Below are 69,348 nucleotides of genomic sequence, written 5' to 3'. Positions count from 1 at the left end.
AAGTGAGATCCATGGGGCTTCCCTGGTGGTGCAGTCGTTGCGAGTCTGCCTGCCAACGCAGGGGACACGGGTTCGAGCCCTGGTCTGGGAAGATCCCACATGCCGCGGAGCGACTAGGCCGGTGAGCCACAACTACTGAGCCTGCGCGTCTGGAGCCTGTGCTCCGCAACAAGAGAGGCCGCGACAGTGAGAGGCCCGCGCAGCGCGATGAAGAGTGGCCCCCGCTCGCCGCAACTGGAGAAAGCCCTCGCACAGAAACGGAGACCCAACACAGCCAAAAATAAAAAATTAATTAATTAATTAATTAAATTAAAAAAAAAAAAAAGAAAGTGAGATCCAGGCCGACTCTCCCGGAGAGCCCAGGGTACCTGGTATTTGTTGGTGGAGTTGAAGGGGATCTCGGCCACTTTCTTATTGCGTTCGCGCATCAGCTTCACGGAGCCGGAGGACAACTCGATGCACTTGAGCAGGGCAGACTCGGAGGCATCGCCGGCCACATCCCTCTGTGGGGAGAGGGGGCTGTCAGAGCAGAGCAGCGCGGGGTGGGCAAGGGCCAAGCTGAGGCGAGCGGGAGGCCAGACCCACCTTGAGCACAGGGATGTTGTCCTGACCTCCCTTGAAGACGGCACGGTTGCAGAGTCCAGCAATGTGAGACAGGGCCACCCAGGTGTGCGAGCTCTTGTCAAATGAAGTCCCTGAGAAAGGTACGAGTGAGGGCTGGGGGGTGTCCGGGAGCCAGGCCCCCTCGGTCCTGCCTGGGCCCCACCCTCACCTGACTGGTCCTCAGTGGTGTCGGCCTCGTGGATCTGGTTGTCGAACCACATGTGGGCGACCGTCATGCGGTTCTGGGTGAGGGTCCCTGTCTTGTCCGAGCAGATGGTGGATGTGGAGCCCAGGGTCTCTACAGCCTCTAGGTTTTTCACAAGGCAGTTCTTCCGAGCCATGCGCTTGGCGGTCAGGGTCAGACACACCTGGGGTGTGTGCAAGGGCAGGGGAGTTACAGGTAGAGTCAGGCGGTGGAGTTGGGCCAGCAACACAACTGCCAACAACCCAACTGCCCAGCCCAGAGAGAATCCTGGGCAAAGAATGGGGTGTCGCCCAGCCACTCCACCCAAGGTATAGACCCACAAAAATGGGCTCAGATGCACCCCAAAGAAATATACTAGAATGTTCATATCAGCAACATAATAGTCCCGAACTGCAAACAACCCAAATGTCCACTAACAGCAGTAGGGACAAATAAATTGGGGAATAAAAGATGGAAATACTATACAGCGGTGAAAAAGAACAAGCAACCGCTGCCTACAACTGCATGCGTGAAATTCAAAAACATAGTGTTCAGCGAAAAATGAGCCAGAAACAAGAGCTCCTGCTGAATGATTCCACTGATGTGAAGTACAAAAGCTACACTGTTTGAAGCCAGTCTATCCTAGGGGTAACCCTGGGGTTGGAGGGGAGGGGCTGAACAGGTCTTGAGGGGGCTTCTGGGGAACTAGATCTGGGTGCAGCTGACCTGGGGTGTGTTCAGTTGCCTCCAGCTCATCAGGCAGTACCTTCATATGTGCAACTCTTGTTTGTATAGTGTAGGTCAATAAAAGGCCTTTGACTTAGAGTAGCTTTGAATATGCTAATATGGAAAACTTTGCAGGATCTATTAAGTAAAAGCATCAAGGAGAAGAATAGTATTCCTAGGATGGTCCCTTCTGTGTACCCTGCAAACAATTACTACACACGTGGCAATATGCCCACCGTTGCCGGGAACAGCGCAGAGAGCCTGCTTCTGGAGGGGGGTTGACGGCTGGGCAGTGGGTCGGGACTGTTATTTTAATTTTTAACTATTTTAATGTATTCTTTAGACTTTTTACCATGAGGTTGTGCTTCTTAATTTTGTAAGTTAACTTCAAAAATGATAGGGTTGTTAGCCCTTTCTGACTGGCAGTGTTTCTCAAGATTCTTTGTCGAATTTTTTTTTTTTTTTTTTTTTGGGGGTCATGCCTCTCAGCCTGTGGGATATTAGTTCTCCACCAGGTATTGAACCCCGGGGGCCCTCAGCAGTGAAAGCGCGGAGTCCTAACCACTGGACCGCCAGGGGATTCCCTGTTGGTTGGTTTTGTCAGTGAGGCCCTCTGAGCCCCAGGACCCTCCTCATTCAACATCTGGCAGGCTTGGCCCTTGATGTCCAAGTTGCAATCAAGACTGTTGCCATCGGGCCCCAGCCCCCTCCTCCCTCAGACCCGAGGGTCCGGGCCTTACAGTGACAGTGGCCAGCAGGCCCTCTGGGACGTTGGCCACGATGATGCCGATGAGGAAGATGACAGCCTCGAGCCAGGTGTATCCGAGAATGAGGGAGAGGATGAAGAAGGAGACGCCCAGGAAGACAGCCACGCCAGTGATGAGTTGGATAAAGTGCTCAATCTCAATGGCGATGGGCGTCTTGCCCACCTCCAGCCCGGAAGCCAGAGTGGCGATGCGGCCCATGACGGTGCGGTCACCCGTGGCCACCACCACGCCCCGAGCTGTGCCTGTGGGGTCAGAGGGGACTGGGCTGAGACTTGGCGAGCTTCAGAGGGACCCCGAGCCCCTGAGGCACGACAATCTATCTGGACGAGCCCGGCCCCACCTGGGTGCCCGAACCACCCCTCCCCCCTGCCTCACCTTCCACGCAGTTGGTGGAAAAGAAGGTGATGTTCCGAGTCTCCAAGGGGTTGTCGTGAGTGCAGTCGGGGGAGCGGGTCTGGGGCTCTGATTCGCCGGTCAGGGAAGAGTTGTCCACCTGGGGACACAGGAGACAGGTGTCAGCCCCGGGCCTGGGGTCAAGGGGCATTTGTCCAGAGGAGAGGTCAAGATTTTTGTTTGTTCGTTTGTTTTGTTAATGAGGCTGAAGGCTGTGTCCCTGGAAGTCACAGCTAGAAGTCTGGGTGCCTGTGTCTGGGAGGACAGAGGTTGGGCTCTTGAAGCTGGGGACGGTACACGGCTTCTTGCCAGGGCCTAAGGTACCTGTAGGTCTGAGGGAGGAGGGGGGCCTGGACTGCAGGGTCCTGGGGGAGGAGGGGGCCGGGGGCCTGGACTCCTGGGTCCTGGGGGAGGAAGGGATGGGGGCCTGGACTCCTGGGCCACTCCAGGAAGGGCAGAGCTGGGCCCCAGCCCACCTTGCAGCCGTGGGCTGAGATGATGCGCAGGTCGGCTGGGACTCGGTCTCCGCCCTTGATCTCCACCAGGTCCCCGACCACCACCTCCTCAGCATTTACCTGCATCTTCTCACCTTCCCGGATCACCAGGGCTTGCTGGGGGTGGAATGGAGAAGAGTCACCTTCCTGACTCCCTCTACCTGGGGTCACTCGGCAGAGCCTTGCCCCCTCCCCCGTTCACCCCCGTCTGGCCCCTGCCTGGGTACCCCTCACCTGGGGAACCATGTTCTTGAAGGATTCCATGATCTTGGAGCTCTTGGCTTCTTGGTAGTAGGAGAAGCAGCCGGTGATGATGACCACGGCTGCCAGCACGATGCCCAGGTACAGCTGTGGGGAGATGCAGGGTCACAGCCCGCCCTGGAGCAACTCCCCACCACCCCCATCCCGAGGTTTGTGGAACCTGGGAAGAGAGCTTTGAGTCACTGGGGGTCTGTATTCGTATGTCTGACCTCACATTGTATCCATTTGAGGGTCTGTGTCTCTGTCTGCCTGTCCATGTTTGAGTCCCTCTTTCTTGCTTTTTTTTAAATGTTTGTTGTTTATGTATTTATTTACTTATCTCTCTATCTATCTATTTGTTTATTTATTGGCCGTTCCCTGACCAGGGATCGAACCCGGGCCCTCGGCAGTGAAAGCACGGAGTCCTAACCACTGGACCGCCAGGGAATTCCCCTGAGTCCCTCTTTCTGAACATAGGTGTGTTTGAGCCTCTGAGTCTGTCCATCTCTCTATTTTGTGGGTTTGTCTGTCTTCCTGCCTGTGTCAGAGAATCTGAGTGTACACTATTCTCTGTCCATGTGTCTGTCTGTGTTAAAGGCAATGTGTCTGTCTGCCTGCATGCCTGGCTTTAAATGTACGGGACTGTTTGTGTTTGAGTCTCTGTATGTGGATCTCTGTCTCTCTCTGTTGGTCTGGGTAGGTCTGAGACTCTGAGTCTGTCTGTTTGCCTGTTTAGGTTTTAATTTCTGAGAATACTGTCTATACTTAATTCTCACATCTCTCTGTCTGTCACCAGGTTATGCCTGAAACTCTGTGTGTGTTTGATTTCCTATGTCTGTCTGTCAGTAAATGTCTATGTCTGTCTGTGCCTATGTGTCTGAACTAGGTGGCCGTGTTTGAATGTGTACAAGTGTGACTGTCTGCACTGACTCTCTGCACTGTTGTATATGTGTGCACGTGTGCACGTGTGTGTGAGGATCTCCATGTAGTCAGAATGTGGGTCTGTGTTTATGGGCATCGTGTCTGTTGAGACTGTGTGGTCCCGTGTGTTGCGAGGATGGGTCCTGACAAATCAGCAGGTGCTTGTGCCTGGGTCTCTATGTGAGCTCTCTCACTGTTTGAGCATCTTTCAGGCCATGACCCCCTGCTGGTGTCTATCCTCAAGGCCGCTGAGGTCACACAGCTTTGGGATGGACCCCCAACTCACACTTCTTACTGTGTGAACTTGGGCAAGTTACTTGGCCTTTTTTTTTTTTTTTTTTGGTCAAGCCATGAAGCTTGTGGAATCTTAGTTCCCTGGCCAGGGATCGAACCCGTGCCCACTGCAGTGGAAGCATGGAGTCCTAACCACTGGACCACCAGGGAAGTCCCATACTTCGCCTTTCTGAGTCCCAGTTTTCCTCATAGCTTCTCTGGTTCTCTCACTGGGTGATTGTGAAAGTTAGATGAGAAAAAGTTGGAGGCTGGGCTTTGAAAAGTCTAAAGGGAGAAGTGGGGTGTGCCTATGTGACCCTACGTGTATGAGCCCTTGGGCACGGCAGGGTGGAGGGCGCTCACGTTGTCGCCAGAAGGATCGTCCTCGGTGCCTGCCTGGATGCCGTAGGCCAGGAAGCAGAGGATGGCCCCGATCCACAGCAGGATTGAGAAGCCCCCAAAGAGCTGGCGGCAGAACTTGACCCACTCTGGGGTGGTGGGCGGCGGCGTGAGCGCGTTAGGCCCATCGCGGGCCAGGATCTCCTGGGCTTTGCTGTGGGTCAGACCCTAGGGGACACAGGACTCACACAGAACCCTCCCGAGCAACCCTGGCACCCCCAACACTTCCCGAGTGCCCCCAGGCACCCAAGGGTCAGGGCTTCCCATCCCCTCCCCCCTCGGACCCTTCTCCCTCCGGCCCGGCCCCACCTGCACACAGTCGGTATTGTATTTCCGGCAGACCTCTTCCACTGACATCTTGTGCTCTGTCTGAGGAACAGGAGTTTGGGGGGATCGGGTGAGCGAGGAGGCCTGGCAGGGGCGGGTGGGGCCTGCCCTGGGTGGGTGCAGAGGGTGGGACTTACCATAGCCACCTCCTTTTTGAGGTCATCCAGGTCCCGGCGGTCTTTGGTGCCCTTGCTCTTCTTGGGCGAGCCCTTGTCATCTTTCTTGTCCTGCGAGGTGGCGACACGATAGCTGTCAGAGCCACCAGACTGCGGGCGAGAAGGGGTTACAAGGGGACACCAGCCCTGCGTCTGTGCAGCTGCGTCTCTGGGCAGGGGCTGGCTCTGGGGGCTCAGTCTGTCTCTGCCCTGCGGCTCTGGGTATCTCTGAGAACCCCTGGGTCTCATCTCTTCCTACTGGCCTCTCTGTCTCTGGCTCCATGTATCTCTGGGTCTCTGTCCCTGAGAGTCTCCATCTGGGTCTGTCTGTGCCTCTCTGTCTCTCTCTGTAGGTCTCTCCCTTTCAGTCTCCATGTGTCTTTTTATCTCTTTGTGTCTTTTTCTCCCTCTCCCTGGGCACTTAGTCTGTCTCTTGCTAGGTCTGTCTCTCGCTACCTCTGTCTCTCTCTCTCGATCTGTCTCTCCAGGTCTCTGTGCCTCTCTGTCTTATTCTGTTTTATCTCTGTCTCCTTGTACCTCTTTATCTCTCCTTCTCTTCATGTGTGTGTATCTCTGTCTCTCTGTGGCTGTTTCTCTGATCTCTCTTTCCCTCATCACTTCATATTGTCCGTCTCTCTCTCTCTCTCTCTCTCTCTCTCTGTCTCTGCGTCTGTGTGTGTCTCTCTTTGATTTTGGTCTCTCTCTGATCTCTGGCTCTTTATGTTTTCCATCTCATACAATATCTGTTTCTATCTCTTGAAGTCTCTCTCCCTGAGTCTGGCTGAGACTGTCTCTCTGGGTTCTCTCTGGGTTCCTATCTCTTTCCAAGTTGGTGTGCGGGGATCTCAGACTGTCTCCGAGTGTCCGTATTTTCTGTCTGTATCTTTCTCCATCCTTATCTCTGCTTCTCTCTGATTTCATCTCTCGAGGTACCTCCTTTTCTGTAATGCTTGGTGTGTCTCTCCCTAACCGTCTCTACTGTTTCAACCATCTTGTTTGTCTAGCTCTCACGATCTCGCTCTGCCATCTTCCTCTCTATCCCTGCATCTCTCGCTCTCCGAGTCCATCTCGGCATCTCTGTCCTTCCAGCTGAAGGTCTCCCCATATATCACTCTCCCTGTCTTTTCTGCCTGGCTCTTTTTCTGGGCCTCTCTCCCCAACCCCATGGATGTCTCTGTCTCTCAAAGGACCCAGCAAATCTTGGGAGACCCCACAGGCCTGGCAGGAAGGGGGAGGAAAGTCACAGCTGGGACCAACGCCTGGGAGGCAGCCTCCTGTGCACGGGGATGGTGGCCTGGCTGGACATGCAGCCAGTCCTGAGGCCCTTGACTGACAAGCTGTGGGCCTAGACACTCTCCTGGGGGCTGGTGGAAGCCATGGATAGGTTTGGACAAGGGGTTGGCATGGTTAGGCCTCTGGAGGACAGACTAGGAGCTGGCTGGGATTTGGGGTGCAGAACAGCAAGAGGCAAAAGCCCCCGGGCTTGGCTTGAACTGGATGTAGCGTGAGGGGGAGTGACTGAGGTTCCAGTTTGGGGACCTGGGCCGGTGGAGAAGGCAGTGTCCTTGGAGGCTGGCAGGAGGGGTGGGGTGAGACCGGGTGCTGGTAGAGGAGTGCTGACAGATCCTACGGGTCCAGGGCCAAGCTGGGATCCCAGGCTCAGTGCAGCTCAGCGCTAATCCCCTCGTGACCTTGTAGAGGGTTGAGCTGCCTGCTGTCTGCCCCCAGACTGGAAGGCTGAGCCTGGGAGGCTACTGCAGCCTGGAGGCCTGGGAGCCTGGGTTTCAGGGGGTGGGAGGGAGGCTTGGCCCTGGGCCAGCCCTGCAGCAGCACTGCGTCTGACATGGAACATGGAGGCTTGGGGGACAGGGAGGACACTCTTCCACCCACAGCTTCAGGAGGGGTCTCAGCCTCCACGGAGGGGCAGACCCAAGGATGGAGAGAGTGGAGATATAAGGTCATGGGCACAAGTTAGAGAAATAAGAGGAAGGCAGGAGAGGAAAGAGATGGAGGCCTGGAAGGCAGGAGAGGAGAAGTTGGGAAGAAAACCAGCTATCCACCCCTGAAACCTCAGGGAAGGCTGGGGAGCTGATGCTTGGGTCCCTATGAGGCCTAGGGGTGGGTTCCTGGACTCCTGGGTCTGAGGGAGGAGGGTCTGGGGGCCCTGGACTCCTGGGTCTGAGGGAGAAGGGGCCGGGGGCCTGGATCCTGGGTCTGAGGGAGGAGGGGCTGGGGGCCCTGGACTCCTGGGTCTGAGGGAGGAGGGTCTGGGGGCCTGGACTCCTGGGTCTGAGGGAGGAGGGGCTGGGATACCCCAGTCCCTGGCAGACAAGCCTTGGCTCCTCCTTGCCCTTGCCATGACCAGACTCCCTTGGGGGCGGGCTTCCATCTGTTCGAGGGGGAGCCGAGGCTTTCCCAGTCAAGGCAGGAGGCCCAGATGGGCGCGCTGCAGGGCGGGAGCACCTCTGAGGGTGGGGGACACGCCTGCCTCGCTGCAGCCTGCCTCTGCGGCTCCTCGCCATTTTCCATGCCGTCCGCCTCCCCTGACACCTGCCCGGCTCACACAGCCTCTGCCCCTCAGCCTGCCTCTCCCTCCCCCTTTCAAGGTGTCTGAGGCCTCATCTCAGCGTCTCTCCCTCAACCTCCCCTTTTGCCCTCTGTCCCCTCCTCCTATCATTCAGGCTGCCTCTGCTTGTCTCTGGATAGGAAATGTCTGTCCTTGGGTCTCCTCATCTCAGCCTCAGTTTCTCTCTTTGTCTCTCCTTGTCTATGTCCCACTCATGTCTCTCTTCATCTTTCCATGTCTCTCTGCCTGTGACTGTCTCTTTGTCTCCGTCTCTTTTTCTCTGTCTCTTTCGGAGCACCTCTCTCAGTCTCTGCCCATTTCTCTCTGCTTTCCATGTCTCTGCCTCCCATGTCGAAAGAGTGTCACTTCTCCTGTTCTCACGTCTTTTCCTAAGACCCTCCCGCTCCTTTCTTCTCTAAGGCACTTAGCCCCAGTCCTCTCCTCCAATCTGCCCTCGGCTTCCCCTCCATTTCTACTTACCTGGAAGCCATCACTGACTCCCACATCCCCCTTCTGTCTCCCAGTCCCCTCCCCACCCAGTTCTTCTCTCCTTCTCCCCTCGCCCACCCCAAGCCACAGATCTGCAGCCCCATTCCCCAGCTCCATCCCTGGGCCCATCAGCCTTCATCCGCCATCTTTCTCCTCATCCTTCATACTCCCTCTCCATTAGCCTCTCCCATCCCGACCCTCTCTCTCTCTTCATCCCATCCACCCCAGCCCACCCGCCTCCCAACCCCCCACGGCCCCGCCCGACACGCAGGGAGGAATCCAGGGCTGCAGCAGGGGTCAGGTGGTCAGCCAGGGGAGGAGGCAGCATCTGCTGGAGAGACTCACAGACAGACAAGGACACACGGACACGGAGGAAAGGGCATAGCCAGGCATGAACAACCTCTCCCCCCATACACACACGTACTCATTTGCATACATACGCCCTCAGCCAGGCTCTCAGCCTCCCCGCCATGGCTCTCCTGCTCCCCCCAGCCCCTGTGTCTGCTCCCCCAGATTAGGAGCTAGACACACACTGCAGCCCCAGGCCACTCCGCATTGCGGAGCACCCCCATCCAGGCCTGGAAGGAGAAAGAGAGGTCATCTGGTGTTCATCCCATAGTCTGGACCTGTCCCCGCCTGGCCAGGGAAGCAGACGGGCTTCAACACCCCCAGACACAAACACCAGTTTTCAGACACAGCCAGACACGGTTGCAGACATTCAGACACAAACCCGGGCCACACAATCGCAGGCGGACGGTGCTGCAGGGCCTGACAGAGCCAGGAGCACACACACGCACACATGCACACGCACACATACGGCTGAGCAGGCAACCGCACCAGGTCAGGCAGAGATGCTGAGGGCGGGTCCGTGCCCCGCGGGCCCCGCACACAAAGGACACACCAACATGCGCCACAGACCCCCGCCAAGCCAGGTGGCCCCACGCACACACTCAACCAGAGACAGAACCACACGGACGGGCTGGGTCCGCCGGCTCACAGGTTCCTGAACCCGGGTCCCGGAGAGCAGGGGTCCCAGAGTCCCCGGCCCCCGCAGACACCCAGTCTCACAGGACCCACAATGTCACACACACACACACACACACACACACACACACACACAGGCATCGCCCGGCCGGCCCGAGCACCTACCCCCATCTTGGCGGCTCCGGGGGACAGGGGCAGGCGGGCGGGGCAGGGGCCGGGGCAGCGGCCTCAGGGTGGGCTCAGGCGCGGGCTCGCGCTGGGGGCCTCTGCAGCGCCCGCGCCTCGGTCCGCGCGTCCGTTCGGCGGTCAGCCCCACTGCACACAGTCTGCGGCGGTCGCCGCCTCCGCCTCCTCATATGCCCGCGCCCGCCGGGGGGCCGGCGCTGGCCAATCAGGGGCGCCGCCGCTCTGATGGACGGCCCGTGGCCCCGCCCCCGGTACTGCAGCTGTCCTCCCCGCCCCCCACCCTCCGCAAAGCGGCGGCGAGGCGGCGAAGGGGGAGCGCTGCGGGAGGCGGAGAACCCGGAGACCCCCGAAATGAGGGACCTGGAAACCCCCGCAGTGTGGGGTGTCGGCTCCGAGGAAGGGGCACCGAGGGGGGGGATAGCCCCGTAATCCCCCTCATTGTGTGCCACCAGAGGGAGGAGTGCGCTGTGGAAGGTGGACACCACCGGGTGGGGGGAAAGCCCCGTAAATCACCGCAATAAGGCAGGAGGGCCAGAGCACCTTCTTCTGCAGTGAGGCAGGGGGGAACCCTGGAGACTGTGGGGTGCTGTTCAAGAGGGGGAGATGGAGGGGGCACAAGGGGCAAGGAAGACCCCACAGTGAGCAGGGAAGCTGCAGAGGGGGTAGAAGCCCTGAGGCTCCCCTCACTGTGTGACCTCCCCCCAACACACACACTATGGTATGGCAGTTATCCAACGAGCCACAACTGCACAGGTACACAAGAGACACATCACAGCCAGAGGCTCTCCAAGCATCATACTCGCACATGACCATCACCCAGACAGCACAGACGCTGTGGACACACACGGACACCACCCCACCACTCACCACCAGTTTCACAACCACATTCCATCACACACCAGCTAATACCCTCCCACACACCCTACACTACCCCATCAAACCACCCCAGGGACTCACAAACATGTAGAAATGAAACACACATAGCACACACACCCTGCACACCCCATCACACCATAGAATCAGAGTCATAAAATGCCGTGTAGATTAACACACACCCTCAAAACACAACCTCACAGATACGCACATCACACACTCCATCAGAGCTGGCCTTAAACCACCTCACGAGCCATAACCATAAAATCCATGGACCCACAAACCAGTACACATCTACACTCAGCACCATAGCACACCCACAGGCCTCACACTGCCCCAGACGCCACTTGAGGCTTTGTGAACACTGTTTCACAGTCATGCAACATCACTCACACTCGTCCGCAATATATCCAGGCATAAGCAAAGGCCCACAGTGCAGAATTGCCAAAGCGTTGCTAATTGTGAATGACAGACAAAAGGTGCACACGGACTCACACACAGCACAATAATTCACCGACACAGATCACACAACACCGTCCCACACACCTCACACACTACACACATCATGTATTGCAGTGCTATCTCATACCCCTCTGTTGTAGCTCCAAACACACCCCCAATGCCCACACCCACGCACCATGCACATCCCATCTCGGTATGTATATACACACACAGATGCACAGCCAGCAGCCACACCCCAGGACTGTCACATACACACAGCACCCCGTCAGCCACCCACTGGAGCCTGAGGAGTTACAGCCTCCTACCCCCACCCCTCTGCTCTATGAGGAACACTCCCGGGCTCTCCCTGGGAATGGCAGAAGGGGCAGAGAGCAGGCAAGAGCCTGTCCCTGTAGCTTTCTCAGAATGTGGCTATCCTCCCCACCTATGGGAGTGGAGATGTGGGGGACAGGCAAGGGGCAAGAGTATGCCTGATGTATAGCAGGTGAGAGGGGAAGATTAAGGACCTGGTCACCGAAATGTGTGAAAGGGTGAAGGCCAGAGTGAGACACACAAACTGAGAAAGACAAGAGTCAGAGATTCAAAGCCACAGAAAGATGGGCATGGATAGGGAAACTGGGCCAGAGTAAAAGGGGGCAGGGAGGTGGGTTCCTTGGCTTCCCCCAGCACCCAGAGCCTCAGCCCAATCCTGTACTCTGACCCATCCCCATCCCTCCCCGCTGTCCCTTGTTGCCGTGGTAACAGGGAGGCCGCATATGCAGCAAAGGAGGCTGGGCTTGCAGACCTGGCCTGTCTCCATGGAGACTGGGGAAGGGGGGGAGGCACATCTTCTAGCCCTGGTAGTTGCCCCCCTACAACTCTGCCCCCTTCCAGGGGGAGGGAGGGAAGGAGGGAGAACCTGTCAACATATTATCTTTTTCCATTCCACCTTGTCCTACAGGAATGGGCTTGGACCATGGGAGGGAGATTGGGGTGACAGAGAAGCCTGGGGATGTCAGGATCCCAGGAGATTCTCGGCTTTCTCTCCTCCTGCTTTCCAGCTGGACTGGGAGAGACCCCGGTCCCCCACACCACATCCCAGACACAGGCTCATGTCCCCCCCTCATGCACTCCTCAGCCTGGTGAGACTGATGACTGTGCACCGTGTTCCCAGCGCAAGGCTTTGCGGACGTTGGGTGGGTGGGGGGGAGGGAAGATTTACGAAGGTCACAGGGATGGATGGGGACAAGAGAACTCGGCAAGAGAGATGGAGGGAGAGACTAAGAGAAGAAATGGACACACAGAGTTCAGAACCAGAGAGAGGCAAATAGGAACAGAAAAACAGAAAGACCAACAAAGACAGAGAGATGGGCAAAGACAGAAATGAGAAAACAGACGTAAGAGGCAGATCAACAGAATTACTTAGTGAAGATGACAGAGAGACACAGGGACATAGAAAGCCAGGCAGACACGTTTGGCACACTGGGGAGACTTAGAGATAAAGACTGGGGAGACAGAGCAGAAATGGGGGTGGGGGAGATTCAGAAATGAGGAAAGACCCCAGAGGAGATCTGCTTGGTATTGGAACAGAGAGGGAGACAGACCAGAAATGTCTGCAATCATATTCTAGTCACCTTGACAGACTTGACAGTCCCGCCCAAGGGCAGAGACATCAATTAGTCTGTGAGAGATGTGGAAACGAGAGACCCTGAGACACAAGCTCGTCCCCACACCTGTCTCTGAGGGGCACACACACGGCAAGGGTCTGAGACACAGAAGAGGCCAGATGGAGACTGGGGGCGCTGTGTGCCAGGCGGGGTCCCCCGGGATGTGACCTGCCCAAACACTGAGAAGGCAGGCAGGTCCTGCAAGGGAGACAGGGCAGTGCTGTGCGCCAGGCCCGCCAGGCCCAGCAGACCGGTGCTGAACGGACAGCTCCCGAGCTCTGGGCCCCCTGCCCGAGGGGCGGGGCCCAGCCTCGCTCCTTTCCCTCGCTTGGTGGTCCCTCTCTCTGTCTAGCGTTCCTCACTGCTCGGGCCCCCTACCGTCTTCATATAGTTTTCTACAGCTTCTTGTCTCACCTGTCTCTGTTCCACCTCAGTCTCTGCTTCTCTCAGCCCAAACTCCCCGGGTCTCTTATTAATTTCCCTGTTTTCTCTGTCTCCACCTCGTCCCCTTCTCCATTCTGTCTCACCCTTCTCCCACCTCATCATGGTATGTCTCTCTGTGTCTCCCCCTTTGCCCTATTTCCCCATCTCTCTCTGCCCCCCCATAGTCTCTCCCCATCTCTACCCCATCTCTGTCTCTTCCTTTTCTGTCTCTCCGCCATCCTCGCCCCATCTCTTTCTTTCTCTCCACCTCCCCATCTCTCCCCCTTCCACTCGGCCTCGGTTTGGCTCTGGCTGTGTGACCTTCACTTGTCCTTTCTCAGCTGCAGTTTCCACAGAAACCTCCAGCGGGGCGGGGGAGGGCGTGGACAGAAAGCAGACCCACTCTTCTCCCTGCTCAACCAGCCCTCAGCCTACCCCGCCCCACCTCCTCCCTCCCCCCGACTGGGATTTCTCACTTCCTCTCTTGGGGGCTGGGGAGGTACGTTTTCTGCAGAAACACAGGGTCACAGTCACACAGCTGAAGATGGGTTGACGGATGTACACACATACACACATGCACATGACTACAAAGTCATGACAAATTACCCTGGCCCAGGCACACACTTGCCACCATACGGGCCACCCAGGCACCACCACACTGAACTGTTCACTCACCCTCCCCTCCCCCAGCCCCATCTGGTTTCTGTCTTTCTATGTCTCCTTTTCCTGGTGTCTCCGCCTCTCCAGATCCCTGTATCTCTCTCCATCTGTCTCAGGGTCTCTGTCGCAGCCTCCTTCTGTCCTGAGAGAAGGTCAGTGGAGAAGGGCCAGCTGCCCGGACCTGGGCTGACCTGCTGTCTGTGGGCAGGGCGGAGAATCGAGAGAGTGCAGGAGTGACCATCCAGTCTGCGGTTCTCAGCAGACTCCCTGGAGCGGGGAGCCCAAGCCTTCAGTGCCCTCGCACCCTTAGGAAATGAGACCCGGGTATCCCCAGTGTTGGGGTTTTGTTCTTTTTTTATTCCAACGGGGACTGGGGTGTGGCAGGGGGAGGGATGGGGGCCCAACTGACCCCCTCCCTGTGGGGGTCTCATAGAAATTCCGAGGTTTCTCCCCAAAAAAAAGAGAGAAAGAGAAGAGTCGAGGGGCACCAGGGGACACCCATCTGCCCAGAGGCCTCCCACTTCTCCAGAAGTGGGGAGGGCTGCGTTAAGTCTTGGGGAGCCCGAGCAGTCCCAGGATGGGGTTCTCCCCGCGAACTGCGTTCCGCTTCTGGGAACAGCCCCTGCAGTCCTCGGCCCCTGGAGTCCTCGGTTCCTGCGCTCCTCTTGTTCGCAGTGGGGGACGGAGTGTGGGCGTCCGCGGCACCCTCTGGCGAGTCCACTAGGGGGCGCAGGCAGGTTCCGGAGCCGAGCCTCAGACTTCACCGGGAACCGAAGGCAAAATCGCGGCGTCCGGCGCGCGGGGGCACAAGTCCCGTCCCTCGCCCACTAGGAAAGCGAGGGCGGCCGGGGCCTGGGGCGAGCCCAGTCCCTGGGGTCAGTCCGGGCGCCCGCCCGGCCCCGCCCGTGATCACTCGTGCTCGGCCAGCTCGCGGGGGCCGGCGGGGCCGGGCCGGGCCCGGGGCGGGCTGGTGGCTTCAGCGGGGCCGCCCAGGCCACGCGGGGGCGCGCCGGCTCCGGAGGCCCGCAGCGCCTGGATGCGTCGGCACTCCTGACAGACACGCACGTGGGTACAAGGGGTGGGGGCGGGGGGCCGGGCCCCGCCGGGCGGCCCCGGATCGTCCAGGAGGCGCTGGGGGCCCCCGTGCGCGCTGCCCGCATCCCCGCCCGCGCCGGCGGAGTAGAGCTTGCCGTTGCTGAGGCGCATCTCGCGGACGGCGCGTAGCGACAGCAGGGCCCGGCTCGGGCCTCCCGGGCGCCGGCGCCGGCGAGAACGCGACGTCTTGCGGCAGGACACCGCGTGCCGCAGCTCCTGTAGCATCTCCTGGCACACCGACACCTGGGGGCGGCGCGGGGCGCAGTGGTCACCATCTGCGACCTCCTTGCCGCCGCCCCTCCCCCCTCCTTTCCCCTCTGGTCCTCTCGGCAACCGTCTCCACACCCTCCTGCTCTCCCTGCCCCACCTCTGTGTTCACCTCTCTTTCTCTTTCCTGCATGCCCTTTCACCTCCTCTCTTCCTTCCACCCTTTCCTCATTTCCCGTTCTCTTCCCTCACAGTTCCCTGATTTCCCCGTGCTCTTCCTGTCTCGTCTCTCCACCTCTCAAGTCCTGTCTCTCCTCCACTTCTCGCTCCCGTCTCCCTTCTTCTTTGGATTTGTTCTGAAATCTGCCCTTCACCTCCGATCCACGCTCCTCTCTTCCTACTCTTTCCTCTTGCCTTTTCACTCGAAAGTTTCTAACTGCTTCTAGTCCTTCCCTCGTACTCGTTCTCCATCCTCGGCCACTGATTCATGCACGCACTATTGCCAGACGTAATTGCTGACCGCCTACTGTGTTCCAGGCACTGTTTCGGGCACTGGGGATACAGCAGAGAACAAAACAGACAGAAGTCCCTGCCCTCATGGAGGTTATATTCCAGTGTGCAGAGACAAAACATAAATATGTAAATATAAGTAGTATGTTAGATGGTGATGAGTGCTTTGGAGAAAAATTAAATTGGGAAAATAGGTGGGGGTGTGGGTGGGGAGTGATGCTGAATTTTGAGATGGGTCCTTAGGGGAGACTTATTGAGAAGAGGACCTGCAAGTAGACAAAGGCAGTGCGGGATGAGCTGCGTGGGGCCTGGCAGGAGGGAAGGCAGACAATTCAGCTGGATACAGGTGTGAGGTGCTGGAGGAATGTGGAGCAGGTCAGGGTGGCCAAGGTGCGGTGGGCAAAGGGGAGAGGGAGGAGATGAGGTCAGAGGAGCAATGGGGGCCGGCTTGTGTAAGGCCCAGAGGCCACTGTAAGGGTTTGGCTTTTACTCTGAGCCAGATGGGAGCCACTGGAGAGTTTTAAGCATAGGACTGCTGTGCTTTCACAGGATCACTCTGGAGCTGTGTTGAGAACAGACTGTAGGGAGGTCAAGGGCAAGAGCAGGGGGCCCACCAGGAAGCTGCTACGATCACCAGACAGGATATGGCGGTGGCTGGACCACAGTGGTGGTGGCCAAGGAGGTGAGAAGGGGTTGATTTCTGGGTATATTTCAAAGGTGGAGCCAACAGTTTTTGCTAAGAGATCAGATAGAGGGTGTGAGAAAGAGGGAGGAGTGAAGGGTGACTCCACATATTTTGGACTGAGCAACTGGAATGATGGCATTGCCTGATGGGTGGGCAGGAGCTCTGTGTTGGCCACATGACGTCACGCACTACCTGGTGGACATCCACGTGGAGATGTCAAGTATGGAGCTGAATTTACAAACCGTGGGTTCAGGGAGAGGTCCCTGTAAGGGATACACTTTGAGGGTTACGGTAGGCAGCCTCCAAGATCCTGCCCCTGGGGTGTTCACACCCTTGTGTACTCCCCTTTGCCTTTGTACGAGGTTCACTGTGTGACCAACAGAATAAGGCTAGGTCAGCTGACATTTTGGCTTCCTCCTGGCTCTCTCTTGCATCACTCACTCTGGGGAAACTCAGCTGCCACGGCATGAGGACACTCAAGCGGCCCTATGGAGAAGTCCCTGTGTGAGGAACTGAGGCCTCCTGCCAACTGCTATGTGAATGAGTGTATTTTTATTCTCTCTATCTTAGGATGTTTTGACATCTGAAACATCTTGCTAGCCAGGGAGAGACTGCCCTCCCAGAGCTAGCCAATTGTTAGGGATAGCAAAGGGCTGGGAACCTGCCTTTCACATGAAAACCAACCAATCCTGAGTCTATACACCCCCTTTTTCTGACTCTCACACACCAAGCCAATATTTCCCCTGCCCTAAATCAACCCAGGGCCGAGTACCAGACAATTAGAGACCACCCCTCTAGTCAAGAGCCTGCTGACAGTATTCACACTGCCCAGTCCTAAGCCATTTCCTTAGCTGCCTTGCCTTTCTCATGGAAACCCCAATACAGGCCCTGCCCTAGGTTTCTCTCTCCCTTCTTCTGCCTCCTGACCAAATCTGGTGCTTTCCTTGTGGCCCTATGTGGCGTGGTAGGCCCCCTCCTGTCAGGTAATGTAAGTAATAAACTCTTCTTTCACTGGCATTGGCCTCTTCTGCTCAGTCACTTCCATAAATTCAAACCCCACAGGTACATTTTGAGACAGTGAGCCATCCTGGAAGTGGATCCTCCAGCCCCAGTCGAGCCTCCAGACAACAGCAGCCCCAGCCAACATCATGACCATGACCTTACCAGAGACACTGAGCAGCCAGAACCACCCAGCTAAGCTGCTCCCAGATTCCTGACCTATGGACACTGTGAACTGATAGAAGTTTGCTGTTTTAAGTTGCTAAACTGGGGGATAATTTGTTACATGGCAAAGATAAATAATACAGGAGTCATCAGCATACAGATGGTCTTACAAACCATTTGGCTGGATGGGGTCACCAAGGGAATGGAGAAAGAGAAGAGAAGAAGTCCAAGGATCAAGCCCTAGGGCGCCCCAACAAAACAGTGCCAGAGGGGTAGGAGGAAAATGAGGCAGGAGCAGGGAAGAGAGGGTCGTGAGGAGAGAGTGATCGGCTGTGCTGAAGCCCACGGCTGCCTCATGATGATGAGGCCGGAGACTCAGGCGCTGGATTTCAGATGCGGAGGTCACTGGTGGCAAGACTGGCTTCAGAAGAGAGGTGGGGACAGAAGCTGGATGGGAGTGTGTCCAAGAATGAATGGGAAGACAGAAACTGGAAACAGCAGAGGGACACACCCTGTCAAGACTACAACAGAAGGGGAGAAATGGGGCGGTGACTAGGAGGGGAAAGGGGGTCCAGAGAGGGTTCCTTGAAGATGGGAGAAATGACAGCACGTCTGTATGCTGCCGGGCTTGATCCAGTAGAGGGAGAAAAGCAGATGATGCGGGAGGGAAGGAGAGAACAGCTGAGGAATGTCCTTGGGAAGGCAAGAGAGGAGGAGACGGGGCGCGTGTGGAGAAGCCTTAGCGAGGAGCGTGTATGTTCATCTGGAGTCACTAACGTGGCGAGTGGAGAAAGCATGAGGGTAGCTGGATGTAGAGGTGGGGCTCGGCATGCTTTCCGACTCCTCTGCTTTTCTCAGGCCAGTAGAAGCAAGGTCATGGGCTCAAAGCAAGGAGGGGAAGGAGGGGCTGGAGGCTGGCAGAGAGAGGGAAAGGTTGGAATCGTGGAGGAGCACGGGGGCCCGAGGGGTTAGCACTGGAGCAATATGGCTGGGTACCACCATGCCCGCGTATGGGCTGAGACCAGCCAGCAAGTCTGTCTTCCTGCTGTCGCATTCAGCTGCATTCTCCTTGCCCCTGTCTCTCCTCCTATTTCTTCTTGCTTTACCACCTCATTCTTTCCCCATATCCTTCTCTCTCTGCCCCTCCACACTCCTTCCCCTGCATCCTCATCTCTGCCTGCGCCCTCTTCCCCCTCTGTCCTTCCTCATGTCCATGGACCCTCTTTCCCATCTTCCGTCTGCTCTCACCTTTTTTTTCTGGCCGCACCGTGGCTTGTGGGATCTTAGTTCCCCCCACCAGCGATCGAACCTGGGCCCTCTGCAGTGACAGCACAGAGTCCTAACCTCTGGACCATCAGGGAGTTCCCTGCTCTCACCTCTTCATGGACCTCCTGGACCCCTGGAGTCGCTCCGATCCTCTCACGTCCCCAGCTCCCAGCCCCCCAACCCTCGCATTCCTCCAGTAACGGCTCCCAATGCCATAGTCTTCACACCCCCTGCCCCTGGGGTCCCACTTCTCCCCGCACACCCTTCGCCAGCCCCCTCACCTCTTCTGACTCTGCCGACCTCCGCGTGGACCATACGAATTCCATGACTGCCACGAAGACAGCAATGATGAGGCCACAGATGAGCACGACAAAAATGCCGCCGATGTTCTCCATGCCCAAGCCTGGGGGTGGAGGGGGAGAGCCAGGGGTCGGGCTGTGTGGGCCAGGGGAGGCAAGGGGCCTTTGGGAAGGGCACGGCGTGCAGGGATGGCTGACCTTTAGCTCGATGGTCCTCCTCCTTGGGGCACCGGCTCCCCTCCCACCACTTGCGCTTTAGGATCTCCAGCCGGTTGTTCTCCTGAAGCTGCAGAATGGCCAGTGTGATCTCATCCCGGAACGGGGAGCCTGGACCGGGCACACGGTGGGGTGGGCGGTCATCGGGACCCTGGAGCCCTGCCTGCCCAGACCCCAGAGGTTCCCTCCCCTCCGCAGCTCCTCTCCTCCCAGCTCTGCCGCATCCCCAGCATCTTCTGCTCGCCACCTCCCCTGTAACCACCCCCGGGCCGAGCCCCCACTTGCCACATTTGTCACCGTTCCCCTCTCCCTGTGGCCCCCCCCCTCACTCTCCCCCCGCCAGGCTCTTCTCAACACAGCAGCCAGAGGGACAATTTCAGAAACATAGCCATAGATCATGCCTCTCTGGTGCTTAAAACTCTCCAATGGCTCTGTTTGCAGCTAGAAAAAACAATGTTCAAATGTTCAACAAGATTCTGCATTCACTGGTCCCACCACCTGGGGCTCCCTTAGGACCTTTGCCTCTGCCTGGAATGTTCCTTCCCTCACTTCACTCAGGGCTCTGCTCACAGGGTGCCTCGGGGGCTCTTCTCTATTTAAAATGACAGCAAGGACCTCCCTCCCTGTCCATCTCTTCCCCTTATTTACTTCAGAGCAGCTGACACTACTTGACATCACATTATAAAGCTATGTGTTTATTGTCTGTCTGCACCCCTAGTAGACGGCTGGAGGTGGGGGCTGGGCAGCTAGCTCCCCGCTGTGGCATCCCAGCACCCAGAGCAGTCCTGACACACAGTAGGGCATCAGATCTGCCAAGTGAACGAATCCCCAGCCACACCTCTCCTCTGCGTGGCCCCAACCCTGGACCACCTCTCTCCTCTCTACCCTCAGATCCTCCCCTTAAACCATCCTTGGGCCCCAAACACCCCACCCATATCCTACCCTCTACTCATTTCTTCATTCACTACTATAATTCTTGAGCACCTACCAGGTGCCAGGAACTAGGGATACAGGCAAGTGGGGTGATTGGTATTTATCAGGCACTTACTATGTGCCAGACCCTTTGTCTACAGAAGTGTATTTAAGTCTCATGATAATCCTGTGAGGCACGTGTTACCTACCACCCTCATTATCTGCATGAAGCAGGTGACACTCTTGCCTGAGTCAGGGAGGAAGCTGGGATTTGCATCCAGGTTGTTGTGACTCCAGAGCCTGTCCCTCAAAGCACCAGGCTACACTGCTTCCCTGATACAGCACTGACCCTACCACAAAGCTGCTAAGATTTGGGGTAATTTGTTATGTAGTCATAGCTAAGAAATGCAGTGGTCATCAGAATATAGGTGGGTTTAAAAGCCAAAATGCCAAAATTTGGTGGCAAAATCGTTGGTGAGTTTCCAGCACCAAGCCCTGAAAAAGCATGTCCAAGTCCCCCTAGCAGATCCATCCATCATTCTTCCTCCCTCCCTCCTTCCCTCTCTCCCTCCCTTCCACCCATCCAGCAACATCCATTATGTTGCTGGAGCACCTGCTCTGAGCCAGGCTGTGGGTTTGGTGCAGAGGATATGAAGTAAATAAAACCAGGTCCTCACCCTCGAGGGGCCCTCGGACAAATGGGGGAAGGCAGCAAGCCTCACGGCTCACACGCACTGACTTGGGCACAGTCTCACCGGGTTCTCGCAACAGCCCTCCAGGGCTGGAGCTGATTGCTCCTAGGCTTGTTTATATGCAGGTGGAAGGTGCAGAGGCTCAGGGAGGTGGCATCACCTTCCCAAGGCCACACAGCTAGGAGGCCACACACAGCACGCCCAGCCTGCTCGGGAAGGGCCTGGCCTACTCCCTGGCCTGCTCACACAGCCTGGTTTCAGCTGCCTGGGGACCCACGGCCTCCCTCCCCGCCCCACTGCCGCCATACCCAGCGGCATGCCGATGCCGTAGCCCTTGGTGTCCAGGAGGCCCCCGATCTGGGTGAGGTTGCAGTTGAGGCGCCGGTGGTACTCATTCATGGTGGACTCGAGCAGGAAGGCATAGCGGGAGTTGAGGACGCGGGCGATGCCCTCCTCTGTGCTCTTGACAAACACGCTGGGCTGCTTCGACTGCATGTAGTTCCACATACGCTGGTACGTCTGGTACCGTGAATTCTGGGCAGAGGGCGCATGAGGGGAAGACAGGTGAGGGTCTCTCCACTCCTGCCTTTCCCCTGAGCCCTGTCCCCTGCCCTCTAGAAAGTCTCCCTCAACCCGAGAGAGCGGGGAGACCAGAGGAAGACAGGAAGAGCCAAAGACAGAGGAGAGACACAAGACAGACAGACTGCTCAAGGCCAGATCCAAGCCAACCCCACACCCACCAGCCCAGCGAGGATCCTGAGGACCGAAGGCTTGGGAAGAAGGGGCCACAGCCTGTTTTTCAACCCTTTTTCTCTCTTCCACCCCTGGGCCTCGGCTCGGCTTGACACCCAGCCCTGTCTTCCCAGTGTTCCCAGGCCTTATTCAGAGAAGCTGGGAGCAGATGCTCAACCATATCTACCCAGGGCCCAGCCTGCTGCAGGGAGACCTGCGTCCAAGCCAAACAGGACAGCTTACTTCCTACGGGCCCCTCGGGAACCTTCTGAGGAATGCACTGCCCCACCCTGAGCCGCTGTGCACGGCGGGGACCCCGAAACCAAGCCTGGGTGGCTCTGGGGACCCCACCTGAAAGAAGGTCATGGTGGAGCCAGCGTGGATGGTGCCGTACTCAATGTTGGTCTGGTCCGCCAGGTCGTCGGCCGACTCCACAGGCACCTCCATGCGCTGCACGGTGAGGAAGGCAGCCAGGTTGGCCGTGTAGGAGGAGATGATGATCAAGGTGAAGGCCCACCTGAGGGGTGGGAGGGGTGAGCTACAGGTTGGAGCCACCCCTGCCACCCTGCGCCTGTGGCCATGCGCCCCGTTGGTGGTGCCCCCCTCAGTGACCCCAGCATCTAGAAGGCTGACTGCTGACTAGTGGAGGGGCTGGGAGCATGGAATCTGGAGCCAGACTCCCTGGGTTTAAAAATTGCTTCCAGAGGGCTTCCCTGGTGGCGCAGTGGTTAAGAATCCGCCTGCCAATGCAGGGGACACGGGTTCGAGCCCTGGTCGGGGAAGATCGCACATGCCGCGGAGCAACTATGCCCGTGCGCCACAACTACTGAGCCTGCACTCTACAGCCCACAAGCCACAACTACTGAGCCTGCGCTCTAGAGCTCGTGAGCCACAACTACTGAAGCCCGCGTGCCTAGAGCCCGTGCACCGCAACAAAGAGTAGCCCCCGCTCGCCGCAACTAGGGAAAGCCCACGCGCAGCAACGAAGACCCAATGCAGCCAAAAATAAATAAATTAATAAATTAATTAATTAAAAGAAAAAAAAAAAAAACGTTGATTTCCAAGTCAGAGCTGTCCTGAACCATGACGAGACCTTGGGTGTGGCGGCAGGAAGCTATGGCCCGTGTGGACATGAGATGAGGGGCCCAGGAGGGGAGTTCTGGCCAAGCTGCTGCTATTCAGGTGGCGGCCAAGTCCCTAGGGCACTGGCACCCACCCCCACCGCCCTACCACCGGCCCTGGCTTGCTGAATCACCAGGCCGAGGTCACATCTAGAGATGAAGAAACATCTGTTGAATGACTGAATGTGGGGGAAGACTCGGGGTGGAGACAAGAGTGAGCCTGGAGTCAAAGGCACCAGTGAGAGAGGGGACATGACTGGGGGCTTCCTGGGTGACAGCGATGGGAAGGGGCAGAGAACACCCAGCTGGGGAAGAGGGTCCCTGACTGAGCAGCAGAAGGGATGGGCTGTAGAGAGTTGGTCACTGGTCCCCCACCTGACTGGGGGACTCGGCCAGATTTGTCACAGCGGGTCCCTTCATGCCCTCTCAGCCACCTCCTCACACATGCCTCCCTCTCGTGCCTGGCTGGAATGCGCCTCCCTCTCTTTGGCAGGCATGCCTCTGTTTGCATCTTCAGATGAAACAGCCTAGATGTCACCTCCTCAGAGGGGCCCTTCCTGAGCACCCTCATTCTCTACTGTTCTCTTTCACTGCACCCTGTTTGGTTCTTCAATAGCACAGTTTTACATACATCTGATACATCATTATATTAAAAATGTTGGGCTTCCCTGGTGGCGCAGTGGTTGAGAGTCCGCCTGCCAATGCAGCGGACACAGGTTCAATCACTGGTCTGGGAAGATCCCACATACCGCGGAGCAACTCAGCCCGTGCGCCACAACTACTGAAGCCCGCGTGCCTAGAGCCTGTGCTCTGCAACAAGAGAAGCCACCACAATGAGAAGCCCGCGCACCACAACGAAGAGTAGCCCCCGCTCTCTGCGGCTAGAGAAAGCCCTTGCACAGCAATGAAGACCCAACACAGCCAAAAATAAAAACAAATAAATAAATAAATTTATTTTTATTTTATTTTTTTTTTTTTTAAGGATTTTCTTATTTATTTATTTATTTATTTATTTATTTTTGGCTGTGTTGGGTCTTCGGTTCGTGCGAGGGCTTTCTCCAGTTGCGGCAAGCGGGGGCCACTCTTCATCGCGGTGCGCGGGCCTTTCTCTATCGCGGCCCCTCCCGTCGCGGGGCACAGGCTCCAGACGCGCAGGCTCAGCAATTGTGGCTCACGGGCCCAGCTGCTCCGTGGCATGTGGGATCTTCCCAGACCAGGGCTCGAACCCGTGTCCCCTGCATTAGCAGGCAGATTCTCAACCACTGCGCCACCAGGGAAGCCCAATAAATTTATTTTTTAAAAAATGTTAATAAAGTTCAGTCGGGGTGTGCGGTAGGCAGAAGAAAGGGTTGCCCCCCAAAGGTGTCTACCTGCTCACCCCTGGAACTTGTGAGTATGTTCCCTCACAGGGTAAAAGGGTCTTTGCAGATATGATTAAGTTAAGAGTTAAGAGTCTTGAGATGTGGAGATTAGCCTGGATTATCCTGTTGGGCCCATGGAATCACAAGGGTCCTTATGCGGAAGAAGGAGGTCAGAGTCAGAGAGAGAGATTTGAAGACCTTATGCTGTTGGCTTTGAAGATGGAGGAAGGGACCACAAGCCCAGGAACGCAGGCAGCTTCTAAAAGCTGGAAAAGGCAAGGAAATGGATTCTCCCCCAAAGCCTCCAGAAGAACTGGCCCTGCCAACACCTTGATTTTAGCACAGTCATATCTATTTTGCACTTCTGACCTCCAGAACTATAAGAGAATAAATTTATGTTGTTTTTAAGCCACAAAGTTTGTGGTAATTTGTTGCAGCAGCAACAGGAAATGCATACAGGATATAACTCCTGACATGATGCCAATTCCAAAATGTTTAAAAAGAAAAAAAATCATCAAGATTCAAAAGTTTAAGGACTTCCCTGGTGGTCCAGTGGTTAGGACTCCGAGCTTCCACTGCAGGGGGCACAGTTTCAATCCCTGGTCGGGTAACTAAGATCCCACATGCCATGCGGCGCATCCAGAAAATTTTAAAAATTAAAGAAAAAAAAAGTTTCAAAGCCCTGCTGCAACTAAGGAGCTCTGGAGCTGCAACTAAGGAGCCCTGGAGCCGCAACTAAGGAGCCCGCCTGGTACAACTAAGACCTGGTGCAACCAAAACAAAACAAAAAAAGTTTCAAAGCCAATGGACCAAGCAAATTGCAAACAACTGCCAGATGGTAGTTAGCCTCGCTTAGCTGGGAAAGAGAAAAACCTGCCACCATTATGGTTAGTCTTGAACAAACAAGTTTTGAATCAAACAATATCTTCGGGACATATTCTTGGCATAAAATATGATGTCCTTGTGTTGATTTATCTGTTTATTCTCAGTTCCTTTGCCTCTTGAGGACAGATTTTCCACCTGAGTGCCTGGCACATGGAAGGGCCTGAGAAGCATCTCTTGCTGAATGACTACTGAGCATGGATTCTGACTGATGGGGAGGAGGCCCAATGCCTCGGTTTGCCCTGGAGAGGTACCCAGGGCCTATGGGATGGGTGGCACTGGGGCGGAAGGCTGGCTCGGCCCAGCCCTGCCTCCAGCCAAATGCATGCTCTTTAGCAAACCACTTCCTCTCTCTGGGTCTCGGTCTTCTAATCCATAAAACCAGAGAATATTCCTTGTCCTAAGCATGCTCCTCGGCTTTCCGTGGTTCTAATGAGGAAAAGGAGCTGAGAAGAGTTATATGAACTGCAGCCAAGCCCAGCTGCTATTTCAAAGATAGGGTGGCAAATGTGAGTGCTTATGGAAGCCAGGCCAGAAAGTGACCGAAGGGGGACTTCCCTGGCGGCGCAGTGGTTAAGAATCCGCCTGCCAATGCAGGGGACACGGGTTCGAGCCCTGGTCAGGGAAGATCCCACAGGCCGTGGAGCAACTAAGCCCGTGTGTCACAACTACTGAGCCCGCGCTCTAGAGCCCTCGAGCCACAACTACTGAGCCCGTGCACCACAACTACTGAAGCCTGCGCGCCTAGAGCCCGTGCTCCACAACAAGAGAAGCCACCATGATGAGAAGCCCGCGCACCGCAGTGAAGAGTAGCCCCCGCTCACCTCAACTAGAGAAAAGCTCGTGCACAGCAACAAAGAGCTAATGCAGACAAAAAATAAAAATTTTTTTTAAAAAAAGTGACTGAAGGAGGGAGAGAGGACTGAGGCCAGTGGAACAGGCATCGACGCCAGGTGGGAACGCCAGCCAAGCACTACCAGATCTCCCAAATCTTTGAGAAAAGTGAGAAATCTGAATTTGGGGAGTTCCCTGGTGGCCTAGTGGTTAGGATTCCGGGCTTTCACTGCTGTGCCCCGGAACAAAGATCCCACAAGCCACGCAGCGTGGCCAAAACAAAACAAAAAGAGACATCTGAATTTGTAAGTGAATTTACCCAATTTTTAAATGCCAACTAATTCAAAAAATTTTAAACTATGGGCCAGACATCACCAGTTGTCAGTGTCTGCTCTCTGACACATAGGTTCTTGGAGCTTGTCTTGGAGGCAAAATAAGTTCCGTTCAAAATAAGTTACTGGGTCTGGGTAATTCCCTGGGGGTCCAGTGGTTGGGACTTGGTGCTTTCACTGCTGAGGGTCCGAGTTCAATCCCTGGTCAAGGAACTAAGATCCCACAAGCCACGTGAGGTGTGGCCAAAAAAAAAAAAAAGAAAAAATGTTACGGGATCTGCATGGGACTTTGAGGGAGCAGGTGTCCCTGTCTGGGCCTCAGCCTCAGCCTCTGGACAGTGAAGGCTGTCCTGGCTCAAGGATTCTAGTGTCTCTGTGACTGCCCGGGCAATGTCCGAGACAGCAGTAACAATGCCAATACTGTCCTGATTATAACCCCTCAGGTCAGCAGAAGCACTTTCCCATCCCTTAGCCACACTGAATCCTGACAACCTGAGACATGGGCATTTTTATCCCCATTTTTCAGATGAGGAGACCCAAGGTCACACAGCCAGTGAGTGGCAGAGCTGGGGCTCAGCTGCCCCCACCCCATTCCCTGTCACACAGCTGGCGTGGGGAACGGGAATGGGCCCAGGCGTCAGAAGCCCCCCCGCCCCCAACCCCCGCCAACCCCAGTTGGGGCAGACAGGCAGCCTCTCACCAGACTCCGCTGACGCAGCGTGTGGACAGCGCCCGGGGCATGATCTCCGAGCCCTGCTGCATGAAGCCCCCCACGGGGAACCAGAGGCTGTTGCCCAGCGTGTACTGATTCTCCAGGATGTGGGGACGTGCCCGCAGGCACGGGTGCGGGTTATACCACTCGTAGGGGCTCAGCCTGTGGAGAGACACGGGGAATGGGGAGAAAAAGGAGAGGAACAGAGGAAAGAGAGAGCCACCGTGATCAGAAGAGATGGGGGGACAAAAACGGAGGGGAAGAGAGACAGAGATGGACAGAGAGAGACACACACACACACAGAGAAACAGAGACAGTGCGGGCAAAAGGGGAGGGGGGACAGAAAGAATGGGAAGGGGAGAGGCCCAGAGAGAACCACAGAGCAAAAGTCAGAACCACCAGAAGGAAATACAGAGACAGGGCCAGAAAGGGAGAAGGGAGGGTGCAGGGAATCCAAGGCCCCAAGTGGAGGCCGAGGATGGTCCAGACAGATGACAGAAAGGTCAGGCATGGAGACCCCAGCTCGTGCTTCCTCCCCGCCCTCTCCTTCCCAGGCAGCAGGTAGTGGACTCACCTGGCGGCCAGGAACAGGACGCAGCTGACAGCCAGGTAGGCAAGAAGCATGAATAGCCACACAGCAGGGGAGAAGGGGTCCAGGAAGGAGAAGTAGCCAGGCTTGCGGCCCTGGTGGGAGAGGGAGTGAGAGCCAGAGCCACACAGACCTGAGCCCCTCCCCCAGCCCCGGGGCCCGTGAGCCCCACCGGCCCATCCGAGGTCCAGCCCACAGCCTCTGCCTCCCTTGGGTGTCCGGCCCCAGCGCCAGCCCCCACCCCCGCCTCCATGTCTCCAGGGGGACCGTACCATGTGCACGCGGTAGAGGATGCTGATTCCCAGGGTCATGAAGGGTTTGGAAAAGTCGATGACCTTCTCCCGCTCAGCTGTGATGGTGAACGCAGCCACAGCCAGGTCTGCCTTCTGCTGGAGGGGAAGCGGGCCAGGGGCAGATGGGCGGGCCAGGGAGACAGATGGGCAGTTAGAGAGAACGCACTGAGGGAGCGACTTAGAATATCAGAAGCTGAGAGAGAGGCAAAGAGAGAGGGCAGCAGAAGGAGCCAGGGGATCGGCTCCAAGAGTGCACCTCGGGCCTCCAGTCGGACCCTTGTCATCTCACGTCTGCTGTAAGCGGCTCCTGTGGCCTCCTTCCTGCCCGGCTGCCCTGCCTCATCCAATCTCTCCCACTCCCCAGTCAAGTTCATCATTAAGACCCTGCTTTATAAAACCTACCACTGACCCCCACCACTCCCACCATGCCGGGGTCCTGAAGAGAGAGCCTGAGATTGGGGTTGAGATGCCTGGACGCTGACCCACTCAGGACCCTCTTGGAGCCTTGGTTTTCTCTTCTGTATGAACAATTAACAGGTAACATTTATCAAGCGCTTACTATGTGCCAGGCTCCAAGCTAGATGCCACTTTATATAGATTATCTTGTATAATCCTCTTAACAGCTCCCTGAGGGCCAGTACTAGACCCATTTTATAGAAGGGGAAACTGAGGCTCAGAGAGGCAAAGGCACTAGGGAGTAAAGGCAGGGGCTGGGGACCATAAAGCAGAGACATGACCTCCACTCTCCTGCCCCTGGCAGACACCAGGGACCTAGATGTGTGCATGAAGCCACCCCTGACACACAGGACCACGCCTGGCTCAGTTGAGATAATGACCTCAGGAGAAGCTGCATGTGGTCTTGAGTCGGGGAGGGGTGGCTGGGGTCCAGGTCTGAAGTGGTGAAGGGTGGGTAGTGGGTGGGGTATGGCGGACAAAAGGGAGTGTGTTGGGGTCTGGCTGACACGCTGGAATGCCTGATGCAAAGGGGCCATCTCGCTCTTGCCCACGTGGATATCAGGCAGTCATTAGCTGTGGGCAGGACACAGGCTGGGAAAAAACCTGGCACTTCACACACACATACACACACACACACTGCACACGTGAGCACTACACGGTCAGGTCTACACCACCAACATGTGCACACCATGCCATATCCACACATGCGTGCCCAGACACAGGCTGACCCAGTGACATACTGTCCACGTGGACTCAGGCAGACAAACACGTGCCCTGTACACAAGCGTAGGGAGGAGCGATGACATCGTGGGGGGCATTCCCTAGAGGCACAGCGCACACGCGAACACGTGGCCTCACGTGTGCACATACATGACAGAGTGGGCAGGGCGCTGGGAAGGGCCAGGGGTGGGAGTAGGGAGCCCTGGCTCTGCCCCAAGCTCACTGGGTGACCAGGGGCAGGGGCTTCCATGTCTCTAGACCTCAGTTTGGTCCTCTGTAAAATTGGGGGGGGTGGGTGGTGAGCGAGATGTCTCCTGGGTTTGGGACCCGGCTCCGAGGATGCTCTTTCCAGGCATACTGATTCCATCGCCCAGGGCTCAACTGGGCCCCAGCACCGACTCCAAATTCAAGTAGAGTCCTCCCCCGCTGGGGCTGAAACAAGAGTCAAGGTCCCGGATCACTGGCCTGGGAGGAGGGACACACGCACCCCCCGCAAGGGGCTGAGACTGAGAGGTAATACAGACTGGGACAGAACTGGGGTGGGAAGAGAGGGCACAGGCCCCAAAGATACTGCAAAGAGAGGTGGCACAGGCTGAAAACAAAACCAAGGTCAGGGAGAGATCACGTGGACCCAAAATGAAATCCAGGCTCTAGGAGAGAAGAGATCTGAAAGACAATTCGATGTCAGGGAAAGAGGACAGACCCAGAAGATTAACCAAGAGTAGAGAGAGACGGCACAGGTGAAACAACTACGGCAGGGTGAGAGAGAGACGGCACGTCCCCAAGGCAGAATCCAGAGGCGGCCATGTGTGGCAAGGGCCCAGAACACACCGGATTCAGAGCATACCCCTGGGAATTCCTGGGTGTTGAGAGTAAGGAGTGGGTTCCCCCCCCTTTTTTTTGGCCACACCCCATGGCTTGTGGGATCTTAGTTCCCCAACCAGGGATCGAACCCGCGCCCTCAGCAGTGAAAGAGCAGCGTCCCAACCACTGGACCACCAAGGAATTCCCGGTTTTCTCCTTTCTTGTGCACTTGCCGCTCTCATGACTAATATGTGAATCGTTGGGAACAATGTTAGCTAATACAGGGATCTTTATTTTTATGCACCCACAGGAGGTCTGTCCTGGCAAAGACCCCCCACGATAACCCATCAGCCTCCTCACTGGCCCCCTGCCTCTGCTCATAACAACCCCCCATCCAAAATGATAGTCACCTGTTTAAAAACTCTTGGGTGGATTTCCCACTGCACCTAAGACAGTGTCCAGGGTGGCTGGAGCAGAAAGGGTTGGGGGGGGTGGGAAATGCAGCAGAGTGGGAACCAGAGCCCTGCAGGGCCTTGCAGGCCAGGGGAAGGGGGCCAGATTCTACCCCAAGGGCAACAGAGGACATCACATCAGAGGGTGTGAGCAGCGGGGGATAACGTGATCTGGCCGCCCTGAGAACAGACCACAGGGGCAAGAGTGGAAGCCGACTAAAGATGTCCACAGAGATGCTGGGGGCGGGGCTAAGTGGAGGTGGAGAGGAGGTTGTCCGATTTGAGATGAATTCCGAATGGAGGACAGACAGATCCTTAAATGCTGCAAGTTCTTCTAGATTCCTCTCAGAGTCTTTGGAACCCCTGCCCCCTTTCCACCTCCTCCTCCTCCCCCTTCATTTCCCAAAAGGGACACCTGTTCCTTAGAGAAGACTTCCCTCCCCAAGGGAACCCTGACAGTTTAATCTTTGGGATGAAATCAGGAAGAATCCAAATGATAAGCCACCTGTAGAAATGACAGGGGGATTGTCTAAATGCCTAAAAACCAACCAAAGCACTGGTGACTGTCCCTCTGCCCCAGCCCGCCCTGTACACCAGCTCTGTGCAAACCATCTGTGCTGTGCTATCAGCTCCCTGACAGGCTCTGCCGATAGGGGGCACTAGAGGAAGGCTGCAAGACTGGAGGAAGGAGAGTTACCTGCTCCTTCTGGTCTACTCTCGGGTCCCCAGCCTTTCTGCACCAAAGGCAGCAGCATTTCTTCCACAGGACAGCGGACAAATTCAGTCTGCAGCTTCCCAACGCTTGCAGAACCAGCCTCGCCGAGCCTTTCCTGGGGCACCAGCACCAGCTGGCGAGTGCCCCCTCCTCGGGGTCTGAGTTTCCGCCCCACAGAGCCCTTCCTCTAAGTTTCCGAGTTTCAGCTCTTCTCTGCTCCTTCAGAGCTTGAGACAGAGCCACTTCCTGCCTTGCTACCTCCTTGATGCCTGAGAGAGAGCAAGGGTGTGTAAACTATGGCCCTCAGGCCAAGTCTAGACCATCTGCCCGATTTTGTAAATAAAGTTTTATTGGAACACAGCCAGACGCACTTGTTTAGGTATTGTCTACAACTGCTTTCCATACAATGGAAGAGTTGAGTAGTGACAAGATGACCTGGAAGACGGAAATATTTACATCTGGCCCCTTGCAGAAAAACTGCTGATTCCTGCCTTGGACTTCAACTTTTACCCTCTCAGTTAACTAGTTAGCAACTTTATTCCTAGTAAATAATTCTCTTCATTCAAATATCTGGGGACTTCCCCGGTGGTCCAGTGGTTAAGAATCTGCCTTCCAATGCAGGGGATGCGGGTTTGATCCCTGGTCAGGGAACTAAGATCCCACGTGCCACGGGGCAACTAAGCCCACGTGCCACAACTACTGAGGCTGTGTGCCACAACTAGAGAGAAGCCCACGGGCCGCAACGAGGAGCCTATACGCTGCAGCGGAGAATCCTGCATGCCGCAACAAAGATCCCGCATGCTGCAACTAAGACCCGACGCAGCCAAAATTAAATAAATTAATAAATATTTTTTAAAACCCCACAAATATCTGGAGTGATTAGTTTCCTGGTAGACCCCTGACTGATGCAAAAATGACAATACCCAGGTCACATGAGCGCTCAGGTCACAGGGTCACTCAATGTCCATGGGCGGGTGTTCAGCGTCTAGCAGGGCCCGGTAATGAGCGGTTTCTCAAAAGGAGAATAGTATCTGCAGAAAACAGCATGATTTGCTTCAAAACCCTAGAGGTCTGCATGCGAGTCACCTCTTGGTGCCTGCTTCCCTATTTGCCACCAGCACGCTACACTTCCCGGGATCTGCGGGGTCATCAGGCCCAGGTGGCAGATCAGCTTGCATGAAGCCAGGACCTGCTGCAGAGCTTTTGCATGCTCTGGGCCTCCCTCAAAATGAAAAGCCTTACAGGTTGTTTGGTAAAGGGATTAAAGCAGCACACACAAGTTATACCCAGGTATAAGTTGTTGCTCAAAGCCAAAAAACCCACCAAATGTCCGCAATACCAGACAAACAGCAAAGGTCTGAGTTTCAGCTCTATTGGGACCCTCATCTGAGTTTCTAAGGTTTAATCTTTCCAACTTCTTCCCCTTTCCCCTGAGCCCTCGGGGTAGTGGCTGCTTCCTCCAGCTGCTACCTTCAGGATCCATTAGCTTTATTTTTACTCTTTCAGTTAGTGGGTTAACAGCTTTACATCTAGTTAACAATTCTTTTTTTTTTTTTTTGGTTGCGCTGCGTGGCTTGCGGAATCTTAGTTCCCTGATCAGGGGCTGAACCCGGGACCTCAGCAGTGAAAGCATGGAGTCCTAACCACTGGACCGCCAGGGAATCCCTAGTTAACAATTCTTTGTATTAAATTCTCTCTGTTCAAATAGCTGATAAGAGGAGAAATCCTGGGGCTTCCCTGGTGGCGCAGTGGTTGAGAATCCGCCTGCCAATGCAGGGGACATGGGTTCGAGCCCTGGTCTGAGAAGATTCCACATGCTGCGGAGCAACAGAGCCCGTGAGCCACAACTACTGAGCCTGCGCGTCTGGAGCCTGGGCTCCGCAACAAGAGAAGCCGCGATAGTGAGAGGCCCGCGCACGGGGATGAAGAGTGGCCCCTGCTCGCCGCAACTAGAGAAAGCCCTCGCACAGAAACGAAGACCCAACACAGCCAAAAATAAATAAATTAATTAATTAATTATTTTTTAAAAAGAGTAGCGATTAAAAATACAGATTTTCTATTAAAAAAAAAAAAAAAAAAGAGGGGAAATCCCTGGCGGTCCAGTGGTTAAGACTCTGAACTTCCACTGCAGGGGGCACGGTTCGATCCCTGGTCAGGGAACTAAGATCCCACATGCCTCGAGGTGCAGCCAAAAAAACCAAAAAAACAAAACAAAACAAACAAACAAACAAAAATAGCTGATATGATTCTGTTCAAGTAACTGGTGCTGTTTTGTCTCCAGATTGGACACTGACTGACTGATATCAGCCGTGGGTTTATTGCCAACCTCCTCACTAAATGTTATTTCAGGCTCATAAGATCTAATCAGCAAAATGTTGCCAGTGTGATGGACCAGCGTCAAGAGACCAAATTCTCGGTGTTCTATATCGGGGTCCCCAACCCCCAGGCCGTGGACCGGTACCGGTCCACAGCCTGTTAGGAACCGGGCCGTACAGCAGGAGGTGAGCGGCGGGCGAGCGAGTGAAGCTTCATCTGCCGCTGCCCATGGCTCCCCATCGCTCGCATTATCTCCTGAACCATCCCCCTGACCCGCCCCCTGCCAGTCTGTGGAAAATTTGTCTTCCACGAAACCAGTCCCTGGTGCCAAAAAGGTTGGGGACCGCTGGTCTACATGATGGCAGAAAGCAAGAGAGTTGATGTCAGCCTGAGGCAAGACTGAAGGTTTATACTCCTGGCTTCTGGTGGTCCTTAGAAAGTGGTATGGAGAAAAAAGCATTTGCTAGGTCAGTAGCTCACACCAGCTGCCAACGGCTGTGTTGACTTGCTCCAGGAAAGATACTTCATTTGGGCCAGCATCTGCGATTGGAGTCACCACCTGATTGCATTTACAAGAATCCACAGTCATTCTCCAAGATCCATCTGCCTTCTGCACAGGCCAAACAGGCCAGTTGAACAGGGATGAGATCACTACCCCTGCTTCTTTCAAGCCATTAATGGTGGCACTAATCTCTGCAATTCCTCCAAAGGATGTAGAATTGCTTTTGGATTACTATCCTGGGAAACAGGGGGAGTTCTAGGGGCTTCCACTGGCTCTCTCTACCGTAATGGCCCTGACTCCACGGGTCAGAAAGCTTATTCCAATTATACAACCAGGACCTGGAAAAACACAGAGTGAGTCCAAGGGCCTATCAGGCCCACTCTGAGTGGAACTTGGGCTCAGACTCCATTTATCACTTGGCCACATAAGCCCTACTGTGGTCCATCAGACAAAGCAGGAAAAATCAAAATGACTTGCCATCTATGAAAATGACAGGAGGTTGTCTGAATATCTAAAAATCCATCAAAAGCCTCAGTGCCAAGAAGGAGCCTGTATAGAAACTGGTGTTAAAAAAGAAAAAAAAAAAAAAAGAAACTGATGTAGTCTTTCTGGAAAGCAGTTCAACAGTATATAACAAAAGCCATACGAAGGGTTTTCCTCTTTCACCTGGTAATTCTATTGAGATTCAATCCTAATCAGCTACAATGCAAGCCAAGCTTTCGTGCATAAAGATGTTTGCTTATGGTTGTTTATAGCAGCACAAACAAACATCTAAAAATACCTGGAAACAACTAAATATAAAAAATGCTTCAATAAATTACAGTACATCCACATGGGAGTTAATATGCAGCCATGTGACATTCTGTTTAGGTTAAAACAATGAGATATTTTTAGCTTTTCAGATTGGCAAAGGTTTTTTTAAAAGATTGATAATACCTATTGTTGGCAAGAGTGTGGAAAATTTGACATTCTCATGCACTTTTGGTGGGAATATAAATTGGTGGAACCTTTTTGAAGGGCCATTTGGCAGTATATACTTAAAAAACATTCATACCCTTTGAACCTCCACCACTTGGAACTTATCCCTCAGGAATACCCCCACCAATCCAATTGATGGTAGCACTGTCTATGCCTGCAAAAACTGGAAACCACCCAAATATCCATCAATAGTGGACAAGTTAAATAAATAATTCATGCTCAGTCACACAAGGAAACCCTTTTGTCTCCCCCTTGAATTTCAAATAGGCATCTCAAACGACCCACGCCCAGAGATAACTCTTTTTTTTTTTTTTTTTTTTAATTAATTTATTTATTTATTTATTTTTGGCTGTGTTGGGTCTTCGTTTCTGTGCAAGGGCTTTCTCTAGTTGTGGAGAGCGGGGGCCACTCTTCATCGCGGTGCGCGGGCCTCTCACTATCGCGGCCTCTCTTGTTGCGGAGCACAGGCTCCAGACACGCAGGCTCAGTAATTGTGGCTCACGGGCCCAGTCGCTCCGCGGCATGTGGGATCCTCCCAGACCAGGGCTCGAACCCGCGTCCTCTGCATTGGCAGGCAGATTCTCAACCACTGCGCCACCAGGGAAGCCCCAGAGATAACTCTTATCCCCCCGACCCCCGACCCCACCAAGCTGCTCCTCCTATGCCCTCCCCATGGTGGAACCTGGCCTTGCCATTTGTCCAGCTGCTTAGCCAAACCCTGAGTCACTCTTGATTCCTCTCACCCTCTGGCACACATCCCACCTGGTGGTACACCTGACACAGCTACCACTCGAGCACAAGCCAGCATCTTCTCTCTTCCACACTTTCCAATGGCCTCTGAGATTGACCACTTTGTCTCTACTCTTGGTCCACTACAGTTATTTCTCAGCAGCCAGAGTAATCATTTTTAAATGATTTTGAAATTAAATCAAGGTCATATATCCATACAATGGAATAGTAGTCAGCCCTAAAAAGGCAGTACTCATCATTTTACAATGTGGATGAACCTCAAGCACATCATGCTGTGTGAGAAGCCAGACACAACAGGCCACATATTGGCTGATTCCATTTATATGAAATGTCTAGAATAAGTAAATCCACGGAGACAGAGAGCGGAGTGTTGGTTGCCAGGAGCTGGGGAAGGTGGGAATTGGGAGTGACTGCTTAATGGGTTCAGGTTTTCTTTGGGGGTCATGAAAATGTCTTGGAACTAGATAGAGGTGATGGTTGCACAATACTGTGAATATACTAAATGCCATTGAATTTGGTTAATTTTATGTTATATGAATTTCACCTCAATAAAAAAAAAGAATAAACAAATTACATCATGGCACGTTCCCTGCTTAAAACCTTCCAGTGACTTCATAACACAATAAAAATAACATCCAAGAAGGAGAAAGGGGACTTCCCTGGTGGCACAGTGGTTAAGAATCTGCCTGCCAGTGCAGGGGACACAGGTTCAAGCCCTGGTCCGGGAAGATCCCACATGCTGTGGAGCAACTAAGCCCGTGCACCACAACTACTGAGCCTGCGCTCTAGAGCCCGAGAGCCACAACTACTGAGACGGCATGCCACAACTACTGAAGCCCGCGCGCCTAGAGCCCGTGCTCTGCAACAAGAGAAGCCACCACAGTAAGAAGCACCGCAACGAAGAGTAGCCCCCTCTCTCTGCAACTAGAGAAAGCTCACACGCAGCAACGAGGACTTAACGCAGCCAAAAATAAATAAATAGATAAATAAATAAATAAAAACAAAAAAGGAGGAAAAAAAAGAGGGTGTGGATTCCCTGGCCGTCCAGTGGTTGGGACTCGGTGCTTTCAATTCTGGGGCCCGGCTTCCATCCCAGGTCGGGTAACTAGGATCCTGCAAGTCACTTGGCTCGGTCAAAAAGAAAACAACAACAAGAACATCCAAACTCCTTACCTGCAAGACCCGGGTGACTCAGACTCTGTTCTGGGACCTCCAGCTTCCCCCTCACCCACTCCCCACAAAACTCTGTGAGGGAGGGAACATCGTTCCCACTTCAAGAGGGGAAGCTAGTTCAGAGAGATGAAGTGGCTTGCCAGGGACCACACGGGAAAGCAGGCAACCTGAAGCTGGCTCTGTCTGGCGTCTAACCAGCTCACAGCTGTAGTGGACACCGTGGTGGCCGCCCAGACCCTCCTTCCGGATCAGCACTCACGGCCCCAGGTGTTGGTGGCTGATTGCTCTGTAGGTGGAAGAACCCATTTGCCCCAGGTCCTGCCCCTCCCCGAGGACAGCCCTCATCCAATGACGTGTCGGTGGGGGGCATAAAAGCCTTCCCCCTTACCTCAGGGGGATGTCTTTGATGGCCGTCCCAGCTCCAGAGCTGCCCGTGGGACGGCTGAGGCCCAGCCATGACTGCAGCACAGCTCAACTCCTCCCTCTGCCCAAGCCTGCTCCTCCACTCCCTGCTTTCCGAGGGCACCCCACACACCTCCTGCCTGCTAATCTCCACCTCGGAATCTGCTTCCCGGAAACCCGACCTAAGATATCTGCCCTGTCCTTAAGGGCCAGACCGGAGGGCCCCCGGGGGTGACAGCTCTAAAGCCTGTGAGCGATAGGTCGGACTTGCCTCGTACAAAGATCCTACTGGAGGACAAACTGGAGTGGAGAGAGATGGGAGGCCAGGAGGCCCATGAGGAGGCTGGTGAGAGGGGCGGGGCCTGAAATCACAGCACGGCAGTGATGGCAGGGAGAAAGGTAATTCCAGCAGTGGCCACTGGGTGGAATAAACGGACCATAATTCCAGACTGGCCTACAAGCCCTGAGCCTGGCCCGGGGGTCGGGGGGTGGGGTGGAGGTGGCTGGGGGGATGCTGGTGCCCTGGGCTGTCTTCCATCTGGAAGTCACTTGTCAGCTCTGGGCCAGCCTGCTGGGGTGCCAGCCCTGGCTCTGCCTGTCACTAGCCGTGTGGCCTGGACAGTATCTTGGTGCCTTACTCTGTCCATTAGAGAAAACTGGGCAAACCCCAGGCCTTCCTCAGGGGGTGCCCGTGGGGAGTCAAGGAGTTAACACAAGTTCATACAGTTCGGACAGAGCCTGGCACGGCGTGGGCATCACCTTGACCACTCTAGGCTTCCCAAGTACCTGCTGGGTGTCTGGAAAGGACACAGGCCTTGGGTCCGTCACACCTGGCTGCAGCCCTGCGTGTTGGGGGCAAGTCCCTTCACTACTGAGCCCCTGATCTCACATCGGTAGGAGGGCAGTGGTCCTCTGGGCCAGGAAGGATTGTTAGAAGAATTAAGGAACACTTGAAAAGTTCCTGGCACGTGGCGTGAAGTCCACAAACGTCAGCTGCTGCTGCCGTGAGGACGGTGCTGAGTATCTGTGCGAAGCTCAGTGTACTTGGCCATCCCACAGCAGGCAGCTGAGCCTTGGAGAGGCCAAACTCCGCCCATCCTTTGCACTCTCAAGTCTGCTCCTCCTCCAGTGTTCTCTCCCTAAATGTCATCACCATCGCCCAGCTGCCCAAGCCAGAAACAGAAGGAACGCTCACGTCCTCTCTCCTCCGCCCCCGCCACAGGCGGTCACCAAGTCCTGGCCCTCTCCAGCCTCCCCTGACCTTCCCGCAGGCCATCCAGCAGCCCCCGATGATTCTGTTTCCTCATTTGAGCCAGCTCAGCCCTTTGTGTGCAGGGGGTGCATCCCATGGACCTCTGGCTGCGGGTCAAAGTCTTTAACCCTAAGAGCAAGGCCAGGCCAGGCCACTGAATCCCCAGGGTGTATCACAGGGCCTGGTATACAGTAGGCACTCAATAAATACTAGCTGGCTGGAGGACGGACGAACTCATGAATGTATGTACGTGCTGGCAGGAATAACACTAAAAATGATCGAAAGAGAGCACAGGCACACAGCACCCACTACCTGCCCGGCCCTGTTCCACGCCCCTACGTGGATTAACTCATTTCATGCTCACAACAGCCCTATGCACTAGCATTTGTTATTTCCCCAGTTTTACAGGGTGGTTACGTAATTCACCCAAGGTCACACAGCAAATGCTCAGCAGAGATTCAAACGGGACTCAGGACCACAAGAGCAGTAACCAATGAGAAAAGCTCCTAGCCCTGCTATGCTCACCCCAGGCACCTTCACACCAAGTCCTAAGGGAAGGCTCGAGGCACAGGGAGTTAAGACTCTTGCCCAAGGTCATACAGCTGTAAATAGGACTTCTTTGTTGATGAATAAACAGATGTCCAGTTGAATAAACAGATGTCCAGTTGACGGTGACTTTGGTTGGGGAGGGCTGCTCTCCTGGAGTCTTATTTCTGGGGGCCCTGATGAACAGAAGTTCTGAGCTTACGAGACTGGGGACCAAGCTATGGCAATGAGGTCACAGGGAAGCCTGCCAGCGAGGTGGGCGTCCGGCCACCAGCTCCTGCCTCCTATCTCCTCAGGCCCTGGCTTCAGACTCTTGAACCCACCCAGGGCAGAAGCTTTCAACCAGCTTGCTGCCTGTAGGGCAGTGCCTCGGGCCTGCCAGCTGGGTGGGGTGAGGGAGACCGAGCCACCAGAACCCGGGGGACATTCCGACCTCTGTCTCCCCCAGAGCAGCTCTGCTTTGTCCAGGGCCCTGAGGGCACTTTCAAATGGAAAAAAGGCTCTGCAGTCAAAACAACTTTTGAAAATCAGTGCCTTACAGGGTAAACATCCTTGTCAGGCAAAGTGGCCTTTTTGAGTCTCTCCTGGTGACATTCAGGGGCTCAGGAGGGTGAGAGTCTCTGACGCTGTCAGCCAAGTCCAATGTCAAGGCCACCTTGACCGTTTGTGGCCACAGGTCCCTGCTCCACACACCTGCCCTGGACGTGCCCCTAAGCTGGGGGCCTGTTTGTCTTTTTTGGGCATTCGCCCACAGGGCTTCTCATGACTAGAATAAAAAGAAGAAGCACCTATGACAAGCAACGTGTGCAGCGTGTCTGTAACCTTACTACAGACCTGTCAGGTATCATTATCCCCATCCTAGGGAGGGGAAACTGAGCTTCCAAGGAAAGAAATGACTCACCCCAGCACTCAAAACCCAGGTTGGTCTGACTCCAAAATATTTTTTCCGCTGCACCCCTGCCTACCACCCCCCACACCACTGCCTCTTGCCCTCCTCACCTACATTCAAATCCTGCCCACACTCAGGGCCCGGCTGCTCTTCTAAAATGCCCCACACCCAACTCGTTCTTACTCATGTTCCCACCCCAGCCCCCGCTGTTTGTAAATGCCATCAAACACGTTGCCCTTCTCCCATACCCCCCTTCACCCTGCTGACTCCTTCACACTCTTTGGGAATCTGCTTGGGCGTCGCCTCTTCTGGGAAGCCCTCCCTGGATGCCTGGCTGGGTCAGGAGCCTCTGGGTCCCTCCGCTGAGTTTTCCCCATCAGCCAATGGCTCTGTCTTGTGGTCATTTGCTTTTCTGCATCTCAATGGGACCCTAAGTTGCTGGGAGCAGGGTCCAGGTCCCCTGTGCTCACCACTATATCCCGCGCCAGCATGGTGCAAGGCACACACTAGGTGCTCAATAAACACCTACTGAATGCGTGGCCTTGTGAGCGCAATAGGCAGCCTCCACGTCCACCTCCTGGCAGGTGCTGGGCACAGCGCACGTGAGGCGCCGTCCCGGCCGCCTAGCCCTATCCCTGCCTCTCACAGGAAGCCTTCTCCACCTCCTCCACGTCTGTCCAATTCCCAGTCCACGTCTCTTTCACTCACTCAACACATCTTCGAGCACCGACTAAGCCAAGGTGGCGTGAGGGAAGCATTTGAAAGCGGAACACGGGAAGGGATGCATCGCCCTTCTTCCCCACTGTGCCCGCCCCGTGGTGCTCACCAGCCACAGGGACACAGCACACCATCGGCTCCTGCCCCTTGTATGCACCAGGCTGGTTCTGAGGCACCACTGGCTGCCCGCCTGCCCGCCCACCCGCCCGCCCTTGCTCACCCGACCCACGGCCCCTTCCTCAGCCCCAGCCCCGCCGTACCCGGTTGATGAGCTCGCCGACCATGCCCGTCCAGGAGCCGTTGGGCTCGGGCGCCCCGTACAGCCCGTCCTCCACCAACCGCAGGCGGTAGCGGAAGCGCAGCAGCTCGGCCAGCTCCCGCAGCATGTCCACGCAGAAGCCCTCAAAGCGTTCGTTCCCGGACAGGGCCTGGAAGTTGGGCCGGCGCATGACGTACGGGTTCTCCTGGGGAAGCAGGAGAGAAGGGGGGGTGGTGGTCAGAGACTGGGGCATCTGGGGTCTGGGTCGTGGGTCCCAGGGCCCAGGCTGCAGCCAGATCAGGAACCTGCTCGCAGAGTGGAGATGACGGAGTCCTTGCCTTCATCCCCTGCTTACAAATGCTCAGAGTCGGCGGTGGGGGTGGGCGGGGGGGCGGGGGCATGTAAATTAGGAGGCTGGGATTAACATATACACACTGCTGTATATAAAATAGATAACCAACAAGGGCCTACTGTATGGCGCAGGGAACTCTACTCATATTTTGTAATAACCTATAAGGGAAAAGAATCTGAAAAAGAATATACGTATATATACATACATATATATGTATAACCTGAAACTAACAACACTGTAAATCAACTATACTTCAATTTAAAAACTAAAACTAAAGATAACTACCAAAACAAAAACAAATACTCAGAGCCAGGGAAAAAGCACAGGGACCTTGCCAGGCCCCAGCAGATCGCAGGAAACTGGTTTGATCTCCAACAGACAACCTCATCTCAAGCTCAAATGGCTACAAGGGAGGCAGGTAACTTGAGTGAATCAGACTGGATGGAGATCGTGCCAAACTTTCAGACTTTTGGCTAAAACCCGCAGTAAGATATATATTTTACTTGTAATCCAAGTCATACACATATGTCTATGTGCTCACAGTTGCACACATGTAACCAGACTTAGTTCCACAAAGCAGTCCTTTCCCTTACGACTATGGCAGAATACCCTGCTATTTTCCATCCTGCTCTACTTCATTTTTCCACACAACCAATAACGACCCATTAAACTGACTTCATGAGCCACCAAGGGATCAAAGAGAATCTGCCCCACCAGGATTTAGCTCCAGCCCAATGCTGCCACAAGGGAAGCAGGCCTGAGATGCCAGATGGTCCAATGTCAAGAGAATTTGGAAACCAGGTTGTTTTGTAAAATCTCCTGATTTTAAAGGTTAGCAACAGTTCAAATTCTAATACCAATTTTTTTTTTTAATGCTTTGCGGGCTAAACAAACACCGGACAGTTTGCAATCTCTGGCCTACAGCTGTTTTGCTATGTTGATGCTTATTTCTGAGGGGTTTGAGCAAACCTTACCGACCCTTTTTGTGCCAAATAAGGACAAAAGCAGAGAGAATATTCCAAGTGCTAGTAAGACGAGGCACATGAAGATGATGGTAACAAAAGGGATACTTATCTTACATAGTTATTGTCTAAATGGTTGTTTGTACAGTGTCACTTTGGACTTAGGAATAAAAGCAGCTAGGACTTAGGAATCAGCCAGAAGAGCTTCGGCGAGAACATCCATATGGTTACCATGTGGACTGAACACCTGCGAAGTACCAGCCCTTGTGCTGTGTGTGTTCTCTGGATTTTATCAATTTAATTCCTCACAGTGGGAATTCCCTGGCGGTCCAGGGGTTAGGACTCCATGCTTTCACTGCCGAGGGCGCAGGTTCAATCCCTGGTGGGGGAACTAAGATCCCGCAAGCTGTGTGGCGCAGCCATTAAAAAAAAAAAAAATTCCTCACAGTGACCTTACACGGGAGGTATCCTTAGACTCACTTTACACATGTGGAAACTGAGGCTCACAGAGGTCAAGTGACCTCTGCCACCTCTCATTCATTCAGCACATAATTACTGAGCTCCGAGGTAGATGCCCAGTATTTTGCAGCTCCTCCCGTCAAGAGATAGAGCGGATTTCTCCACTCCTTGGGTCTGAGCGGTCCTCGAGACTTGCTTTGGACAACAGAATGCGTTGGAAGTAGTGCTGTGTGACTTTCAGAGCCTGGGCCCTCAGAGAGATCTCTTGGGACCCCAGTGTAAGGAAGCCCGGGCCAGGGACTTCCCCGGTAGTCCAGTGGTTAAGAATCCGCCTTCCAATGCAGGGGACGTGGGTTTGATCCCTGGTCAGGGAACTAAGATCCCACATGCTGCGGGGCAACTACGCCCACGCACTGCAACTACTGAGCCTGCGCACTCTGGAGCCCACGTGCCACAACGAAAGATCCCGCGTGCTGCAACTAAGACCCGACGCAGCCAAATAAATAAATAATTTTAAAAAAAAAAGGAAGCCCAGGCCAGCCTGCTGAAGGATGAGGGAGAATGAGTGAACCGAGACGTGCCGGCCAACAGCCCAGCCTAGACACCAGCTGAACGCAAACACAGTGAGCTCAGCAGAACTGCTTAGTTGGCCCACAGAATTGTGAGAAATAATAATCGTTATTGTTGGAAGCCTCCAGGTTTTGGGGCGGTTTGTTATACAGCGATAGGTACTATAAGGTACCTATAGACTAGATTCCAGGACCCCAGCAGAGTCCCAGAGCTGAGGGGAGATGGGATGGAGGGAAGTCAGTGCTTTTCTCTCTCTCCCAACCACATTTTCAAATCCAAAACTGTGGAACCGGGAGTAGGAATGAGATAATACTAATAATAGCAGCAGCAGCTAGCATTTCTTGTGGGCTTGCTGTGTGACAGCTATTCTGTCAGCGTAGGAGGTCAGTATTATTACCTCTATTTGAGAGATGAGGACACAGGTCCCGAGAAGTGAAGTAGTGAGTGGCTGAGATGGACAAGTCAGGCTGAGTCCAAAGCTCTGCTCTTAAGCCCTATGCCAGACTAAACAAGAGCGGACCTGGGAGAAGCTAGACACAGAGACGGGGGTGTCTGGCCGGGTATCAAAGCTAGAGAATCAGAAATCAGGAATTCTCTAGACAAACACCCAGTGTTAGAGCTGGAAGGCACTCATACAGTCCTCTTGATGTACACAGGAGGAAACTGAAGTCCAGAGAGGTCAGGTGTCTTGCCCAAGGTCACACAGCTGAAGCAGGGCAGTAGGAAGGGGAGACTGGGCAGAGCTGGGATTCAAAACCCAGTTGCTGTGCTCTCCAAAGCCCTTGTTCCTTCCACCAGGCCAAGCTGATCTTCAAAGTCAAGACTGAGGCACCTGGGTTGTGGATTTGGGTTCGAGGCCTCAGGATCAGGTGGGAGCTGATAGAGCCAAAAACAGGGACTGAGGCCTGTGAACAGAACTCAAGATCAGAAAACAATGATCTAGCACTCAACCTGCAGTCCCAGACCATCAGATCCAAGGGTTTTAAGAAGCCTCTAATCCAAGGTTTTCAGATTTCTTCAAAAAGAATCTTCTGCAGAAGCCCAGCATTACAGACGGACAGTGGGATGTTGCTAAGTCTGATTCTAAGAACTCATCCTACGAATGGCTATGCACCTGTACACAAAAATATAGGTCCAGGAGAGTCATGGCAGCATTTCTTGTATCAGGAACAAAGACTGAAACAGCCTAATTTGGAACAGGTTAAAAAGATTATTGATGTCATCAAAGAATCCCAGGCAACTACTAAAATAACAAGTTCTATAAGATATATTCAGAGGATAAAAACAACCTACAGAACAACGTGTACAATATGCTATCCTTTGTGAAGGAAAAAGTGGGTATGGGCTTGTACATGCTCAGACATATCTGGGAGGATGGGGAAAAAAATGGGGGACGGGAGAGGGAAGGGGACGGATTTTTTCGCTCCTCCCCTCCCCACACGCTTTGAATTCTATTTAATGTAGAATTAAACTGAATGCTACTTACTTCTATTTAATTAACTTCTGTCCCGCCTCCAGTTTAAAATTTTAATATTAAAATATTTTTAAAATTTTAGAGATGATATTTAAATGCATATGGAAATGTAGAAGATCAAAAGAACCAAAGCAATCCTAAAGAAGAACATGAAAACTGGAGGATTTACCCTACTGGGTATTAAGACAATTTAAAACTGTGGTGGTGGGCTTCCCTGGTGGCGCAGTGGTTGAGAATCTGCCTGCCAATGCAGGGGACACGGGTTCGAACCCTGGTCTGGGAAGATCCCACATGACGCGGAGCAACTAGGCCCGTGGGCCACAATTACTGAGCCTGCGCATCTGGAGCCTGTGCTCCGCAACAAGAGAGGCCGCAATAATGAGAGGCCCCGTGCACCGCGATGAAGAGTGGCCCCCACTTGCCACAACTAGAGAAAGCCCTCGCACAGAAACGAAGACCCAACACAGCCATAAATAAATAAAATAAATAAAATAGTGTTTAAAAAAAAAAAAAAAGACCTTAAAAAAATAAATAAATAAATAAATAAATAAAATAAAACTGTGGTGGTTAAGACAATGTGGTATTAGAGCAAAGACAGACAAACAGACAATAGAATGGAGAGTTTGGAAACCCACACATAAATGGATACTTGATTTATGACAAGGGTAAGACTGTGCTGAAGGGGGAAAGAATGAACATTTTAATAAATGGTGCCATTCAATAAAACATCCATATGGAAAAAATGTATTCTGATCACCCCCACCTCACATAGTACATAAAAATCAATTCTAGGTGGATTGTAGATCTAAACGTAAAAGGCAAAGTTATTATGTTTTCAAGAAACATATAGGAGACTAGCTTTATGAACTTGGGGTAGGCAGAGAATTCTTTTTTTTTTTGGCCGTGCTGCATGGCATGTTGGATCTTAGTTCCCCGACCAGGGATCGAACCCATGCCCTCTGCCGTGGAAACGCGGGGTCTTAACCACAGGACCGCCAGGGAAATCCCAAGAATTCTTAAATTCTAAAAGCATTAACTGGACTTCTCTGGTGGTGCAGTGGTTAAGAATCCACCTGCCAGTGCAGGGGACACGGGTTCGAGCCCTGGTCTGGGAAGATCCCACATGCCGCGGAGCAACTTAGCCCGTGAGCCACAACTACTGAGCCCACGCGCTGCAACTACTGAAGCCCACGTGCCTAGAGCCTGTGCTCCGCAACAAGAGAAGCCACCACAATGAGAAGCCTGCACACCGAGAAGAAGAGTAGCCCCCGCTCACCGCAATTAGAGAAAGCCCGTGTGCAGCAACGAAGACCCAACGCAGCCAAAAATAAATAAATAAGTAAATAAATAAATAAATAAAAGCATTAACCGTAAAGCAGGGAGAAAAGGATAAAATGGACTTCAGGAAAATTAAAAATCTTTTCATCAAAAGATACCACTCGTGGGACTTCCCTGGTGGTCCAGTGACTAAGACTCTGCGCTCCCAATGCAGGGGTCCCGGGTTCAATCCCTGGTCAGGGAACTAGATCCCGCATGCTGCAAATAAAGAGTTCACAAGCTGCAACTAAAGATCCCGCACGCCGCAACGAAGATCCTGCACTCAGCAACGAAGATCCTGCACTCAGCAACGAAGATCCCGCATGCCGCAACTAAGACCTGGCGCGGCCAAATAAATAAATAAGCCAAATAAATAAATAAATATTAAAAAAAAAAAAAAGATACCATTGGGGGTAATTCTCTGGCCGTCCAGTGGTTAAGACTCCTCACTTTCACTGCTGAGGGCCCAGGTTCAATCCCTGGTCGGGGAACTAAGATCCCACAAGCTGCACGGCACAGCCAAAAAAAATACCACCAAGAGTGAAAAGGCAAGCCACAAAGTGGGAGAAGTTCTCTGCAATGCATATTCCAACAAAGAACTTATATCCAGAACATATGAATGGATTACAAATCAATAAAAAGGTCAGATATTCCAATTTCCTAAAAATAGAGAAAGATTTGAGCAGGGACTTCCCAAAAGAAGGTTCCAAATAGGCACTAAATGAAAAAGTGGTCACCTTCCATGGTCGTTAAGGAAATGTAAGTTAAAACTACAATAGAGGTGGCACCTTCCTATACTCAGCACCAGCAAAACTGAGGAGCAACTGGAATTCTCCTTCACACACTGCCGGTGGGAATGGGGAGTGGTACCGCCACTTTGGAAAATGCTTTGGCAGTATCTACCGAGGCTGGAAAACTCCAGCAATTCCACTCCTGCAAATACACTCGACAGAAATGCCTATACATGTTCACCGAAAGGCGTGTGGTAGGGTGTTCACAGCAGGACTATTCACAATAGCAAAAGAACTAGAAACAACTCCAATGCGCATCAGTTTGGTGGGTAAGTTAATCGCGGTTCCTTCATATAACAGGACATATAACGAGACTAAACTATTTGTAGCAACGTGGGTGAATCTCACAAACACGTGTTGTGCCCAAGAAGGCAGACGAGAGAGAGAACATAGAATACAATGCCATTTATGTGAAGTTCAAAGCAGGCAAAGCTAACCTGGGGGGCGGTTAGAGACCAGAAAGGGCATATGGAGAGCTGGGGGTGGGAGAGCCGGTCCCACAGGTGTGTTCAGTTATTGAAAATTCAGTGAGTGGTACACTTAATGATTTGTGCAAGTTTCTGTATGCATGTTGCACTTCTATAAAAATCCCTTGAAACTAAGAAATGTTCAAGTAGGGTGGGTTCTAGAACATTCCTCACAAGCTGCTTGCCTGGACCCTTTTATGAAGCCAGGACCCAATTCCATATCCAATACTTCCTGGAGGGTAGTTTAAAGGACCCCGATCTAGTTTACCCCCTTCAGTTTATTATGAATATTTTAGTTCCCTCGTTTTACAGGAGGAAGCTGAGGACAGACAGAAGAGACCCATCCAGGTCACAAAGTGTACGGACGGCAGGGCCAGGCTTAGAACGCAGAAGCGAGGGCTTGGAAAGAAGCAGAAATCGACGTGGTGTGGCGCAAGGTAGAAGCACGTGGGCTCTGCCATCCTCTAGTTGCGCGATTCACGTCACCTAACCCTCCTGCGCCTTAGTTTTGTCTGAAAATCGGAGTTCACAACGGTACCTGCCTCAGGGCTGCCATGAACGCCGAGTAACACCAGCAAAGAGCTCAGCATACAGCTCAAAGACTCTGGCCACGATGATTGCTATTCTTTACTTTTTTTGGCCCAATTACGCGGCTTGTGGGATCTTAGTTCCCCAACCGGGGATTGAACCCCGGCCCTCGGCCGTGAAAGCGCAGAGTCCTAACCACTGGACGGCCAGGGAATTCCCGACTGCTATTCTTACTGATGATGCCAGATGGGGAGAGAAAAGGGATTCACATGTGCTCAGCACATCTTCCTAGCAGGACACTGCCAGGGGGGCCTGCTGATCTCATGCCATCCTCCCACAGCCCTTCAAGGTGGGACTATTAGACCCATTTTACAGATGAAGGTATGGAGCCTAGAGAGTTGGATGACCTGAGGTCCAGGCAAAGCCAGGAATGCAAGTGAGGTCTGTCTGACCCCAGAGGCACCGAGGAGCAGGATTAGATGTCACAGCTTGATGAAGGGAGAACCTCCCTGGGAGGGGCGGGGCCTGGGTCTGGGAGAAGGGCCCTGCAAAGCCTCATCCCCTGGGGCCTGTCCTGCGCCCCCAGCTTCCCTGAGGGACCTCTCTCGGTCTTGGCACCAGCCCGCCCTCTCTCAGCTCCAGATGTGTGGGCACCACCCCAGGGACAGCCCCAGCCTCCACCCTACCGAGGACCTCCTCCTGCTCCCTCCCCCAGCCCAGCCCATCAACATCCCACATCAGATCCCCTCCCTGCCCACGGCCCCAGACAGCTCAGGCCTCACCCTTCCCAACCTGGGGCGTCTCTCTCTCTCCTGCAGCCTCCCTCAGGGCCCAGCTGTTCTGACACCCAGATCTGGCCCTGCCCCTTCCTGCTTAACGGTCTCTAACGACCAGGATCAGCATAACTAAGTTCTCCAGAGACCCTTCCCCACCTCTGTCACAGCACTCACCACCCCTCCATGTTTGTTAGGTGCCAGGCACCACCCCAGGCCCGAGGGACAGAGCAGGGAATAAGACAAGCCCTGAGAGCTTCTTGTCCCCGGCGCCCAGGTTGACTCACATCTGAATCCCCAGATGCCTGGAGCAGGCCCAGCCCAGAAACACAAGTCTGAAAATGTTAGTGAACGAACGGGCAGGTCCGGCTGTGCACACTGAGGATGCTGCCTCCGCATCCGATCTGGCAAACGCTTCCTGAGGCCCCTGCTCCTGTGGTTCCCGCTGCCTGGAAGGCCAGGCCCCTCCTTCTCTGTGCACCCAACTCCTACACAGCTTCTAAAGCCCCGTCTAACACCACCTCCTCTGTGAAGCCTTCTTCAGGCCTTTGAAGGCTGAGGCAGCCCCTCCTTTCTGTGGGGGTCCCTTATTACCCTGTGTGGAAATGATTGTGTCCAGGTCTGTCTCCATCAGACTGGGATCCCCCCCCTCCAGGGCCACTCAAGGACAGGGAGACCACGGGACCACCTGGGACTCATTCCTCCGCCTCCAGAATTTGTGTGAGGTCTGGCGCAGGGCAGCTTCAGTAAATATTTGTGGAATGAATGAGCAAATGAATGACTCCATCAAGAGAAGAATGAAGGTCAGGAAGAGGGCAACACTGGCTCAGGGGCCCTGGGGAGAACGGGAGACAAGTGTGGGAAAAGACTGGAAGCCCCCCCCCCACCTCCTGGCGTCACAGCTCTGCTCTCCTGATATCCGCTCCCTGACCTCTGCCCCTGCTCCCCACCGAGAACCCCAGGAAGCCTCTGGGGTTGACTCCACTCCCGCACGTGCAGAGGTGCTCCCTCTCCCAGCCAGCCTGGCCTGGTCCTCAGGGCCCCTGAATGAGGCTGTTACGAAGCGTTTGGTTTCCCGTCTGTAAGCCATCTGGCCCTCCCCAGGGGGAGGTCCACATTAGGTCAGGAGCTCCCTAGGGACAGAGGAAATAGCTCTGTGACAGCGCTGCTTTAGGGGGCCTCCGACGTCCTGCGGAACCTGTGTAATCCTCTCAACCTCAGCATCCACAGCTATCAGCCGGCCCACCTCACAGTTACCGAGGGGCTTCCCCAAGACAACGGATGCCAGCGGGCCAGGGACCCAGCTGCCTCGAAGCCCAGCTGCTCAAGGCAGTCTCCTGCTCCCCAGGTCCCGTGCGTCTCCCCTCCCTGACCTCCTGGCAGGAAGCAGCAGGGTGCAGGGGAGAGGGCAGGGGCTCCGAGCATGTCACTCGGCTCCAGCAGGGACTCGCCCTGTGACCTGTTTCCTTACCTTCAAAAGGAGGAAGATAGGACAAACCTCACCGACTAGCTGAGAGGTTTAATGAGTGACACCTGCAAGGGCCTAGCACAGTGCCTGGTGCAGAACAGGTGCTCCATCTATCCTCGCTGACACACGAAGGCGCCTCGGTCTCTGGCCTGGTAAAATGCAGGAGTGACACCCCAGGGGCTACAGGACCATCTCCACGGCTGGTGCTCAGGAAGGAGAGGACTGGACATTCAGAGCACAGTGGTTAAGACTCGGGCTCTGGAGACTCAGAGACGCGGCATCCATCCTGGCTATGCCTTATAAGAGACATGGCATTCGTCCTGGCTATGTCTTATACTTGCTGTGTGACCTGGGCAAGTCGCTTCACCTCTCTGAGCCTCTTCAAGATGGATATTAAATAAGTTGGCATGTGTCAACACACTCGGTGGGCAAATGTGACAAAACGACTGCTCTAGCAATGGTGATTTACAGGGGCCTACCCTGGGCCAGGCGCCACGAGAGGCGCCCCGCCTGTACCGCCTCGTGGAATCTTCATGATGCCAGTCGTTCCCACCTCTGCCGTGCATCGGCGGGCTGGCAGCACCCAGGGCTGGACCTGGCTCTGATGGCAGAGTCTGTGCCCACCGCTGCTCCAGCAGCAATTAGGTTGGTGACGTCGCGGCCACAATCAGGAGTTGTTGGGTGCCTGGGTCACGTCCCCACTGGTCTGTGTGCCGTGCCAGCCCAGGCATCCCTCCTCCTCACTAGGACTGGCCTGGGGCACCGCTCAGGAAAGGCACCTTCATCTACCGCCTGTCCCCACAAGGGCCACTCACCAGGATGGTCGTAACCACCAGCGTCTTATTGGCCAGTGTCTGCGACAGGTTGATGTCCAGGGTGGTGGCGTTCATCGCCAGGGTCCGGTTGGAGTACCACACCCCGATCTGAGGCAGAGAGGGCACGGTCAGCACAGGCCCTGCCTGAGGAGGCCTCAGCCCTCTGGGCCCCGCCCCGCCCTGCCCCGCCCCCAGCCCCATCCAGGCTCTGGCATCGTCCCGGGGAATGCTCACCTCACGGTGGCCCTGCCGAGACTTCTCCAGGATGCGCAGGGTGTAGTTGGTCCTCTGCCCTTTGCTGTTGAACTCGACCCGCCCAGTCAGCCCGTCATACTCTACCTAGCAGGGCGGGAGGAGGGCAGAGGGAAGGGTGGCAGGGGCCCAGAGGGGAAGAGACAGAGATGGAGGAGACGAGAGAGAGGGAGAGGGACCAGGAAGGACCACAGTTAAACGAGTAAGACCACGTGCCAGCAAACGAGAGGAGATGGAACAAAGAAGCGGGGCAAGAGAAGCGCAGACAGGCAGAGGAAGGCCGGGAGAGGAGAGACAGACGGGAGAGTGAGGCCCAGGGAGAGCAGGAGGAGGGGGCCAGGGTTGGAGGTGGGGGGACAGGGCAGGGGGCCCGCAGGGTGGACACAGTGAGCACCGCCCCCCCCCCGAGGCAGGCTGCCACGCCCCCTCGGCCCTCCCCGCTCCCGGCTCACCATGCGCAGGTAGTTCATGAGGCTGGTCCCGTGGGGCCAAATGTTGGCCGACGTACAGGCCAGCGGCTTCACACCGATCTCCTGGCTGCGGTTCAGCTCCCGGACGGCGCTCACCACCACGTGCACGGCGTCGAACATCAGGGCAGCTGACAGCTGGGGTGTGGGGTTTTGGAGGGGCCAGAGATGGGGAGGGATGGAAAAGATGCAGTTCAGCCAGGGGAGCCCCAAAGCCCCGTGGTGCTACCCCCAAGCCCTGGGACAACTCTCCTCTCTCCAGGAACATAAAACCACGCAGGTCAGGAGCGAGGAGGGTCTTCCAGGGGATCGGAGATGACAGTGGGCAAGACGTGCATGCTGCCCACATAGCCAGGGGGGCAGCTCTTCCTGACCGCGTGCGGCCCGTGTCTGTTTGGGGAAGGGCACGTCTGAGAGGGTTTGCCTGGACGGCCAGCTGTCACCCTCAGGGGGGATGTTGGTGGGCGCAGGGATCCGCGTGTCTTTGGCTGATGTAGGGTCATGGAGGGTGGGCGGAGACAGCCACAGCCCCTGTCTGAGTGTGTCTGGGGACACATTTATGTGGGTGGGGCTGGACAAACGTGCCTATTTGTCTATATACAGGGTGGGCCTGATGTGCAGGAAGCAGGAGAGCGTAACGGTTATGAGTCCAGGGCTTGGGAGGCTGTGAGCTGGAGGCCCGGCCCTACTGTTTCCTGTAGAGAGCCAAGTCCACACCTCTCTCGGAATCTCAGTTTCCTCCCTTGTAAAGGAAGGGTGATCGTTATCTCTGCCTCTGAGTGCTCATGTGGGGCTCAAGCGAGACAATGCATGCAAAGTGCTCAAAATAGCGCCTGGCACACAGTGAGGGCTCGACACAAACTGGCCACCGAGCGGTGACGGCCAACATGGGACGCGTGTCTGGGAGAGCGTGTCTTGGCTGGGTGGGGTGAAGGTCTGAATATCCGTGTTGGGTAGGTAGGTGCGGGTGCGGATGGATGCTCCCCTGTCCGTGTACGTGTGCGATGGCCTTGCACGCACGTGTCTGACTGCAAGGCTCAGTGTCTGTGTGAGTTTCTGTGCACATAGGAGTATCTCGGTGTCTTGGTGTATGGCTAGATGTTTGTGAACAAATACACGTAAATATGCGTCTTTTGTATGTTTGCATTTATTCAACATATATTATCGGATACCTACCCTGAGCAGGTGGTTTTAGATGCTGGGGATGCAATGGTGAACAAAACAGAAACGCCCGCCCTCATGGAACTTACAACCTAAATATCTGTACATACCTCTAAGCAAAACATAGAGCAAGCCACATGGTGATGAGATAAGCAAAGATAGATGTTATGGAGAAAAATCTGGCAGGGAAGGCGGCTAAATAGTGGGTAGTTTGCCATTTTGTAAACAGGGGGACATTTGAGCAGTAACTTGGAGAGGAGGGAGCGAATTGCTAGTTCCCTGGGGAAGTGCACGCAAAGCAGCAGGAAGAGCAAGTGCAAAGGCCCTGAGGTGTGCATGTGTTGGGGCAGCAGAGGTATCTGGAGGAGACCCATGTGGCTGGAGCGGCTTGGGAGGTGGAGAGGAAGAAGGGGGTCAGACTTAGCTCAGGGCCGCACTGCGAGGCCTCGTGGATGTTCTCAGACAGTGAGTGGGGCACCGGAGGGTTCTGAGCACAACCGGCCAAGGCCTGAAGGGGCCCCGGAAGTGTCTGTGTGCCCGTGTGCCGGGAGCAAGGGTGTGAGCTCACCGCGGGGCCGGGGTAGGTGCTGGCTTCGCAGTTCTCCCTCCAGGACATGTTGAGGCTGCGCACAAACTCAGGATAGAAGGGGTGAGAGGTGTTGAACATGGAGAAGCCCAGGATGTTGGAGGAGTCCTCCACGATCCCGTCCAGGTGCAGGATGGGGAAGTCCTGGGACCGAGAAGAGGGGGTGAGGGAGGGGCTGGGCCCACATCAGGGCAGACGCTGCAGAGGGAGATGGGGGCTTCGGGGGCTGCAGGGGGTACGTACCATGGTGGTGAGGATGTACTTGTAAAACGCTGAGGTCATTCCCAGCTCCGAGGCCTGGAGAACACAGGAGGCAGACACAGGGAGAAGCGAGGGAGCAAGAGAGATTCAGAGACAGGCCTTGCAAGGAGACACCCCATGAGGAACAGTAAGAGACACCCAGAGACAGAGAGAGACAGGGAAAAGGAGACAAGTGGGGGCAGAGGGAGACCTTGGTCGCTCATGTCCCGCAGGGTGACTAGTGCCCCAGGTGGGATAAAGATTTTGTTGGAGGAGAGAATGACACCCTCAAGTGCCCGCCTCCCTCTTTAGGTCACTTAGAAGATTACCTTCTGGAGACAGGCAAAGGGACATCTCAGAAACAGGGCAGGGGAGGGTAATCTTAACCTTAACCTTAACCCCCAGGTTGCCCCAAAGCCAAGTCTGGGCTGCTAATGTGCAGGGCTCAGCCTGGTCACAGGTCAGAAAAACTACCCCCTGCAATCTTTAAAAGCACTTTGCAATGAAAGGCAGCCAATTTAAATCTCAAGATTCAGGACTTCCCTGGCAGTCCAGTGGTTGGGACTCCACGCTTCCACTGCAGGGGGCACGGGTTCAATCTCTGGTCGGGGAACCAAGATCTCGCAAGCCATGCAGCGCGGCCAAAAAAATAAATAAATAAAAAATAAATAAAAATAAATAAATCTCAAGATTCGTGTTGTGAGGCCCCTTTCTCACAGTCCTCAAGGGAAACAAAGCTAGAAGACGTCTCCATGCTAGGAGTGCCCAGTTCTGTCCCGCTACCAGCATTAGAACATGAAGTGGCACCAGATTGCATTGCCTGTGTGGCAGGAGCTGTTATCACATGGGTTACAGCCCATTCCAGGACAGAAAAATGCAGGCTCGAGAGGAAAGTGACCACCGGTCACTTGGCTCGCACAAGAGGGGCTGGGACCCCGGCCCAAGCCTGCATTGTCTGCCTCCAGAGCCCGAAATCTTTTCTCTAAGCCTCAAGAGCCCTGTGGATTCTGTCCACACTCCTTCCTGTTAGCTACGATCGGCAATGATATATGGTTTTAATTTTTTAAAAACTGGAGAAAAATAGATAATACAGATTAGATTATGAGGAAAAATTAAGAGCAGGGAACAATGAATGATTAGTGAATGTGGGTCACCATTGGATGGCATGCGGAGGGCCCATGGGGAAAGGTCCTGCGCTGGCCCTTCCTGGGTGGTACCCTTGAGCCAGTCCATTCCCCGCCGGCCCAGAACCCCTGCTTCTTCAACCAAAAAATGGTATCATACCTGCCCTGGCCTGCAGGTTGGGGTGAGAGCCAAATTACCTTTTTTTTTTTTTTTTTTGGCCACACTGCACGGCTTGTGGGCTCCTAGTTCCCTGACCAGGGATAGGACCAGGGCCCCCTGCAGTGGAAGCGCGGAGTCCTAACCACTGGACCGCCAGGGAAGTCCCGAGAGCCAAATTAAAGAAGGCGTGCAAACACCCCGACACAGAGCAGGAGAGGCACTCAGTAAAGATGACAGGGCGCTCCCACTACGCCCGCGTTTATTCTGGGCCAGGGGCTGTCCCAGCGCTTCCCCACCTTTCACTCATTAACCCTCACGGCACCCCACTGAGGTAGCAAGTATGCACAGAGAGGGAAGGCGACTGTCCGGGGTCCAACCAAGGGTGCAGCCAGCAAGCAGCTGAGCTGAGAGACAAAACTTCCTATTTAGCGTTTGCACGTAGGAAGCGGGGCTCCGGACCGCCACGTGACAACTGAGGCCCGTGGGCCTTGGTTGACTCGTTCTGTCACCCCATGTTTCTGCTCCTGACCCTGTAGGGAAATCAGAGAGGGGGGTGGAGACCCACCTTACGGAGAATGAGGTGGGAAATGGATGCGTTGGCGTCGATGATGATGGTGGACACTTTGTCATCTCGGATCTCCTTGAGCAGCGGCGTGGGGTCCCGGCTGTCGTCCAGCATCCTCACCGACAGCGTCTCCTTGGAGATGAGGAAGCCGCGCACCAGTTCCTCCAATCGCAGCAGGCCTGAGGGAGGGGTGGGGTCCTGGGTTAGAGCCCCTCCGTGTGCCTGGAGACTGTGCCTGGAGACGGGGCGGCTGCTCCCTCCTCTCTGGCACGGGGTAGCTGGGGAGAGGACCGGGGCTCGCTCAGGATGTGGGGTGGCACTTTGGAGTGCAGCTGGCTCTCTTGGGGTGCTGGGCCCAGGGGCCTGATGCTCGGGTCCTCTCAAATTGAAGTCCCAACCGAGACCTCCCCCGACCTCCAGAACGCTGTCTCCTGTCACCTTTCTGCCCCCACCGGGCTGCGTGATAAGCGTCGCACGCTTCACATGTGCATAGCCGCAATCTGCTCTCCTCACCAAACCACCACACCTCGCCAGGTCAGTGAACAGCCTCCAGCCGGCCAGGCGCTCAGGCCAGAGCCCTTGATGGCAGCCCGGCCCCTGTCTGTCTCTCACGCCCACGGCCAATCCACCCAGGCTCTACTTTCAAAACACACCCCGTGGCACTGCGTCCCCGTCACGGCCCTAGCCCGAGCCGCTGCCATCTCCCGCCTGTGACATCGGCCACGCCTGCCCCCGGAGGGTCTGTTCCCTACACAGCAGCCAGAACTGCTGCTGGAAAGCAGATGTGTCCTCCTCTGTCCCAAACCCTCCAACGGCTTCTCGTTGGGTCACAGTGAAGGCCAAAGTCCTCACGGCCTCCAAGGCCCTACTCCGTCTGCCCACTCGCCTCATTATGTCCCTGACCTCATCTCCTCTTCTCTCACTCGCTTGGCTCCGGCCACGCCAGCCTCCTTGTTGTCACACACACACACACACACACACACACACACGCACACGTGCCCCATGGCCTCTGCGCTGGCTGTTCCCTCTGCCTGGAACGCTCCTCTCCAGATCCCCACATTCCAGACCTTTACTCAGATACCACCTCCTCAGTGAGGCCCACGCCAACCATTCTATTTCAAATTGCACCCCCTTACTCCAGCTCTCCCAATTCCCGTCATCCTCCTCTATTTGTCCACAGGACTCACTACTCCTGACCAGACCACGTCTTCTCTATGTCCACTGCCTGGCTCTTCTCATTAGGTTTGACAAGGGCCTGGCTCATGCACTGCCACATCCCTAATACCAAGAACAATGTCTGGGGACTTCCCTGGTGGCTCAGTGGTTAAGAATCCACCTGCCAATGCACGGGTTCGAGCCCTGGTCCGGGAAGATCTCACATCCCTCGGAGCAACTAAGCCCGTGCACCACAACTACTGAGCCTGAGCTCTAGAGCCCACGAGCCACAACTACTGAGCCCACGTGCCACAACTACTGAAGCCCGCGTGCCTAGAGCCCGTGCTCCGCAACAAGAGAAGCCACTGCAATGAGAAGCCTGCGCACCACACGAGTGGCCCCCGTTGGCCACAACTAGAGAAAGCCTGCACACAGCAACGAAGACCCAACACAGCCAAAAATAAATAAATAAAATAAATAAGTAAAAAGTAAAAAAAAAAAAAAAAAAAAAAAATGTCTGGACCACGGCAGGTGTGCAGTGAATACCTTTTGAAAGAGGACTCCCTCCTGGAGGTGACTGAGCACGGTCCTCTCTCTCTCCAGCGGCACCCACAAGCCCGTCAGCCTCCCAGACGTCTCCACTTGAATGTCTCAAAGACACCTCAAACCCAACGTGTGCCCCTGAACTGACTGTCCCTTCCTCCTCGGGCAGGACCTGGTCACCATCCATGACCCCACCCTCTCCCTTCCCTCACAACTCTCCTCAAATCCATTCTGGCCCCTCGGTCCCCGTGCCACCACCTGAGCCCTAACCAGGACCATCCCTCCCCGCCTCTAGCTGCTCTCCATGCCACATCTCGTGTCATGGAGCCTCCAAGTCTGCTCTCTATGCTGCAGCCAAAGAGCTCTTCCTGCAACACACTCGTACCTGCCCGGTGGGGATACTTTCCATGGCCCCCATCGTCTTCAGGAAAAAACATAAGGCCCTCAGTGAGCATGCCCCGTTCCTGGGTCCTGCTCCATTGCTCCCACACTGGGAGCATCTCTGAGCCTCCCGGGGCCTCTGCCCTGCCCTGCCCTCTGCTTGGTACATGCTCCCTCTCTCCTCTCGCACCTCAACTCCTCCCTACCCTTCAGGTCCAGCTTAGAGGTCCCTTTCTCTGGGAGGCAGGCTCTGAACCTCCCAGACTAGGGTTGGATCACCCCCGCTTAACTCCTGAGAGCTCGCAACACTCTGCATCACAGCTGCTCACCACGGTGTCCCCCAGGGGTCCCCGAGCTCCGGGAAGCCGGGGACCACACCTAGCGTTGTTCACTGCTAAACCACCGGGACCTAGCAGGGGCCCTGCTCCGAGCACGTGCTCAGTCACTATCTGCGGACTAAAGAGTCTCTTTGGGGGCGGGAGTGGGTGGGGATGGGGGTGGTCTGTGGAACCAGAGGTCTGGGTTCCTAAAGGGGAAGGGATGGTGGGAACTAGGAGAGCCTGTGTCTGGATCCCCCAGGCCTTAAAATCAGGGGGCCATTCATGACTGTGGGAGACTAGATGTCGTGGGAAGGGGAGTTTGGGGAAATAGAAAACAAGGCATTCAGCTCTCCTCCCTCGTGGGACTTCCCTGGCGGTCCGGTGGTTAGGACTCTGCACTCTCACCGCCAAGGGCCTGGGTTCAATCCCTGGTAGGGGAAACTAGGATCCCACAGGCCGGGCGGCGCGTCCAAAAAAGATAAAATAAAATAAAAAACAGTTCTCCTCCCTCACACTCGGCCTTGGCGCAGATGAGGCTGGCCGAGGGGTAGTTGAAGGACTTGAGGATCCGGGAGACCGCCAGGCTGACGTCCTCGTTACTCGGGTACAGGCTGACAGACGCGAAGCGAAGGTACTGAAGGCGGGGCATCTCCTCGGGACCCACCTTGACGTGGGGGATCTGAACAGAGAAGGACCTTTGCTTCCATCCTGCTCCCCCCCTCCCCAGCCCTCGCCTCCAGGGACCGCCTCCCACCCCAACCCTGCGCCCCCGCCTCACCTCCTTCTCCCCACAGATATGGCTCACGGTGGAGGCCGACGCAGGGCTGGAGGAGGGCCCCAGGACAGACACGACCCCCTTGGGCAGGATCTGACACACTGTGAGGGGTGGGAAGAGACCGCAGATTCAGGGACCCTCTTCCTCCTCTCTGTCCCCGCCCTCAGGGAACTGCCTTGGCCCAGGAGAGAACCCAACACTCCACATGGAGCTGCCTGATGTTGCCCCACGACCTAGGGACCCCCCCGTCCCTGACCCAGCCCACCGCAGGAGACAAAAAGGAGGGGGCACAACACAGAAGGAGACAGGGAGACATGGCAACAGAGGGCCGGCTCAGACCAAGAGAGAAACAAAGGAAGAGATGAAGAGGATACACCAAGGACCTCCTTCTGGCTGCAAATCCAGAAACAAAGGTTTCTCAGCCTTTGTCTCTCTTAAGCTTTTTAACCACGCACAACCTAAGGTGCATCCAACACCCCCTCTACCCTGAACCCACAGCCACGGTCCCCTCTACACTCTACACCCCAAACACCATTCCTCTGTTGCATTTACTTGCTCCTCTTTCTTCCATTTTCTTTCTCCTTAAACATGTGTGCATCTCAAGACTGGGAGGTGGGCGGAAGCCTTGGTTTTTACCTGTCCAGTGCCCATCCCCGTGGCAGAACCCTAACTTTTCCTGAGGGAATCACATGGTTCCCAGAATTGATTGATACCTGACCCAGGATCAAAGGACCACATTGTGCTGGCCACAGGGATCGGTCCAGAGATGGGGACAGGCTCAAACTAGGCCACTGAGAGCCTTCCCCAGGTCCTCTGCTAAAATTATCACTGGGTTTGCTAAACTGGTGAGATGCAAAGTTTTGAGCAGTTGAGGCCATCTTGCCACCAGCTGGGGAGGGTATTCCTGAAAATGAAGCCAATTTAGAGGAAAGTAGGACCCAGAGATGAAGACACAGAGGTTCCTGGAACATCAATTGAGTGCCTGTATTAAGCCATGCCTGAAACAATCCTGGGATATCATTTGGGTACCTGGATTCAACCAAGCCTGAAATTAATCTTTAGGCCTTTTAGTGACATGAGCTGATAAGTTCTCTTTTTTCCTTAAGGCAGTCTGAGTTGGTTTTCTGCCACCCAACTAAGAGCACCGTAACTAAACGTCTCATCTTCCTCCAAACTTATTTCTTCTGTGCCTTCCATGTTGGTGAGGGTCCCACCATTTACACACACCAAATACCTGGAAATGGTCCTTGCCTTCAATCTTCCTCCTAATGGCCAATTAGTCACCAAATCCTGTCTCTTTTTTGTCCCCCAATTTTCTCATATCTGTCCCCTTCTCTTCGACCCCTCCTCCCCTGTCCTACTTTAGGGCTGTCAACTCAGGCACGCACCAGTCTCCTCGCCAGTTACCCAGATCTAGCTTCCAGATTCCACTTTCACCATCTCCCTGTTCCAAACCCATCAACGACTCCCCACTGCCTGCAGGTGAAGGTAGCGTCTTTGAGCCTGACCTGTAGACCTCCTCGAGCTGGCCTGTCAATCTGTCCAACCTCACCTCCCACTGTCGAGTCACACTCCAGTTCAGAAGTCTCTCACGATCCCCCCAAATACGTCCTGAGTCCAGGTGTTCAGGATGGGTGCAACCCGACATCAAGTTCCTTGGCTCCAAGTACTCAGCCCTCCCCTCCGCCCCAGCTCCCGACTACAGGCACATGCCTGGAATACCATCTCCCTCCATACCCTCCAACCCGGTCTCTCACTGTGTTCTGTGCTATACCAGTCAAAAAAGTCCAGGAAACACTGGACCCCATTCTCCCTCTCAGTGATCTGAAACACACATGAGCATAACAAAGGCTCTGATAAAGGCCTGCAGGAAAGAAATCTGTCTAAAACACCTTTGAAGGCGGCATCTCCCGAAGGTCTATGTCCCCAGCACGTCTGTTCAAGGGACATTCGCGCAGTCTGTGAGCGTTCAGCAGACTCACGCACCCCTACTATAGGGCTGGCTGTGTTCCACGGGGCGTACCTTGAGCAACACCTCTCCCTCTATATCCTGCTCATCTTTCAGAGCTCAGCTTCAGTGTAGTCTTCTCCAGAACACCTTCGCTGTCCCTGCCCCTGAGGCACCCTGGTCTCGCTGCCTGGGCCCCTCATTACTTAGCTCTGGGGGGTTAAGTGTCCCCAGCCAGCTGTGAAGCTTATCTTTCAAACGAGGCCCTCAGCTCCTCCAGTGCAGCACGGGGGCTGATGCTCTCCCCACCGCCCCAGGCCCAGCAGCACCATCTCTGGGAAGGAGAAGGCAGTGCAGACAGGAAGGAAGGGGCAGATGGAGCTAGAAGAGAACACGGCAAGCTGAGGCGGCCAGGGCCGAGGAACAGATGGAGGGCCACCAGCCTGCCCTGCCTCACCCCACGGCCCCTGTGGCCCTGCTCACTGGTGTCCGTGGTCTCGTACTGGCTGTCCCGCTGCAGCTCAAAGATGTCTACTTCCACGCGGGCCTTGGCTGGGACCTCGATGATCCCGTTGATCTGCTCCCGGGCCAGGGCCAGGGCCAGACGTTCACCGCGGCCACACACTGTCTGGTCGTCCAGGATGGCAGCTGAGGGGACACAGGTGTTGGGGACCATACTCCTGGGTCCTGAGGGAGGAAGGGCTGGGCTCCTGGATTCCTTGGCTCTGAGAGAGGGCTGGAGATGGGGTCAGGGCTCCAGACTCCCGGATCTGAGGTTGGAGAGAGCCGGGATCCGGACTCCTAGGTCCGGGGGAGGAAGGAGCCGGGGGCTGCTGGGCCGAGGCCCAGATCCCTGGGTCCTGAGGGGCTGGCAGGCCCAGGAAAGAGCCCCAGGGAGGGCTCTGGGAGGGTGTGTGAGGAGGCAGGGCCAGCGGGGGCGCTGTAGGGCCTCACCCATGCGCAGTGAGGAGAGCACCTGGCAGCTGGGGCTGGCGAAGGCAACAATCAGCAGCAGCAGAAGCTCAGCCGGCATCTTCCTCCCCTCCTCATGGGGACGCAGCTGCCGCGGCCCCCACTCGCCACCTGCAGGGAGACCCCCCAGCCCACGGGGAGATCGCTGATACAGGGGCCTCTGAGCCCCTTTGGGGACTGCTGGATGGGGTGGTGACCACAGAGCCTGGGACACTGTTGCCGAGCTCTGAAGGGCCCTGCCCCCATTAGAGCTGACGATAATGAAGGCATCGCTGTAGGGGGAGCTGAGACTCAGAGGAGCACTAGCAGGGAGAAGCCCACAGCACACAGGCACTGAGTGGGAGAGACACTGCTAGAGCCACCAAAATGGGAGGCAGGCATGAAAAGGATCTCAGGTAAGAGCGAATTCCAGGAACCATCTCCACCCCAGGAGGAGACCAGGAAGTGCCACCCCCCCACCCAGTTCCGCCCCTGTCTCTGGGCAGGCAGCTGTTACTAGGCAACAGAAACCAGCTGGAGAGGATGCAGTGGTTGCTAGGCAACCCCATCCCAGGCCTCACTTGCCACCTTCCTGACGTCCCTGGTTCCCACAATCCCACAGGGAGAGAGGCCTGGACATCCGGGGTCTGGAGCGGAGAGTATCCAGGAGTTAGGAAACTTGGGAAGAGAAAGACACATGGAGACACACAGATGGAGTCAGATGGTCAGACCCCAGGCACCTAAGGGACTAAAAAAGAAAAAAGGAAAAAAGAAGGGTAAAGAGAGGGAAGGGGGGAAGTAGAGAGACAGAAAGAGGAGGAGAGGCCGGAGGTGGGAGGGATACCAAGAGACTCAGGAAAGGAGAAAGGGAAAATAGGCCAAAATATAAGGGAACAGAAAGATGATATGAAGACAAGAGAATGGGGAGAGCAATGGAGAGAAACAGAGGAGAGTTACAGGAAGATGAGGACAGGACTAGGAAAGAGAAAGAGGGAAGAGAGAGGAAGACAGTGAGACACGGAGATGGAGAGAGAAAGGGCAGGGCAGGGAGAGGAAGAGAGCAGGCAGGCAGAAGAGAGGGAAATCAAGACAGAGGAGGGACACAGAACAGAACAGGAAGACAGAATGGAGAGAGGACACAAACCCACTCGAGACGCCACCAGAGACCTGGATGGGAAGACTGAGTAAAGCAAGGGGTACACTGTCTGCAGAAGTGGGTGCCAAACTGTGCCCCCACACCCTGCACCAGGGAGCTGAAGACTAGGGGCAGACAGTGAGTCTCTGCTCCCCACAACTGCTCCAGGTGCCCTGGGCTTCCGCAGGGTGACCACTGGGCAGGGATGAGTTTGGCCAGATGCATGGTGCCCCCTGGCCAAGGGCCATGCCTCCAAGGGAAGGGACACTTGGGTTTCCATGGGAGGGGGTTACTGAGAGGCCTAGAGTGCTGTGAGGTGATCCTGGGGGGCTCCCTGCACCCCATTCATGCCCATGGAAGGAGGGTTCAAGCTGGTGAGATGGTAGAATGGAACTTGCTAATGGAGACAGAGGCACAATGCAAAATTCAGATCGTCCCTTGAAGCCAGAAAACCTAGGCCAGGGCCACAAGAGACCCCCCTCAGTCCCTGCTCTGCCACCGACTCCCAGGTGACCTCGAGCAGATCCCTCTCTCTCGGGACCTCTGGGAAAGACAGGCTGGGGATGGGAGGGCCTGCTGGACAGCCTGGGGCCTGTGGACTGTAATCGACATCTAAGGTGAAGGCCTGTCAAGGGTGGAGGAGCAAGGGAAGCAGGGAGAAGCTGGAAGGAGAATTCACAGGGGGAGGGATGTGGAGGGCGGGGCTAGGAGAGAGGCGGGAGTGAGGGGGTCATCCTGAGACACCAGGGGCTTCTGGGAGCAAATCAGGGAGCAGAGACTAGAGGATAGATAGAAAGACCGAGAATGAGACAGGGGCCAGAAGGGCAGGGACCCACAGGTGGCAGACACGGGTGGGAGCCCAAAGAGACAGTCCAGGGACAGGGCTGGGGGCAGCAGATGGACACAGAGGCACAGGAAGGCACAGACAGAAAAACAGACAGACCAAAAGTAAGTAACTGGGGCTAAATGAGAGAGAAGGACACACAGACATCACCTACAAGTGGGACACCAAAGGGGACAGAGACAACACAGAGAGCGTGAGAGAGGAGGGGCAGGGAATCAGGCCCGAGTCTCACAGGCCCAGGTACTTAGGCAAAGCCAGATAAAGATGGAAACACAGCAGCTGAGTGAGCGGAAAGGGCCCTGCCAGGGCAGGAAGACAGACAAGTGGGCAAGTGAGAGATATCGCAAAGGGGAGAGGGCAAATGAGGTGAGGCAAAACAACTAACAGGTACAGGAACCGTGGGGAGAAGAGAAATTGCAAAACTCTGAAAAGAAGGAGGGCTAGTCGGAAAGAGACAGAGAGAAAAGGTATGTGAGCCACACAGTTTCTCTAGAGAAGAGGAGGGGGCAAGTGGGACAGACACAAGATAGAGAGACAGACTCCCAAACAAGGAGAGAGGAGAAGTGAGAGTCAGGGAGGGAAACTGAGGGAGGAAGAGTGAGTGACCTGGAGGGACACAGGCAGGAGACAGGACAAGCACCCACATAAGGGGGGCAAGTCCACACAGAGGTGCATCACTCAGAGCACCTTGGAAGGGGCGGTCATTCCCAGAGCCTGCAAGCCCCAAAGGGAGGGAAGGAATGGGAACCAAAGGCCTGGCTGGGGAATGGAGAAGTGGGAAGAGAGAATGGGGGTGGGGGGGAGATCACCATAGAAAAGACAAAGTGAACCATGGAGGGGGGCAGTGGCTAAGGAGTGAGGGATGGAGGAGACAGGACGAGGAGTGGATCGGGGGGAAGAAAGCAGAAAAGTAAGAGAAGGAAGACGGCCTCCGAGCCCAGAGTTAGAGAGGCAGACAGGGCAGCAGAGGCACAGGCAAAGCAAACAGGGGACAGAGGGCAGTGGAGAGAGGGCTAGACCAGGCATGGGATCCTCCCAAAAGAGAGAGGAGAGACAGGGGAGTTTTGAGAGACAGAGGGAGGAGAGGGAGACAGAGACAGAGATCAGCAGAGACACACCAAGAAAGGGCTGGGCTAACAGCAAGGAGAAACAAGTTGGACAGAGCCAGAGAGAGGCCCAAGAGACACATGAAATGGAGATTCCAAGACGGAGAGACATTTCCAGGAGATAGAGACCGGCTGGGATGGGACGTATGGCAGGCAGAGAGGATGAGGTTCAGAGGAAAGAAGAGCGACTGAAACAGAGTGAGAGAACAGAGCCGGTCACTGCGGGCCGAGGCTGGAGCAAGCAGGGGCGGAGACCAGCCAGGAGTCCCGGAGAGGGAGTGAGACCGCAAGTTAGAGCCAGCCAGCCCCTCAGGAGCCCAGCAGCTGGGGGCTGGGAGGCAAGATGAGCTGGGTACCCAGAGGAAGGGGTGAGGAAAGGCCAAGGGGAAAGGAGGCTGGGAGATGGAGGGCGCAGGGCAGGCCCCTGGTGGGGGAGGGTATTTGCCGTTCCGGGGAGCAGGGGAATGCGGGGGCCCCCCACCAGGCTGCAGTGAGCCCAGCCTTCCAGGACCCAGGCCCGGCCCCAGCCCAACCCCCATCCTGCAGACACTCACGGATCCTGGTGGGACGGAGGGCTGGGCTCCCTCGAGGCCCGAGGAACGACAAGGGGGAGACGCTCTGACGCTGGGCGGTGTGGCTGGGGCGGGGGGAGAGGGCAGTCCACAGGGCCCCCTCCCCCACCTCCGGCAGTGGCCCCCAACTAACCCAAAATGGGGGTGCTCCCTGGGCGCAGGGAGGAAGGACAGGTGGAAGAGGAGAGGACGGGCCGGGGAGGGGAGGAAGGGGAAAGGAGAAAATGGAGGAGGGAAGGGGAGAGAGGAGAGGGGGAAGGAGCAAATGGAGGGGAAGGAGGGAGGAAAGGAGGGAGGAAGGTGAAAACGCAAGGGAGGGGGCACAGGCAGAGCCGGGGGAGGGGGAAGCCGGCCCAGGCAAGGGCCCCCGCCCCCTCCCCTAGCCGGGCCGGCCTGGGGGGGCCACGGGGGGCGAGGACTGGGTGGAGACAAGGAAGCCGGCCATCGGGAGAAGTGGGGGAGGGGAGGGCTTGGTGGGGGGGAGGGGGCCACCCCTTCCCCCCTCCCCCCTGGAGCCCCGGCCCTGCCCTGGAAGAGGCTAGGGCCTGGGGACCTCAAGCCCTCAGCCCCCGCGGGAAAGCATGCTGGGGGCGGGGAGAGGCGGAGGAGTGGAGGGGCTGGGGAGGACGGAGTGCCGGGAGACCCAGAGAGCGATGAGAGGGCCGGAGAGGTGGAGAGACAGGGAGGAGGGAGAGGAGGAGGGAGAGGAGGAGGGAGGGGAGGATGGAGAGAAGCAGGTGGAAGAGGGAGGCGGAGGAGGGTGGGGTGTCCCGGGGGCACCCCGCGCAGGGCCTCAGCAGGAGGTCCTGGCCATGGACCCCTGGTTCCCTGTGAGGAGCAGCCGCCGGCTCCGGGTCCCCAGCTGGGCCTGCCTTCCTGCTGCTGGCTGCCACCACCGCCGCCGCCGCCACCACCACCACCACTTCTCCTTCTCCCCTCCGAGGCCGCCGCCTGCCTGCCCGCCTGCCGCCTGCGCTGGGTCCTGGAGCGCAGGGGGGCGGGGGGGAGAGAGATGAGGGAGGGAGGGAAGGAGGGAGGGAGGGAGACGGGGAGGAGGGCGGGCAGGAGGAAGGGAGGCAGGCAGGCAGAGAGAGAGAGACAGAAAGAGATCGAGGGAGGGGAGTCGGGGGAGGGGGAGACCGTATTGGTCCGAGCTGGGGGGCCCCCCACAAGGAGAATGCTGATGAGGGGAAGGCGCTGCATTGGACAGAGGGCCCACCCCCGGCCACCTCCTCCACCACACCATGCCACCGCCCTGCCCAGGCAGCCCTTGGGCACGGGAGTCCACGGAGACACAGCTGAGAGGCAGGGAGACCTGGGGAGAAGGCCATGGAGCTGGGGGAGAGGGCTACAGAGATGAAGAAAAATGCAGAGAAACAGCAAGACAGCCATCAAGAGCCACAGAGGTGGACCAAGGTCCACAAACCCCACAAGGACAAGGACAGGGAAAAGCCCAGAGCAAAGAAAGGGCCATCTAGACCAGGGAGCAGACCACAGAGACAAGCTAAGGACCTCGGAGACAAGGGCAGCTCATGGACTCAGAGAGCCCCCCATGAAGATGGGGGCAGGGGGCAGCTCATGGACTCAGAGAGCCCCCAGGAAGATGGAGAGAGGCCCACAGGAGCAGAAAGCACTCCTCAGGCATGGGGAGTGGCCCATGGTGACAGGAGAAGACCATGGACCGGAGAAAAGGACCACAGAAACTGGAACAAGGACGCATATTACAGAGACAAGGAGGAGGGCCAAGAAAAGTGGGAGAGGGTCACGGAAATGGAGGGAGGCCCACAGACACCAGAAAACCCACAAAGGCAGAATGTGGACACAAAAGGCCCACTGAGGCAGGAGCAGCCGGCCCATGGAGAAAAGGGAGAAGCCCCCAGAAATAGGAATAGCCCCCATGGAGGTGAAGGGATGGGTGGTGAGTATGGGAATTCTCCATCATGCAGAAAGAAATCCTGGGGACCTGAGTGGGTGGGGAGAAGATTCACCCAAGCATAGAGGCAGTGGGAAAGGGCAGGGAGCTGGAGGGCAGAGCCAGCAGAAGTGGAAGACTCCCTCCCTCTTGGAGAGAGCTGAGCGGGGCAGGGAGATGGAAGAGAGAAGCAGAGACACAGATCTTGGAGTGGGGGTGGGTGGTGCACGGCTGGGTGGGGGGTGAAATTTTGGGGGAAGGAACATGACAGTTGGCGCTGAAGGCTGAGTCCATGACTCACCACCACCCCCAATGCTCGTGATGGGGAGGAGACACTGAGACACTCACGTGCAGCCCCCAGCACACGTGACCGCATGCCTCGCGCGCATACACTCTGCACGTGGCAACTCTCACATCGGCCTGGCATGGGAGGCCCCCTGCATCCCCCACATGCTTCTGACACATACATCTGACCCTGAAGGACCACCGACTTTACATACACCTCCTCGCCCTACTTAAGGGGCCCCCAACACCCACCCTCAGCTCCAGCTCGCTCTGAAAGCCCAGACTCGCCCTGGCCTCTAGGCCTTTGCTTAGGCAGGGACCCCAGCGTAGAATGCCTATCCTAGATTGAACCTGTCCCAGAAGTCCTAGTCCTGTGCCACCTCCTCCAGAAAAACTGACGCAGGCCTCAGCTTACTCCTGTATCATCTGAAGTGAAGGGACCTAGTCAATCCAGATAAATTGGGAAATACAAGCAGAAGGTCGCAGCAGAAAGGGGCCTGATAAATCAAGCCTGACCCTTCCATTTTCCAGTGGGCAGGAGTGAGACTCTGCCCCAGGGCATGGAGCCTGTCAAAGGCTGAGTCTAGCTTCCAGGTTATCTGGTTCCTGCCCCTGGTGATTTCATCCTGAGGGCAAATCCAGATTACTAGCTTTAGAGCTCACTGGTTACCACCAACTTCTTTCCTTTACTTCTTGCATTCATCCATTTAGCATGCCACTCTGGACATCCCACCTGCCAGGCAGTAGAGCCTGGGAGCCAAGAGTATAGACCTTGGAGTCAACTCCTAGGTTACAATCCTGGCTCTGTCTCTTCCTAATGATGGACAAGTTATTTAATTTCTCTGAGCCTCAGTTTCTTTGCAAAGTGAGAGCAATAGTTCCTCCCTCCCAGGGTTATTGAGAGGATTAAACTGGATGATGCATGGAAAGCACTGAGCATAATACTTAGGAAGTCATAACACACTCAAGACACATTAGCTATTATTACTAGGCTCCTTGAGATCCTAATAAAAATAACTCTTACATAGATTTAAAAAAATTTTTTAATTAAAAAAATCTTACTGAAGTATAGTTGATTTACAATGTGTTCATTTCTGCTGTACAGCAAAGTGATTCAGTTATACATATATATTCTTTTTCATTATGGTTTATCACAGGATATTGAATATAGTTCCCTGTGCTATATAGTAACACTTTGTTTAATCCATCATACATATAATAGTTTTCATCTGCTAATCCCAAACTCTCAATCCTTCCCTCCCCCACCTCACCTCCTTGGCAACAACAAGTCTGTTGTCTATATCAGTGAGTCTGTTTCGTAGGTATCTTCATTTGTGTCGTATTTTAGATTCCACATATAAGCGATATTATATGGTATTTGGCTTTCTCTTTCTGACTTACTTCACTTAGTATGATAATCTCAAGGTCCATCCGTGTTGCTGCAAATGGCATTATTTCATTCTTCTTTATGGCTGAGTACTATTCCATTGTATATATATACCACATCTTCTTTATCCATTCATCTATTGATGGACATTTAGGTTGCTCCCATGTCTTGGCTACTGTACATAGTGTTGCTATGAACACAGGGGTGCGTGTATATTTCCAAATTATAGTTTTGTCTGGATATATGCCCAGGAGTGGGATTGCTGGATCATAAAGCAACTCTATTTTGTTTTTTGAGGAACCTCCATACTGTTTTCCATAGTGGCTACACCAATTTACATTCCCACCAACAGTGTAGGAGGTTTCCCTTTTCTCCACACCCCCTCCAGCATTTAACTCTTACATAGCTTTTACTCTGTGCCTCACAACCACACAAGACAGGGGCTATTATCCTGCAAGTGAGGAAACTGAGGCACAGAGGAGTTGACTTGCCCAAGGCAACAGCTAAGAAGTGGCAGGGCCAGGATTCCAATCCAGGCAGCCTGGTTTAATTACATGGGTCTGGAGTTAGAGTTTAATCTAGTAGAAAGTTAGGACACCCAGTTAGAATCCAATCGAAGGACATAGCAAGAAGAGTGGCTGAAGAGTCAGACCTAGGTCTGACTCAGTGTTTGGGGTCCCCTAGTAGCTTTTTGGCCTTAGGAAAGTAAATGACCAATTCCTCTAGACTCAGTTTACTCATCTGAGAAATGGGGGGGGGCTTAGAACAAGTGAATCTCTTGCAGCTCCTGTCCTTGGGAAGTAGCACTGGAAACATAACAGTGCTGGGGCAACTTGCTCGCAAGGCTCTGAGGGCCAGAAGGGGACGTTGAGTAGGAATGGCCAGAGCTCCTTGAACAT

General features: G+C 55.0%; 2 protein-coding genes across 5 annotated transcripts in view; both read right to left on the bottom strand.

Annotated features, from left to right (window-relative positions):
* The window catches only part of ATP1A3 (ATPase Na+/K+ transporting subunit alpha 3), a 20,202-nt gene extending 10,371 nt beyond the window's left edge, over positions 1 to 9,831 (bottom strand). The window contains exons 1-11 of one of the 2 annotated variants that reach the window (XM_007168044.3): positions 9,687 to 9,831; positions 5,465 to 5,593; positions 5,310 to 5,369; positions 4,965 to 5,168; positions 3,402 to 3,515; positions 3,150 to 3,284; positions 2,656 to 2,773; positions 2,254 to 2,522; positions 773 to 971; positions 586 to 695; positions 369 to 503 (exon numbers count right to left, since the gene is read on the bottom strand). In XM_007168044.3, the coding sequence (XP_007168106.2) occupies positions 369 to 503; positions 586 to 695; positions 773 to 971; positions 2,254 to 2,522; positions 2,656 to 2,773; positions 3,150 to 3,284; positions 3,402 to 3,515; positions 4,965 to 5,168; positions 5,310 to 5,369; positions 5,465 to 5,593; positions 9,687 to 9,692 (1,479 nt within the window). In that variant the 5' untranslated portion in view covers positions 9,693 to 9,831. The remainder of the gene's footprint in view (positions 1 to 368; positions 504 to 585; positions 696 to 772; positions 972 to 2,253; positions 2,523 to 2,655; positions 2,774 to 3,149; positions 3,285 to 3,401; positions 3,516 to 4,964; positions 5,169 to 5,309; positions 5,370 to 5,464; positions 5,594 to 9,686) is intronic. The other variant, XM_028163059.2, reaches the window with a different exon arrangement.
* Positions 9,832 to 14,140: 4,309 nt separating this feature from the next.
* Positions 14,141 to 65,900, bottom strand: GRIK5 (glutamate ionotropic receptor kainate type subunit 5). 3 transcript variants are annotated; one of them, XM_057535045.1, is made up of 20 exons: positions 64,848 to 65,900; positions 61,212 to 61,340; positions 60,741 to 60,905; positions 58,313 to 58,410; positions 58,048 to 58,213; positions 55,136 to 55,314; positions 53,290 to 53,343; positions 53,029 to 53,190; positions 51,285 to 51,437; positions 50,815 to 50,919; positions 50,581 to 50,688; positions 40,606 to 40,809; positions 27,653 to 27,769; positions 27,366 to 27,475; positions 26,780 to 26,953; positions 21,901 to 22,066; positions 21,126 to 21,351; positions 19,196 to 19,324; positions 18,980 to 19,101; positions 14,141 to 15,109 (listed from the first exon to the last, which is right to left on the bottom strand). In XM_057535045.1, the coding sequence occupies exons 2-20, from the start codon at positions 61,288 to 61,290 to the stop codon at positions 14,681 to 14,683; spliced, it is 2,946 nt and encodes a 981-aa protein (XP_057391028.1). In that variant the 5' UTR covers positions 61,291 to 61,340; positions 64,848 to 65,900; the 3' UTR covers positions 14,141 to 14,680. The 3 variants fall into 3 exon arrangements, with proteins under 3 accessions (XP_057391028.1, XP_057391029.1, XP_057391030.1); XM_057535046.1 differs by having other exon boundaries at positions 27,653 to 27,766; positions 64,848 to 65,899; XM_057535047.1 differs by lacking the exons at positions 58,313 to 58,410; positions 61,212 to 61,340; positions 64,848 to 65,900 and having other exon boundaries at positions 60,741 to 60,827.
* Between the last annotated feature and the right edge of the window lie 3,448 nt (positions 65,901 to 69,348).

This window comes from Balaenoptera acutorostrata, chromosome 19 (genome assembly GCF_949987535.1).
Source record: "Balaenoptera acutorostrata chromosome 19, mBalAcu1.1, whole genome shotgun sequence".
In the NCBI taxonomy this organism is placed as follows: Eukaryota; Metazoa; Chordata; class Mammalia; order Artiodactyla; family Balaenopteridae; genus Balaenoptera; species Balaenoptera acutorostrata.
Note: the sequence above shows the minus strand (reverse complement) of the source record. Positions and strands in the feature narration are given on the sequence as shown.

Bases quoted from the DNA above. Each gene is read 5' to 3' on its own strand.
- GRIK5 (XM_057535045.1), bottom strand. From the start codon at position 61,290: ATGCCGGCTGAGCTTCTGCTGCTGCTGATTGTTGCCTTCGCCAGCCCC. The intron at 40,810-50,580 runs GTGAGTGGCCCT...CTGCTTCCCCAG, and splicing joins TGGTGGTTACGACCATCCTG to GAGAACCCGTACGTCATGCG. The intron at 19,102-19,195 runs GTCAGCCATCCC...CTCCACCCCCAG, and splicing joins GGAGGACCATCGAGCTAAAG to GCTTGGGCATGGAGAACATC.